General features: G+C 41.3%; 4 protein-coding genes and 1 long non-coding RNA gene across 5 annotated transcripts in view; all 5 read right to left on the bottom strand.

Annotated features, from left to right (window-relative positions):
• Window positions 1-6,649, bottom strand: part of LOC105898438 (GTPase IMAP family member 9-like) — an 8,907-nt gene extending 2,258 nt beyond the window's left edge. The window contains exons 1-2 of the mRNA XM_031562062.2: window positions 6,475-6,649; window positions 5,290-5,364 (exon numbers count right to left, since the gene is read on the bottom strand). Of these exons, the coding sequence (XP_031417922.2) occupies window positions 5,290-5,335 (46 nt within the window). The 5' untranslated portion in view covers window positions 5,336-5,364; window positions 6,475-6,649. The remainder of the gene's footprint in view (window positions 1-5,289; window positions 5,365-6,474) is intronic.
• A 10,204-nt stretch (window positions 6,650-16,853) lies between these two features.
• On the bottom strand, window positions 16,854-18,199 carry LOC105907885 (GTPase IMAP family member 7-like). Its single transcript, XM_031562226.1, has one exon. It carries the CDS (start codon window positions 18,159-18,161, stop codon window positions 17,151-17,153), a length of 1,011 nt encoding a protein of 336 aa, XP_031418086.1. The 5' UTR covers window positions 18,162-18,199; the 3' UTR covers window positions 16,854-17,150.
• Window positions 18,200-34,634: 16,435 nt separating this feature from the next.
• Window positions 34,635-35,476, bottom strand: LOC116219108 (claudin-9-like). The gene has a single exon (XM_031562061.2). It carries the CDS (start codon window positions 35,259-35,261, stop codon window positions 34,635-34,637), a length of 627 nt encoding a protein of 208 aa, XP_031417921.1. The 5' UTR covers window positions 35,262-35,476.
• A 10,627-nt stretch (window positions 35,477-46,103) lies between these two features.
• Window positions 46,104-51,755, bottom strand: LOC116219221. The gene is made up of 4 exons (XR_004163124.1): window positions 51,692-51,755; window positions 49,987-50,049; window positions 47,557-47,592; window positions 46,104-46,635 (listed from the first exon to the last, which is right to left on the bottom strand). It is a non-coding gene; the product is annotated as an uncharacterized LOC116219221 (long non-coding RNA).
• Window positions 51,756-64,884: 13,129 nt separating this feature from the next.
• On the bottom strand, window positions 64,885-65,805 carry LOC105896010 (GTPase IMAP family member 7-like). Its single transcript, XM_031562060.1, has one exon. It carries the CDS (start codon window positions 65,803-65,805, stop codon window positions 64,885-64,887), a length of 921 nt encoding a protein of 306 aa, XP_031417920.1.
• Window positions 65,806-72,089: the final 6,284 nt, after the last annotated feature.

Below are 72,089 nucleotides of genomic sequence, written 5' to 3'. Positions count from 1 at the left end.
CTGAGTTTGGATTATCATCTGTGTGTTTGTTTCTCGCTGTTGAAGCATCCTTGTTTCTCAATAAAAGAACGATTGAGAACATCATCCTGCCATTGGGTCCTCTCATTAGCACACTGGGCTAAGCGCTGGTTCCCCACGTCCAGCATCTCGGGTTTGGTCCCCGAGAAAAGCCTGACAGGCGTATAGAGATCACTAAATCATTTTTGAATAGGATGACAGAATTCATGAATTGAGAAATTGTGAATTACGTCGACAAATTCTGTGCATTATGAAGTTATGCTAATATTTTTTTCTTTTTTTATATTAAAAACCCAGAATTCATGTTTTCCAAATAGTTTGCCAAATATTATGTATATGGTTGCAATTTTTAATTCAATTTCAATTCAAAGATCTAATAAAATTGGACTGAGCGAGTAGAAACATGTATTTTCTTCTCAGATTAAAGGATGTATTAATCAATAACACATTGGGTCATTTCCTGTCAAATCGCCTAAAGGTCCCCCACTTGCACACACACACACACATTGCAGTGTGTTAACAGTTTAATACTACAAAAGTGAATGTAATAATTTATTGAAAAGGATGCTTATGAATTGAGAAATGGTGAATTGCTCTTTTGAATTTGCGATGACCAATTCTATGCATTATAAAGTCATTTTACGTCTTTATTTTTTTACAAACAGCCATAATCTATGTTTTCCAAATAAAATAATTTGCCAAATATGTATATATATTAGATTGAATATAATTGGACTTTGGGAAAAGAATTATTAATTTTCTTCTCAGATTAAAGGAGATATTCATCAATAGCATATTGGTTCTGATTGGTTGTTGCATGGTAGTTCTTGTGTAATTTTGTATCACCTGATTCTGTAACATACTGAAGGGACCGGCATAGGTCATAAGAATATGCCATAGTCAATAATTCAATGATATTATACCTAGTTATAATTGTTACTTTTATTTGGATTTAACTAGCATGTAAACTTTCCTTGGTGAATATACTTTGGGCTGACCTGGGGAGTGAGGTGTGATATTAGACTCTCACCTTCCCCCCCAGGTCGAGACAAAGAACCCTGCATGCATGGCCCATTTGAATAGACGGTAACACCCCTTAGATATCAGTGTATTTAACAGACTGTTCCTCAAGGAATAAGTCAGATATACTGAGGTGAAGTTCTGTGAGGGAGGATGGATCCTCAGTCTCTGTCTCACAGTGGTCGGCCGCCATTCTTCAAGAATAAACCTGAATCCTGACTGATCAAACCTAAGACTGAATCTTCAATATATGGTATAAATTATATTCCATCAATACCCCTGGATGTGTACTCTGTCTGCCTAACTGAGGACTGAACCATTAGCATCTGAACCTCTTCTCCCCAGATAGCCTCCTTCCTGCTATCACCTTTTGTCCTCTGTTCTCACCCCCTCCCTCCACGGGTGAACTTTGCAGTAAATAATGCACACTATTTCTGCGAACGGTGGGACTCTTGCCAACTTTACTCTCATAAATGCATATAAAAACAGAAGTAAACGGTCCAAAAAATAAATTATGATGTACATCAATATTAAAAAACTTCAGTCATGGAGGATAAGGCCATACAAAATCCCTTCTTTCTTATTTTCTCTCCTTTTCTCTCTTTTTTCCTCTCCCCCCTTCTTCTCCTTTCTAGATCACCAACACCAAGTTAGCCAATGTACCCCAAGCCATATATTACAATATCTACACACACAATATTATTAACATAAATGCACAACAAACATCCAACACTCCTCAGGACAATTCCCCTCTCCCTCCACTGTGGGACATGGAGAAAAACTGTTCCTCAGCGGCGCGCACTTCTGCATACAGTAAGCTGCGGGAAAAATGCATTGTAACCATTTAATGGCGTCAGCACCTGAACTCACGCAAATTCTCACTTAGTTCAAATGTCCATAGCAGTATGGAAAGGGTGGATAAGTGAATATGTGGACATGAATTATCCAGAGTCTATGGACGGACATAAGTGCGTGTGTGTGTGTCTGTGTACACGAGTGATCAAAGTCTGTCTCCTGAGTCAGCGATTCTGACTCCTTTCTGGCAGGAGTGTGAAGCGGTGAGAAGGGTGGATTTCATCTTCTCACACAGCCTTTGACTCCGTTTTCAATTTAGGCTACATCCACACGTAGTCTGGATTGCCTGAATTCGTAATTGTTTTTGGATCTGGTACTTTTATTTATCGCGTCCACACGGAGCCGTGTCAAGAAAAATCTTCGTCCACACGGAAAAGCTGGAGCGGAGCGGAGTGGTTGAAAACGCTGTAAAGACGTCATGGAGCATGTGCATAAAGTGACAGAAGACAGATCCAACTAGCAATCTTCCGATTGCTGAACGACTTCTCTACCACCTGAAATCACTTTTACCACAGCACTCAAACAGGACTAGTTAGAATTGCGCACTTCGCCATAACCCTGTACTGTAAACCAGGGGTTCTCAAACTTTTGCAAGCTGGGCCCCCCCAAAGCTGGTTAGGGGTAGTTGGGGCCCCCCCAGCGCACGGCCCGCGGCCCGCCGCCACCACCCTCAACTACACCACCATATATAGATAGCATATTGTTATTGATAGGCCTGACATGTCAATGTTAGGCTATTGTTAGGCCCATACAGACAATTATTATAACTATTTATTATAATTATTATTATTGTTATTATTGTTATTATTATTATCAGTAATAGTAGGCCTATTAGTAGGCTATTCATTATAATCACCATCATTATGTTATTATTATTATAATTAATGATTATCGACCAATTATTATTATTGTATTATTATCATAATAATAATTAGTGTTATTATTGCTATCATTTGGATACTGTTATTATTATGGGCCTCTTGTGATCTTTACAAAAAAAATCCTACAGGTCTGTCAATGTGAGACATGAGCCTGCTTTGCACTGCAAAGGTTCTCAAATCTTGGGGCAATGTTTGACAAACATATCCTCAGGTCATCCTCGATCTGTGCGCGGTTGCGGTATTAAGTTTTGAGCGCAGTCAGTCTTGAAAAGCCTGCCTGGCACAAATATGTCGACGCGGAAAAGAGGGGCATTTTTAAGGCTATGTCGCAAAGCTGATCATTGCTATCCAGAATGACGAAATAGGGGAGATGCTTAAGTCTACTGTCACTCTTCAGCTGCTGTTTCATGTCTATTGACAGCTCGTCTGCTGAGCAGAGAAATGGATCACGAACTTAGGCTAATGAACGGTAGTCCTCTTTGAAATAGGACCCAAACTGATTTCTGATATTCGGCGTGATACAATGTCATTTGACATAGGTATTGCGCTGAGTTTAGCTCCTATTCTACACGTCTTGCGCGGCCGGCAAAATTAGTGTTTCGGCAATTGTATGTTGTTGGCCAAGCTTAGCAATTCTATGAGCAACTACATTGGATGCCTCCAGACACTGCTTGGAGATGGTGGTTCGTTGTTGCTGGAGGCCATCACGTTCATGTTTAAAGAAGTCCACAGGCTTCTCTTTCTGACTTTTACGAATCAGAAACGTGTCTATAGTTGTGTTTGTTTGCTGTTAATAAAGTTCTAATTTCAACGTCGTGTTCTTGTATGTGTGGTTGTGAACGACACGAATAATGGAGAAGGATAAGGCTGTGCTAGGCAATGATTCCTAACAAAACTAACTGTACACAATGTAGACAGGGACAGCACAAAATAGTATTCAAGTGCTGGTGTTTTATTTGTTGCAACACGGTGGATGATACAAAAATGAAAAGGTAGGTGTTAAGGAGAAAAGGGCTAGCTACAGTTGGAAGAAGGTAGCTAGCTAGGCTAGCTCTCGGGCTACGAGCTTTTTCAAAAGACTGTGGAGCAAATTACTCCTTAGAATAGGCTACGAATAGACCTACTGCAAGCGCAGTAAGGTATTACTAAGGAAAGAGTGAGTCTTTAAAAAGACTGTTTATACAGCAATGAATATCTGAATGACACAGGAAACAAGAGAAATTGAACAAACTCTGCAGAGTGTCGTCTCAGGGTGAACGCTTACCAATGCCTGCGTTTTTTTTTTATACTCGGAAAACTTAGGTGCAACTCGCGTTCAAATGATAAAACTCCGTTTTGATTGGTGGATCAGGAGCAAAACCGAACCGTACTTTCACTAACCAGTGACAGGTCGGCGGTAGTTTTTTTTTTCTCCGTCTGTGACATCGCGCCCCCCCTGGAGAGTGTTCGCGCCCCCCAGGGGGGCGCGCCCCCCACTTTGAGAACCACTGCTGTAAACCATATCTGTTGCAATACTGTTACAGCCCTGGCCTAGCATTTATGTGTTGATTACTGAAATACAGTTCAGATTGCTGTATTGACCTTTTTCAGGCAAACTAGCACTGAAAATGAAAAAAGCAGCACAGTGTTTTTGAAAATGATAAAAAGTACTGACATTTGTGAAAGTACTCTATTTGTGTATTTAAATATTCAGTCTATTGCTTTTGTCAGTGATGGAGATAATATCCAAACACTGTTAATGACTTAAGAATATAATAATCAAGTGCCTTGTATTATTAATTACCTTATATGAATCATGTACTTACAGTATGTAAGCAGGAACATGGCTTTTCTGTGTTTCTGCGTGTGTGTAACTTAGAATATTAGGTGCCACTTAGTCTGCATATGTACAAGAGCATGTTTAGACCAGAAGTGATAAGAAGGGTCGAACTGTGCTTCTTCCGACCTTGCAAAACGTCCATCCTTGCCTCGGACGTCAGAAATCCACCACGTGGTTTTCCCTGCTGAACGTTAAACTTCTGTCTATATAAACCTTGTGCAGTGATAGATTAAAGTGTGGTTTGTTAATGTCATCCCTTTCCTAACCAGCTTCTTAACAACATCGATTTAGTTTATGCTATTGCTGTTATGAAGTGATGCAGCGGGGTAAATAAGGGTTAAGGCTGAGGTTGCAAGGCAGGAAGTGGGGTTTCACGTGGGGCAAGTGTGTGGATCGTCATGTTGTGTTTAGCACTTATGGGCTACAGAGAGAGCATGTTGTTCTGTGAGGGAGGGCCTTTATAGGTCTCGGGTACAACATGCAGCGCGTGTTAAGGCTGTCATTTGTGTGTTTGTGTTGTATCCTGCTGCTCAATATCTATGGTTGGGCAGTAGTTATATTGGTTAGGTTGTTGAGTATGAGTACTTGCATGTGACAGTGAGAGGATTTGCCGCTGTGGGAAGTCCCCAACCAATAGCAAAAAGACTTTACACATATATTGCAATTTGGAGCTGTGGTGAAGGTCATTTTTCTTACCGTCCTTTGGTGGCTGAGTTCTACTCTTGTCCATCGTAGCCTCCATCTTGTCCAGCAGTTCCAGTGTCCAGCTCTCTATATAGAACCACACAAGGGTTGAATAAATGGTTAAGAAAACAATACCAGTTAGGCTTCACAGTGGTCAAGATTGCCTGTATTCCAGTAGCATGGATAGAGAGTCAAGTCCAGTCCTGTTTATCTGCCAATATGTCTTTCCATCTAGTAAACTCTTACGGAAAAACATTTAGGCTTGAAAATGAGTGAACATAATTAGTCTTTGAGCGTCTGAAAAAAGGGGCTATGGAGGACCCTGCTTCTGCTGCACCTCTCTACTGTTCTCCACCAGCCATCCTGCAGACTCCCTCTCTCCACCTGCTGGGTCATCCTCCTCCTCTCCTCCCTCAATCACTCACACTCCTTATTCACCAATGTTTACAAGGTTCAGAGTTCAAAAGTCTTGGCATTAATCTTTACAATGTCCTTTACGAAATATCAGGTCATGTCAGGCTACCTCAAAGAGTCTGACAGGCCTTGGACTTTGGAGTGTTAAGTGAGCTGTTTGATAACAGGTAGCCTACAAGTTAGCTCAGGGTGATTTCATGGAAATTGGTCTTAAAATGAAGTTTGTTCAGGCACGTTGGCACATTGCTATCTTGAGGCAGCGAAAATCAATTGCGTGATTAACCAACAAAAACGTAGTCTGAAGTTAATTGCGCATTATTTCACTGTTATTTAAAGTGCGCATTATAAAGATGGTAGCCATATCCGTCTACATTGGCAGTTGCACAACACGTGGACACTGTGTCTTACACACACAGGTACGCTTAACAGCGCACAATTATGTAAAACAATGTTACAATATCAAAGAGTATTACTGTACATTAAGATATTTAAGCCTACTGAAGTCACGAGATTTGAAGGCAGCATTCGGAATTCATAAGAAACAATACATTTAGGATCTGTCCTTGCTGTACAGAGTTCCTATTGAAAACTGCATGTCCAAACTAGCTTCGTCAAATCATTGTTGACAGAACTGCAAATTAATTCCAATGCTCTTGTTACAATGCATAAACCAAAGTTTCAACTATCCTAATAGTCGTTGTTGTGGCTAGACTGAAGTGAAGGTATTACAACTTATTAACGTGGGGCAGATTGTTACTGGAAAAAGTTAATGACAAAACTTACCACTCAGAAGCGTTTTTCAAGCGATTTCCAATCTCCGAAAAACCGGCGGTTTCTCAAGATTAGTTTCCTCCTCCAATAAAGCTCAAACATACATGGTTAGACACCCACACGCTCCGTGGTTCACCTCTAATGACACATTAGGTGGATTCACGGCGAATAAAGACGGATGAGAGTGGGCTTATCTGGCGCATGGGGTTGTGTTGATAACGGAGACGTTTATAGTGAGATTGACAGGTCAACAATCAATATCGCCGCTAGCGAGCGGTTTACCTTGTGGGTAGTTACCTTGCTAACATGCTAACATTAGACAGCTGGTTCTGACGCCTCGCAAATACCCTCAGACGTATTCTTCAGTTACAAACAATGGGGTTTTTACATTGTACAGTGTCTATTTCTCTGTAACTTAAAAACAAATCTAAGGATATTTTTTTTCAGCGTCACAATCTTTGGATATATATTATGTAGCACATAATCAATTTGATATATTTGAGATGTATATCTGTGTTTAGGTCATTTGTTATAGTATGACATTCATCTGAATGTAGATTCCTTAGTTTCATACAGCACAGCTGCACATTGAGTGACCTACACTTTTGCCAAATGCAATCGTGAATTGTACATGATTCTTCCCCCCTCCATGCCTCTGTTGACATTGACTAAACATTAAACATGTTCATGATTTGTAACGTACTGCTCCTTGGTTTGTTACAGTAGTAAATCAGTGTTACAAATGATATGACATGATATGCCAATAATGCCTTGTGACTGTTGTTGTCATGGTGATATGTCGTGCTGTAATGAATGAATGAAAGAAAAGAGGGCAACTGAATTGCACCACTGTCAGTTTGACGTTTTTTTAAATTATTATTCATACAACAACAAGTTGTGTTTATTTGTTTGTTTTTTGTAAATAAGCCAAAAGTTAACCTCAAAGTGAAGTCCATGACTCCACTTGTCAGGGCCTCCTGCTCACATGGAATCCTTCTCTCCAGTGATCTGCAGGCGTCACCTAGTGGTGAACTGCACAACTACACCCATGAGTCAAACTGTCCTCTCCCTGCTTCAGTGCACACCGCATAGCAAAAATGTTTTGAATGCTATGAAAATATTTTCTTGCATCTTAAACTAATGAGGATTCATGACATGCCTCACCCTACTAGGCCTATTTACTTGAATGGGTAAAATGATTCATGGTAAGATTCATAAAGTTTTTTTAACACTGTTACATTTGTTGTGTCTCCAGAATGACCAGACCTTTAAAATGAATGTCCAAAACTTTTATAGTCATCCTCGGCTCGTACGTATGGACGGGTGGTGCAGTTCCCCACCAAAATGTAATCAACTTAAAAACATAGATCCTTAAAATAAACGTTTGATCAATTGTTGTTTGTTCAATGACATCCTTAAAGTAGTGAAGCATTTTTCTCTTTAGTGTTATGTTTATCAGTATACAACGATTGGGTATTGTTCACCCTGCTCATAGCTTGCCTCTTTCTGCTACCCTGAGGATAGGTTTCATGTGGGGCAGAAGACGCCTCTGCACACAGGAACTTCACAGCGTCCCCCACAATTTCCCTATACAAATATGTGGTCAGATATGGAACTACAGTGAGTGCTAATCTGCTCCATTGCTGGGCTCAAGGCAACACAACAGTGGACCTACAATGTCTAACAGATGGTAATTTTGAGAAGCAGAGAAGTCCATCTCCCCTCCCCTTCTGTGTGGAGTTTTACAGCTTACACAGGCAACAAAAGACTGGTAAAACATGCAAAGAAGGTTGTTGCAGACATTGAAGGACCCCAACCTCTTCGGGAAGTAGATCCGCCTCTGACCCTTCCTGTAGAGTGCATCAGTTTTGGCTGACCAGTCCAGTTTATTGTCCAGTTGAACCTCCTAGGTATTTGTAGGTGTTGACCACCTCCACATTGACCCCCTCAATGGAGACTGGTAGCAGAGGAGGCTGAGACCTCCTGAAATCCACCACCATCTTCTTGGTCTTAGTGGTGTTCAGTTGCAGATGGTTTTGCCTACACCACTGCACATAGTTATCCACCAGGCTCCTGTTCTCTCCCTCCTGCCCATCCCTGAGGCAAGCAACACGATGCATTCCTTTTCTTATTTAGCATGTCATTAGCAACATCTTTATTTCCATGAGACAAGACAACAGTTTGTTACAAAAGACAGACTGATAATTACATTTTAACGTACTCAACTGTTTGGCTACGTTTTCGGCTGGTGTCATTGTGCTCATACCTTATTTTCGCAGATTTTACAAAAACCCATTCATCCATTCAACACTTCAAACTACAAACGTCCGGTCGACTCCGATACTCTATTAAGAATCTAAATAGATCAGTTTACTGAATATCTGCTTTTGATAGAAAAATGAAATCAAAATAATTATTACTAAATTAATATAAAAGCATATTAATGGGTTATTAAATTAGTCTACATATCATAGCAAATAGTCATATACGGTAGAACACAACATTAGGCAAAGAATATGGCTTGAGTTTTTGAGAATTTCTTTCAATTAGAATTTTTTTTTGAATAAATGTAATTTTGCATACTGCTCAGGGATACAAACAAACACACACCAAACACACACCTAGAAGGGCTTCCTTTTTAGGAGAATTAGTAGTTTTATTTGTTGTATGTGATGATGAATATGTATTTGCAAATGGATTGAGTTGTTTGCCCTCATTGTCATTTTATATTCAAGGGTGACCAAAAGTTTGCCTGACTTTAAAATTATGGGCAATACCCCTTAATCTCAAGACCTTAAATAACATTCCTCAGGACACACTCAACGGTCAGAAAACTGCTATCAGCATTCTGGGGTGATTGGACTGACTATGTGGCTATGTACAGTGTGTGTGTGTGTGTGTGTGTGTTTGCATGCAAGAGAGAGAGAGAGAGAGAGAGCGAGAGAGAGAGAGAGAGAGAGAGAGAGGGGGGAGAGAGGGAGAGAGGGATTGTTTGTCTGCATATTATGTGTGTGTGAAATGAGCAGCCACATTCTATCTAATAGCTTTGTCTTGGTGACCATGGTGATATTTCCCATACTACTTTCCTCCCTCGCTCCCTCTTTCTCTTTTTACTCCTCCTTCTCCTTTTCCTCCTCTCTATCTATCACTCCCCACCTCTCTCTCTTTCGTCCATTCTTAATCGTTGTGCATTCTGCATTTTCTGTACAGAGGAAATAGAAAAAAGAAAGAAAGAAAGAAAGAGACTGAGATAAAGGGGAAAGTATAGCAAAAAAACTAGAGCAAAACTAGAGCAGAAAAAGAGAGGTGGATCGGGCGGGGCGGGTAAGAACTTAGACGTTTCTTGTTGTTTGCTTGTCAGATGTTTTTTCAGCTCTCTTCATGCAATACGCTTTAGTTTTACAATGTATAGATTAGTGAAGAATTCTGTAGATTTTTTAAAAATACCTCCTGTGTGTTGAAGTACACGCATAAGCTACTATTTCTATACTATTATAATAATTATACAGTCTCATGTAATAATATTTCACATATACATAATATTTCATAGTTCACATACATTCAAGCCTGCCATGCCAATCATACTCACGTGAGAAGAGGAGAGGACAGACGGGTTTATCGGCGATGTGTACCGGCGAGCAGTGAGCGCTGACTGATGCTGTGTGCCTGGGTGTCTGTGTGCCAGCCAGTGTCTCTGTGGAAAGTATCCAGCTGTGTAGGAGGAAAGACATGTTTGGTCAAGCAGGGAATAGCGTCTCTCTCTCTCTCTCTCTCTCTCTCTCTCTCTCTCTCTCTCTCTCTCTCTCTCTCTCTCTCCACACACACACACACACATACAAACACACACACAGGGCACAGTGGGCTGATACATTTGCAAATATTATGCAGGCAAGAGACACAGATAAACACACACACACGCAAACACACACACACACACACACAGATGCAAACACATGTCAGCCTATTGGGACTAGGTGAATGGTTTAGTGTGTATCTAGCTTGCTGTGATTATTGTGTGTTGTGCCTTTTTGAGTGCTGTGCTTATGAAATGTATCACCCTTTAAGACATGTTTGGTCAAGCAGGGAATAGTCTCTCTTTCTTTTTTATGATTTAGTTTTTCTCTTTGTTTGAGTTATTTTTTGTTAAAGTAGTCTCCCTTTTGGGAGTGAGCACCCAGCGTGCTGCTGGGTGTATTTTGGTTTGTTTGGTCTAATGGCGTTTGAAAGTCTGAGTCGGCGCCATGCGATCAAGATAGGTGCAGATAATGATATATCAGTTGAGGAGTGTAGTTTAGCCGTAGGTAGTATTGTTGGTTATGGAAGTGTGGTTTCAGCATCTAGAATGAATCGATCTGTTGTCCTGTTCTTGGACAGCGTTGATAAGGTGAATACGATTGTAGAGCAGGGCATTGTGATTAACGACACATTTTTCAATGTTCTTCCACTTGTGACCCCGGCTAGACGAGAAATGTACCTCCTTTCATAACAGACGAGTTTTTGGAACGAGACATGGAAAACTTGTGTCCTCAATTAAGAAAATTCCTCTTGGATGTAAATCCCCGCTTCTAAAGCATGTCGTGTCATTCAGGAGGCACGTTTACATGATTTTGAATGGTCACTCTGGCGAACTGAATGTTAAGTTCAAATTCCAAGTAGATAATTTTCAATATATGATTTTTGCTTCTACTGATAACATGAAGTGTTTCTTCTGCGGGAAAGAAGGCCACGGTATTAGATCGTGTCCTGAGAAAAATACACCTGCTAAAGATGCGCAGGCTGATAAAGAAGGCGAAAGTGCTAACGGCGGTCAAAGTGGAACAACTGGAGATGCGCCGGTTAATGGAGAAGAAGACTGTGTTGATGGTGAACACGGTGGATTAATGGGAGATGCACCGACTAACAGAGACAACGGCAATCATGATCATAGTGGGAGTGCAGAGGAGCATAATGGAGAGACTAGGCCGTCTTCTGGTCCGGAGGTTGCCGTAACCGACAACATACCGGTAGGTGCAGAAAGTGAAGCTAACTTTGATGCTACGGTAGAAAATGGTGAAAGTATGCCTACTGTGGAAAGTAGTGAAAGTTTGCAAGCGAACGTAAGTGTTTCAAATGATACAATTAATCTGATGATGGACAAAATAACTAATGATTTAATGAATGGGAAAGGTGAGAATGCTGTTATAAAACCCACAGAACCACTTTTTTGTGCTGACGATGCAATGGAAGATGAGCAAGTATCGGCTAAGAAACCTAAGAGGAAAACGACTAGGGAATCTTCTAAAAATACGAAAAAATTTGCGAATGAAAATAGATCAGATACTTTGCTTGTTGACATTGATAATGCTTCAGACTACCCTTCATGCTCCCCTTCTCTTATTAAATAGACCTTAAAGATGATCAAAAGTTTCTTGGGGTCCACTAAAAATACCCGAGGGGTCAAAGTGGAAGAGCATTTTCCATATGTAAAAGCCTTTTGCCCGTCAGTTCAGCATTTCAAGCTGGTAAAAGGTAATTTTACTGAACAAGAGGTTTATAGACTCAATAAATTACTGACAAAGATCAATCAGCAAGCAGATGAAAACGATGGTAATGAGACATTGTAAATGTATTGTCTTGTGTCTATTATTTGTTTTTGTTTATTTGATTTCATGCTCTCTTTCATTTATGGGTTACACTGGATACCCCAAAGTGTTTTATTCTTGCCAAAAGAGGAAGGTGGGCAAGTTTTTAGTTCATCAGATTTGCTGCTTTCCGCCTCCAGTTTTTACAAGGACTACTCTATGGACCAAATGACAGTGTGGAGGCCTCTTGCATGTACTCTATTGAGGAGTCTAGGAGGTTTGGACATGGATCGTTCTCTTTTCTTAATGGACCCAAAGACACTATCTACCCAGAGACTACCTTGTTCTTATTGTGGAGTTTTTAAAGTGCTTTCTTTGTTTAAAATACAAAGGGAAGCCTCTTCCTCTCTTTGCTGGCTTTTGCAAGAGCCTTTAATTAGAAGTTTAATGTTTCAGCAGGAGTGATGCCATCTTTGGATAACATCCTAAGCAATAAGGGTGTCAACACGTTAAGAGACCTTGTGACTGTGGCTGGGCCAACTTTAAATAATGCAGAAAATCTTTCATCAATTTTAGGAATAAGGTCTTTGCGAATTGTCACACCATTTTTAAACAAGCTCAAGGATACTTTAACGGAAAGAGAAAAGGCTATGGTACAGTCTTTTAATAATGATGCAGTGTTTTCTGATGATGAAGATCTTTTTCCATTGTTGAATAATACACCTGATTATGTCGATTGTGTGGGTACTTGCCTAGAGGCAATTGGTCAAGTCCAGAATGATGATCGATTTTTAATTGTATTCTGCAATGAAATTTATTGATGGATTTGTGAGTGTATGGGGACAAAGAGGTATTATGCTCTGTTAGTATTTATGAATTGATATATGGATATGTGTTGAGATAAAGTGCTCGCACATTTGCCCTGTTTTTAAATTTTCTTTTCTTTTACTTTTTTTCCCCCTTATTTCATATTTATAGATGAAAGATAATGGAACATGGATGATGTAAATAAAGTTTTTTACTAAAATTCAAAAAATTCTCTCTCTCTCTCTCTCTCTCCACACACACACACACATGCACACACACACACAGGGCACAGTGGGCTGATACATTTGCAAATATTATGCAGGCAAGAGACACAGATAAACACACACACACACACACACACACGCAAACACACACACACAGATGCAAACACATGTCAGCCTATTGGGACTAGGTGAATGGTTTAGTGTGTATCTAGCTTGCTGTGATTATTGTGTGTTGTGCCTTTTTGAGTGCTGTGCTTATGAAATGTATCACCCTTTTATATTCACTGTGTGTACTGCGTGATCTTACATTAATGTGCACCGTGTGAAATTGCATAGAACACTGTTCACCACACAGACTTCCCCTTGGGGCTCACTGATTGCTTCATTGCTTGAACCTGGACACATACCTGGACCATTAGTAACCTACCTATCAACGGGAGCGAGGGCAAGGAGGTGGGGTATATAAACAGGGAGCGGTTGGATTACTGGAGGCCCGGCGGGGACAGCGAAACCGTGACGGACGGACGGATGGACGGACGGAAGGAAGGAAGGAAGGAAGGAATTGGGCTGCAACGGATGGAAGCAGCCCAGAACACGCTATCGTCACGGGGAGCTGTATTTGAATGATCAATGCTCACAATTCCAGAGCAAAGGAACGTAAGCTTTGCTTCCTATTTTTACATGACATTATTACTGTGTACGTGGCCTGCGGTACGTTGATCCTTTGCCTGACTATCCGAGGTCTGCTGGTGGCCATTTCCGGGTTGGGACCGAAAGGATTCCAATGTCAGATGTTGCAACCAAGAGAAGCCAACGTGGCGAATATTCCAACGCTCACGATATCCAGCGTGAAGGGAAGTAGTTGTTTCCATCTAAACCCCATTGCGCTGTTTATTGCATTGGCTGAGTTTTAACTATTTCTTTTATTGTGGTGTATGGACTGCTTGCTCCGAGAGGCCGTGACTGACGTCATTGGGAATCCCCGGAGAAGCCCATCGTCTTGAGGGGGGCGTTGCCCATGACGACACACCAAGCCATCCACACTGGACAGATCTCAGCCTAATTTGACTACAATTGGACCCCAGCTGTCTGTCAGCCCTTGTGGACATTTAAATTATTGGAAGACTGCTTTTAAAGATATAAATTATCTTCAACCTTTTATACAAATAAAACTATTTTTATAATTAAATACTGTTGGTACTTCTGTCCTGGGCATTCGTAAATTTCCACCGTCTCTCCCTCCTCTACCTGTACTGTCTCTTCCTCTTCCACCATCTCCTCCTCTAATGTGTTTACGAACTTCTCTGGGCCTAATCTGGCTTTTTTAGGGGGCTTTCCCCTTCGGGCGAAGGACAGGATGCTTATTTGTTTTTTACCTGACATCTTTGAAAGACAGATGCAATGATTAATTCATTCATGGATATTTATAACATGCTAGTATGCCTAATGAGTTCGCGATTCACAACTTCACCAGGCGTGAAGAAGCCTCGGAATCTGAATAGAATGTTCAAGCAAACACATTTACAAAAAATAATGCCCATAACATAATTGAATATTAAGGGCTGCCTAATATTCTTTCGAATTATAGGCTATATATATTTTTAATAGGCCTGCTCGAATTTATTATAGCCTATTAACGAAGTTCAGAGTCAAAGCTATAGTGAAAAGGCAAACTGTGTTGGCTACAAACACTCATTAAAAACTTATGCTAATCATCTGGGAAATATTCTCTAACTGCAGTCAAGTTGTCATTGCTTGTGTCAAACCATTGTGAGTTTGTTGTAACATTAAAAACAGGAGACGACTTACTCTTTGTAGAAGACTGATGCTCGGAGCTCCAGTGGTTTCCTCAGGTGAACGAAACTTTCGAAAGATCAATCGCGCGCAATTCCAGGATGCTTTATTTTCATTGGTTGCTGGATTAAATCTTACCCAGATAAAACAGATGTATTTTTCGGATTGGCTATTGTGTAGCGCATTTTTTTTTTTTTTTGATTGGCTGATAAGTGGCACCTCACGGCAGAACTCCAGGGGATTCGGGGAGACGTGCTTGATTCCTCCATGGTGAGGGCAGCGCGGCCAGGTCATGTTTGCGCGCTGCGGCACATTAAATGGCCTAGAGTTTTTTTTCAGCGTGAGAAATACGATGTGTGGCGGGAGTGCGTGACTAATGATCGAAATGAGTGACTGTCACGCTCAATGCGTGACACTTGAGAGCCCTGAGTTTGTTGAGAGTTGTGTTTTCATGAAATAAATCTTTGTATTTTAATATATTCTACTCAAAACCTCTCGTGTTTTTGTTTTCTCATTGTGGAGTGCTATTTAAACCGCACTGCCCAACTGCGCCCATAGTCTATATATGTTTGATATATGATCTATATATGATTGCGCCCCCCCAAAAAAATTAATCACCAGCTTTATGGATAACCCTTTTTGTGTGTAATGTTGATTCAATAAGTTCAAGTAAACAGTTTAAATACAAGAAGTGGACTTGTGGAATCTTTTCAAGTACTTGTGGAAGGAGAGGCTAAGTCGAGTGTCAAGCTAAAGCTGCAAACATAGGAACCTAGGAAACTACAATTGTCCTCGGGTCAAAATGACCCGACAGTCAAAATCATGATCAAATAATCATAACATTTACATTTACATTTAGTCATTTAGCAGACGCTTTTGTCCAAAGCGACGTACAAGGGAGAGAACAGTCAAGCTAAGAGCAATAAAAAAGCATGGTGTAACAATAAATACTACTTTACATGAGAAATAAATAATCAGAGTCAGTTACACACCACAAAAATGGTAAAGAGGGAAAACTCAGGTATTCATGCAATTTGTGGTGAATGACAAGTTGTTTTCTTTTAGGGGTTTAGTGAAGGCGGGTCATTTTGACCAAGGAGGACACGGGGTGTATAAAGAATGTGAGAACAACAGGAGGGTTAATGCATTTCTCGGTCAGAGTACTGTAAGTTCTCAAAATGATCTTCATGCTCTGTTTGTTAATAGTTAATTGGACTCACAGATAACTAGTGCAACCAAGGTTGCTTCTTCTGATTGGAGAAAGAAGGGCAGATATGCAGATCACTCCCTCATGAACGTGTTCTGATGGAGAAGTGAAGGGCAGAAGGAGACATATCTGACAGACGATTCTGAATAAGTCAATTACATCCGTCTTGTTAATGTGGAAACATCTATACAGGATACACCTAACCTAACATACCTAACGGGTCACAAACATCTAGACCAGATAGGTGTAACCTACTTAACTTTCACAAAGCGTGGCGTGGGGTGTAATGGAACTAACGATAGGCATATAAATGTACACACCACATTACCCCTGAAGTCTATTGGGTTAACAAGTCCTCCATGCTGGACAGGGCAGAACTGACTGGTGACGCACCTGATATCGTTCCCTTTAGGAAATCCAATCATATAGCCTAGGAACGCTACATCTGTTAATTCATACAGGCTACACAATCAATGTGGTTGAAATAGGCTAACCTATGTGATAAGTCAATAAGCTAACATTGTGAAGCATGTGTAGTTACTGACATGAGATCAAAGTAATGATATGTGTAAGTAGTAACTGACATAAGATTAAAGTAATGATATGTGTGAGTAGTAACTGACATAAATTTAAAGTAATGATAAGTGTGAGTAGTTACTGACATAAGACTAAAGTAATGATATGTGTGAGTTGTAACTGACATAAGATTAAAGGAGGAAGAAGGGAGGAAAGGAGGAAGACCAAGTAGACAGAGACATTATGGGCTCCACACAGAAACAGAGACAGACTAAATAGCTGTTACGGAAAAAAATAGAGTTTATTTTTTAATTATTTATTTTGTACTACTGGGGAATGGACATGGTTTTGGATTGACACAATGTCATGTTTGTGATGTTTCCATCTTTTTTATGTCAAACCTACCAGTATTACAAATCCAAAGAATAAAACAAATATTTTTGTTAAATTTGTGCTATCTGCTTTTGTCATTTGGTCTTGCAATGAAGCACTTCAAACCATCTATATTTGCATGTTAACCCTAACCCTAGATTCCCAAAACATGTTCGAAGACACCAGAGAATACCAACAAGTAAAGGATTACATTTCATAGTCAGTCTTTTCTTTTTCAGCCGAGTTGTCATTTACTAGGTTTAGAACGCCATTGTGAAGACCATTGTACAATTGGCGAATTTTTGGCCCACGTCCATAACCAGCTAATCCTCCTGCACCTGCGCCTAGAGTTGCTGACCCTGCTGTCGCTGCTGTCGCTGCTGTCATTGCTTTTGCTCCTACTTGTACCACCACTGTTGCTCCTCCAAAATATGGGCCTGCTACACTTCCAATCACAGCTCCTGTAGCAGTCCCAGCAAGAGCCCCAGCAACAGCCCCGACACCCTTCCATAGAACAGCTTTCTCTTTCTCTTTTTCCGTTTCCCTATCCCTTTTATTCTTCTTTTCTTTTCTTTCCTTCTCTCTCCGTGCAATAAGATCATGTGTGCTCTTGTACATTTCCTTTGTGTAGCAGTCTGCATGGTTGATTTTCATCATGTTTTCTATTTTACTGAACAGCTCTCTAACCTGTAGGGATGATATATCGTTATTGTTGAAAGCATGGTATCTGTCTCCACACTTTTTGACAAGTTTTTGAAGGCAAGGGTTTTCACTGATAAACTTCTCGACAGATTTGCCATCCAATTCCTCTTTTCCGGTAAACAGCACAATTGTGTACTTCAAAGCCCCCTCTCCAAAGTTCTCCTGGATCCACTTTACTGCAGCCTGCTGTTCCATTGTAAATCTGTTAAACCTAATTACCAGCAAGAGTGCATGTGGCCCAGGAGCACACATTTCAATACACCTTCCTATCTCACTTTTAAGCTTTTCCTGAGTCATTTCTGTATCATTTATTCCTGGTGTATCTATCACTAAGACATCTTTGTTTTCCACCTTCCCTTGTTTTTTCTCGCCAAATTTAGTCACAGCATTTGAGCTACATTCCACTTTAAATGCTTTGTCTGCCAATATGGTGTTTCCTGATGCACTTTTGCCAGCTCCTGTGTGTCCCACGAGCACAATCCTGAGTGTTGAGTCTGTGTAAACATATTTGAACATGTATTAGCATCTTATCAGATTGACATGTAGATCCATGTTATGTGATATATTTCCCTCATCTCACCATGTCCTGCAGCCATAGTGCTTTTCCCCTCACAGTTCCTGGGTACAGACAACATGAGCTCAGCAACCTGTAGTTGAATACTGATGTTTATATTACAGAAATGAAGACCCCCCCCCCACTCCCACACCAAATGAAATATTGAATTTGTCTGTCTGTCATACACACAAACATATTATATGTAAGGGATAATCGAAAATTAAATAAATAAATTATACACACACACACTAGAGGTAAACAGATGAGTGTGGAAAAAAACATTCACTCTGACTAATTTTAATAATATACACTATTACAGCACTGACACGAGTGACACATCAAGTTCACCTGCTTGAGGAGAATATTGTAACAGAGAGGAGGGCAGAGCCATTTGATTAAACAAATTAGTACAATTAGTTGCAATTATGAATTAGAGTGACACATACTAAGGGAAATCAAATTATACTGATGTGGACGTGAACCATAAGAGCTGGCTGCAAAGTCAGAAAGATTTCTGCTGCCATTCATTGACTGACAAGACATTTTTATGTCATTATGTTTGAAATAAGCAGCAAAAATTTGTTTTCACTGCACATTGGCGCCATAGTTATACCACTTGTTCATGTGGATTCTTTTAAAATGTATCTATTGTGAAGATGTATACTACAGACAAGTGAAAGATAAAATGAGCAACAATCTGTTCCTTACCACTGACAAACTTTTCTTATCCTACTTACATTCTTCTTCATGTCTTTCCATATTCAAGTGATTTTGTGCTATATAGTTTAAAATATTGGTTCAATTTCGATTTTTCCATATTAAGAATGTTGCAGAATTTCTGATTTCTGTAACCTAGTGTCTTTTATAATCTGTGAAGAACTGAGAAAAACATGGACGTATCATTTTGTTACTATTTTCTTCACAGGCCTCACCTGAAAATGGAAAATGATTTTTACTTTGAAATGTTTGACTTTCTTTTATAAAGATGTAATGTGTTCAAAGTCAAAGCCCTTATAGGGCCCTCATTAGTCTTTTTGGTAATGCCCCCGTTCATTTGGGGATTTAAAGATCAGGCTCCTATCTAAGTAAAAGAAGAGACAACTCCACAAAGGTTGGTCAAACAGATATTAAACTACATAACGTGGATCTGTATTTGGATCTGACATTCCTTGCATGCTTAAATACGGCTCAAAAGGATGATATTTTCCAGGTTTTGTCGCTCAAATTGCATGCGCCAAATTTGCCAGCAATTATGGGCTTTCTGGCCACAGATTCACCATGTTTAGCGTTACAGTTTCCTTCATTCATTTCTCCCTCAGTGATGCGTCTGGTGCCTTAATGCCTCTAATGTCTGCTGTGAAAGCTGAGAATACTGGACATAGTGCAGTGCACAGGGACATGTATACTAAGCAACATGACCTGCACATAGAGATGAGACAGACCTACTGTATATAGAGAGATAAAAATGTCTATATATTTGTACATGTACCATGCATGTACCATGATCCACAAATTACCCGTGACATTTGAATAAACGTACTATGATAAACACATATTTGTAAACATACATTATTTTCACAACGTGATCTGCACATAGAGCGGAGACAGATCTAAGCCGTCAAATATGCTAGTCAATCAATTAAACAAATACGGACGAAAGTACAGTTGCATAAACTGACAATTACATAGAAGACTGATGAGATCATGCTATCCAGAGCAGTGTGTAGGCAATTCATGATCTAATCTAAATCAATGTATTAATTCCATTCCTATCAATAGTTCTAATAATATAATAACCGTATGTTAAACGTGAAGTTGATGTGCAGAATTCTGAGATTTCTGTGCACAGTCATTGAATTATTACTACTTCTTTTGCATGTGTGAGTGTGTACAAAGTGTCAAAGGGTAAAGTGTTGAGAGTCTTTACGCCAGGTAGGGGGCTACTTTCTGCTGGACTATTCAGTAACTTATTTGCTCTCTTGCTTTGTCTTGTGTTGCACTTGCTTGATGTTTGACTGTTTTAGGAAAGTTGTTGGCAAGCTAGCCAACATAGCTATCACAATAACATTACAAAGAAGCCGACGCTAGAGCACTTATTACTAGCATCAATGTTCAAGCCTGTTATAACAAGCTTGCCAACATCGCTAATGAGATGCCTTGCTAGCGGCTAAACTGAGCAAAACCTGTTGAAATTTGCTTACTTTGTTTATGAGAAACTAGCCAGTCAACAACTTTCCTAAAACAGTCAAACATCAAGCAAGTGCAACACAAGACAAAGCATGACAGCAAATAAGTTACTGAATAGTCCAGCAGAAAGTGCCCCCTACCTGGCGGCTCCAGAAACTCCATAGTGTTACTTTAAAGTGTTATTTCGGACACAACAATAGCCAACATGACGTTTCCTTTTGACAATAGCCAACATGACGTTTCCGTTTGACATTGATGATAGAAGTCAATCAAAGTTGACAAGCCAAGGCAGTCTCAGGCTTAAGCCGTTAGCGTTGCGTATAGCCAAGTCAATTCTTTCACATTCGGAAGTTTAGTCCTTGCACCTATTTGGTAGCTTAAAGCAAAACGTGTACCACTACCTGATGGTTTAAATTTAAAATAAATTACTCAAATAAATGTTATACTGTAGGCCTATGTTAACTAGTAGTAGTAGTATCTCCCATGTGAAAGACTCAATTCATGTGTGGTGTGGATTCACCCTTCACTAGGTGTGTGTGTGTTTGTGTGTGTGCTTGTGTGAGCAGAGCATGCTTGATGTGACCTCTGGAGGTACTGCCTCTCTTCATAATAATCTGCCTGACTAGTAAGCCTCAGTCCAGCTTGTGTTTGTTTCTTTATCTGTAGTTGACAATATGGGAGTAGAGCTAGGAATAGGAAGGGAAGGCTGTGTTAGTAGAAGTTGCTTGGAGGGAGGAAGAGACACGAAGCAAACCACAGCAAAACAGCAGCATTGTCAAAACCAGCAAAACAACAAAAAAGCAGCGTTGTCCAGCAGCCACGGCCAACTCCAAGCATCCACGGGCATTGAACACGAACGACACAGGGAGCAACTACCACACGTCAACAAGCTGCACGCAGCGCACAAAGAACGTTCAATCCGACTCTGGGGATTGAAGCAGGGGATGGTGCGACAGCCGGAAACAAGAATTAGGCTCTCCCTTTGACTTCTTTGTCATTTATAGATCTGTGCAGGTTAGTCAAATCAACAGATCTTTATGCTGTGTTTGTTAATGATTAACAGCAGTTACCTTACTGTGACAGCACTCACAGATAACTAGTGCTACCAAGGATGCTTCATGCTTCATACTCCCTCATTAACGTGTTCTGGCAGTACAATTACAAAGTGTAGGGCAGAGAGGGACATATCCCACAGACGATTCTAAATAAGTCAATAACATCCTTCTTGTTAATGTGGAAACAAAGTCAAGGGCAGAGGGTGACATATCCCACAGACAATTCTGAATAAGTCAATAACATCCCAGCAGCCCATTCAGACAAACCCTGATTGTATCCTAGTCGGTAAAGTGATGCTTTCACACATAATTTATAATGTATAAAGAATGTGAGAACAACAGGAGGGTTAATGCATTTCTCGGTCAGAGTACTGTAAGTTCTCAAAATTATCTTTATGCTGTGCTTGTTAATAGTTAATGGCACTCACAGATTAATGTGTTCTGATAGAGAAGTGAAGGGCAGAGGGAGACATATCTGACAGACGATTCTGAATAAGTCAATTACATCCGTCTTGTTAATGTGGAAACATCTATACAGGATACACCTAACCTAACATACCTAACGGGTCACAAACATCTAGACCAGATAGGTGTAACCTACTTAACTTTCACAAAGCGTGGCGTGGGGTGTAATGGAACCAACCATAGGCATATAAATGTACACACCGCACTACCCCTAAAGTCTATTGGGTTAACAAGTCATCCATGTTGGACAGGGCAGAACTGACTGGTGAAGCACCTGATATCGTTCCGTTTAGGAAATCCAAACATGTAGCCTAGGAAAGCTACATGTGTTAATTCATACTGGCTACACAATCACTGTGGTTGAAAACGGCTAACCTATGTGATAAGTCAATAAGCTAACATTGTGAAGCCACTTTAAACCAATGACTGTGTAGCAGAAATGTCTGAAAGACGAGGCAACACACAGAGAATGAGCACACAAACTGCATTTACATTAATGGCCGAGGAGCATTCACTAATTTCAGTCGGGGAGGTTCACACCGGTTTCAAAGAACAGAAAGGATCCTGCCTCCAACCTTTTGTTCCCTTTGATTACTTATTTGTTAGCATTTTAATTTCCAGCGCATTAGGGGGCGCATTATCACTACTAATGTAAATGTATCAGGCCTACAGACTGCTCCTGGCTGATCCTGGGCCAATGGACAACTTTGCTTTAGTGAGGGGTCTATCTTATCAGCTGATGAGTTCAAATAGCATCAACCTGCTGCCAGGACAAAGGACAGTACCTTTAATTCAATCAGAATTGGAGAAATGATCTCATAAATAGCGTAGACTATTTCTCTTCAACATTGTAAGCGACTCTCCATAGACAAAGAATAGGCCAATGTTTTGGTCAGCCAGTCATTGACTGTAATTTCTTTACTGTATGCATCTTTATACACCAGGTAGACATAGTAGTGATAATATAATACAGTTTGTATCATTTCATGTCGGCCTAAAGACCAATAGTCATAAATATAAACTGTCTAATCTTTTGAAATATTCACACTCTCTATCGTTTTCCCGGCGACCCAATGTAGTCCCGTTTTTCAGCACTTCAAAAAATCATATCACAAATCAAATTTTGTCTCATTTTTCCTCGTTCCTCAAAACTCATGAGTCGAGCTTTTGAGACGAAGATGTTTCTTATCACTGTTTAGGAGAGTCATTCAATTCCACATCACACGTGATTTTCCATGACTGAAACTCCAGAACGTTACACAAGTAGACAACGCGATGCCTGATGCTTTTGTTATCATGAGTGCCTCCTTGTGTTGACAATAAATTACCTGATTTGTAATCTGTGTTGACAGCGAATTGTCTTCGAAAGTAAGAAGACAATTAGATAGTAATGCCTAATAGGGAAATAGCCCTCGCAAGAGGCATTACAGAATTATTAGACAAATCATTCAGAATAATTTCTTCCATAGGAACCTTCAATCTATCTAATTCCTGGTAGACAGGTCTCTTGTTGCAAAGCATTTCTATTGCCTAATAACATCATATAAAACACTTGTCTGTGTTTAGAAACACATGTATGCCCTTATCACCTGGTAATACTGTTTACCCTGAAAGATCAAATACAATAGAAAGGGTTTAGAGCAGGGGTACTCAATAGGCGGACCGCGGTCCGGATCCGGACCCAGACGCAATCAAATTTGGACCGAAGCCTAAATCAAAATTCGAATTTAATCATGATCAAGCAACGTTTCATTGGTGCGTGATTTCGCGCTATATATTTTTTTCCTACTCGATGTGGTTTCTATCTTCCGTGTCCAATCCAGAGGTCCAATCAGGAGCTGTAATATAACAACATCACTATGACAACTCACTCACCTACTCAATGTTGGCCGCGAGCTCTGTGGGTCACGCAGGTTGTGTGTGTCAATGGCAACAATGCCGGCAGATATATATGTGAACGGTATTTTTTCTCAGCGAACGAAAATCATGGCGTGCTTTAAACCCGACAAAAAGAGAAAAGTTGATTCCAAAAATCGCGAATTTAAGACAGACTGGACTGACAAGTATGCATTTGTGCTGCCTGTGGGGAGCACAAAACCGATGTGTTTAATCTGTAACGAGACGGTTGCCCTTGTCAAAAGTGGTAACGTGAAACGTCACTATGAAACAAAGCATGCACACTTCGAACAAAAATACCCGCAGAACTCTGAGGTAAGGGGCAGAAAAAGAAACCATCTGCAATCATACCAAGCAACATGCAGTGTAATAGTTAGATCAGCCACACAACAAGAGCGTGCATACCTCAACATATTTCAGAATCAGAATCAGAATCATGTTTATTGGCCAAGTACATTTTCATAAACAAGGAATTTTTTCTGGGTTTAGTTGCTCTTAATGTACTTCAACTGAAAATATGCAGTATAACACAACAGTTTAGGATAGAGATACTGTTGTGAGTCTGCCTTTTCAACCATGAATATGGTGAAAAACAAATACAGGAGCACACCCAATGAACACTTAGTGTAACAATCAGTGCCTCCGCCTGGCCATCACACCTTTTATGCCCAAGTTTCAACCACAAAAAAGTGTCACCTTGCACACAAATAAGGCCAGACCACATAACCGTTTGTGCATATGTTTTTGGATTTTGACCGTCACTGTTCCGGACCCTGGACTGAATGGAAATTTGGCGAGTGGACCTTTTGGGTTTCTAATTGAGTACCCCTGGTTTAGAGTCTAATCGGTCAAACACAAGACAAAATAACCCAAAGACACATACTTTAGAAAAGACGGCAACTCCTAGGCTCTCCCTTTGGCATCTTTGCTGTAATTGCACTGGCCAGGTTAGTCAAACCAACAGATCTTTATGCTGTGTTTGTTAATGATTAACAGCAGTGACCTCACTGCGACAGCACTCTTAGATAACTAGTGCAACCAAGGATGCTTCACCTGCTTGGAGGAGGAAGGAGGGCAGGTATGCAGACCACTCCCTAATAAACGTGTTCTGGTAGTACACGTACAAAGTGAAGGGCAGAGGGTGACATATCCGACAGACGGTTCTGAATAAGTCAACAACATCCCGGCAGCCCATTCAGACAGACACTAGTCGGTAAAGTAATACTTTCACACATAATTGAATGCACTTCATAATCAGAGTACTGTATGTTCTCAAAATGATCTTTATGCTGTGTTTGTTATTGATTACAGTTTTTCACAGCGAAAATTCGGCACAATTTGCACAACCTTCACTTCATGTACCAATCGCTCGACCCAATTTGGCACTACTTCACACGCCCTTATCTGCATTAGACTCTGATTTTCCTTGTTTACACTCTGATGGCAATTACACATCACCTTGTTGTCAAAACACTACACACAATGTTCAGCTGGGGGGTATTCGTCGTAGCTCGCTAAGTGGTTTAGCGAGCTAATTTTCAGGCTAAGATAAAAAACGCCCCTCTTTTTGGTTCGTGGAAGCAACTTTTGATAAATCACCATAGTTACATATCGATTAGCACTAACCTGCTCCAGGGCAGGCTAACTTAAGTGTAGCTGGATAAGCTTGCCACACCCCCGGAAAAAGGAGGGATCCCATTGACCAAGGACTGATATTAGAGTTAGATTAGCGGAGGGAGAGAGTTCTTTGCGATCGCCAAGATCCAATATTCTTGTATGAGCGCTACCGATTCAGCCGACAAGGAATCATTAATTTACAAGACCTTCTCGAGTCATTTATTGCAAACACCACAGTCGAACATGGACTGTCTTGCGCTTTTTTGCGAGTGGTACATTTTTGTAGTGTCGGTGATGCAGAGAACAAAGCACTCATAATTATATGAGTGTTATTAGTACACCATAGCATATCATTATTGTAGAAAATGATTAAGGTGGACTCATGATAAGAATAGACAATTTATTTTCACTGCTTCAATTTATTGCATTTGTTATTAATACATTTAGTCATTTAACAGACGCTTTTATTCAAAGCGACTTCCAAGGAAATGGAAAACTACATCGAGGAAGGAGGTGATGGGATTTGAACTAGCAACCATGCAGATTCAAACCGGTAGAGGCAACCTCTGTACCAGTGGACACTTGCCGTCAGGTATTCATACATAGATATCACTCTATAAACATCCCAACACACCTTGCTCTCACAGCGGTGGTGGTGTTGAATTTTGCCATGATTATGGTCTTGTATTCTTCATAAGCGTTCATGTTCATCTCCTACTCGCCAGCGGAGAAAAAAGAGCCCTTTTCTTTGAGTTTAGAACCATTATACCGTTAGAAAATCATGGTTTTGGTGATCGACCTTTCCTGCCTTTTGAAGTAGGACGTGCACGCGCAAATGCCATGATAACTTTAGCCTGGTTGAAATTAACCACATGATTAGGATGCGGATCAGCCGTTAACAAACCGATATTTGCTGTTCTCAATCAGCTCGCTAATCTTAACGGGCTAAAAGGCCAATTGATTAACTTAGCTTCAACTCTACGACGAACGTACCCCTGTTGCACACACTTCTCAAGTAAAATCTCGAAGCATCAACCTACAACACACAAATAGTCAAATCTCTAAACATTCAGGTCGGTTGAGCAATTTGCAATGAGGACTGCAGCATAAAAGTGCCTTGAGCCTCTGTTTTGTTTGGTAAACAATGGAGAACTTTGAAGAGATCAACAACCAAAGAAGGAGAGGGGTAAGAGTGAGAGGAGGAGGAAGAGGAGGACAAGAAGGACGGGGACAAGGGGAAGGAGGAGTAGGAGAACAAGGAGGAGGAAGAGGATGAGAAGGACAAGGAGAAGAAGGAGGAGAAAGAAGAAGGAGAATGGTCATCTCTAATAAGATTTGGGCCGCTGTGGTAGACCGTGCTCAACCATGGTTTGAGCATGAGGGAGGGGAGAGGAGTGTCAAACCAAATCTCAGCCGCTTCACAGTTGCTGCCATCATTAGAACCTTCAGGATGGAGAACAGGTACGAAATCTATTTGCCTTGTGTACTGTAATACTGCATATCAATAGAATACATTCTGCTCACAGTATTTGTATTTTGCAGGACTGAAAGAGAACCACACCGTGGAGGAAGAACACACACTTTCACTGCCGAACAGGAGACTGAAATTGTAAATATGGTTTGTGAGAACAACGGTATCACACGGTTTACAGTACTGTACCGTTCTCTGTGTGTACCGAAATAAAACTTTTTTTGCTGCATATTTGTGTGCTATTTTATGTTTGACTATGAAAAAAGTAGGCCTACACTGAGACATTTTACAAAAGGAGAAATGGCTCAGTCTGGTGTGTTCCATTTCGATGATTGTGTTTTCAATTTTGCACTGCAGTGTGCTCAAAATGCTTGGTAGTGTGCAGCAAATGCTTAGTTGTGTGTACTCAATGAATGTATGTGTGTGTCTTTTGAAAATATGGCTGTGTGTACCAAATGAAAACACAAGTTCCATTTTGTGAACAGTTAAGAGATTTGATGGCAAAGAGTCATCTTGCAAAGGGAGTGTCAGGTTTAGCATTTTGTGTGTGAGGTTTTCAGTTTTCTGTGTGCAGTTTTGAGAAAGCCGTTATTGTTTTGAAAAACGTGTGTTAACAGAAAAACTGTAATGGCACTCACAGATAACTGGTACGACCAAGGTTGCTTCACCTGATTGGAAGAAGAAGGGCAGGTATGCAGACTACTCCCTTATAAACGTGTTCTGGTAGAGAAGTGAAGGGCAGAGGGTGACATATCCGACAGATGATTTTGAATAAGTCAATAACATCCCTTTTACACACACCTAGATAAACCAGTATAGATTGTTATGTGGTGATGTAGAAAATCTCTGTTGGCGGTTAAAAGTACAATAGAAGTCTGTTGCATCTGTCATAAGGACGCGGTAAAGATGCAGCTATTAAACGCGGCATCACACATCTGAATGTGTGTGTGTGTGTGTATGTAACCTTGAAGTTGTTATTTCCATCCAGTCATCATCACATTTATGTTTAAATTCCATGCATACTATTTAAAACTGTACACACCACCAGCACAAATAGTAGGCTGAATTTTGTTTTAAACCTGAATAGTTTATGTAATTGCAACCTACCTTTGGCAAAGAGCTTGTCGCCGGAAGATTAAGACTACTGGAGTGAAGTCGTGAAGAATATTGAGATCAGAGCCCAGTGCAAAGCTTCAGCAAAAATGATAACACTTTAGCTGACGCTGTTTGTTATAAAGCCTCACCTGTTGTTGCGTGTCACTGGAAACGCCCAGGTTTCGTGTAAAGCATGTTCACATGACACCTGACTTCTGGAATCCCCAACCGTTGTACTTTGGTCGACCTTTTTTATTGGTATTGATGTAGATCTGCAGACAGCACAGTTATTTTCTCATTGATAATACGCCCTGTGTTCACACCACCCAGTCTCACAAGCAATACAATCCATCAAACAAGCAATACAATCGTATCCTAAGTAAAACTAAGCACTCAATGCTTTATCAACCGTCAATAGACTTTTTTACGCATCATGGTCGCTATTCAGCCAAAACGATCTGATTAACACGATTATAATGAGTCTTCTTATAACACTAACAGGAAATGTTGAGAATACGTTGACAGCAGCATCAACCATGGTTGTCAACAATCGTTTTTGTCACCAAAAGAGATGATATATCTAGGAAACGATTTTGTTTTCTTTATTTCATCCCTGTTATAGTCTTGTATGTTTTCTCCTCAAGCTTGCTTTGACAGTTTTGTTTTTCATGGTCATGTCAATAAAGCTCTATTTGAACTTAATTGAACTGAAAGAGTGATAGGGATCTTCGCTTGACAGTCTTGGCAGTTAGTTCACCGTAGGCCAATTGTTGGTGATAGTCATTTAGCTTGGATTGCTATATAGTCCTTTCAGTAAAGATTTTGTTTGCAGCAACTTTGATACAGACCTAATGGAGGCCACATACAGACGCTCAATTATTTATCTTGAGGATTCTTCTTGAAATAGCCAAAGCTAGATTGTTTTTTGTTTTGCTTTTTTAAACCGGCGCTTTTATTCTGGGTTGACGCGTCCTTCACCTTTGTGTGCACTGTTCAGCACTCGGTTACTCCCCCCTCCTTCAGACGCTGCAGGTCAAGTTCCACTATTTGATAAGTTTCTATCTGTTAAAAACATCTCAGTTATCAGGGCGAAAATACCCGAGGATTTGCAACCACTGCTATCAACATTGCCGCACCTCTTTGTGTCCTGATTTACTAGAAACACCACAGCTTCACATACATTATGTGATCCAGTCCTTATAAAACATTAATGAATAAAACCATGAAAGAAATGTCTTGTTTTTCAGGCTGACTGTCTCATAAGTCATGAATGATGAAGGTAAATGTGCTCATGCACAATAAGGAAAAAGCACAACCTTGTCTTGAAAGAGATCACCCTTAGTAACGATAAGACAAAACTTTGCAGCCAACTGAACTCACTTTTTTAATGTTTGGCCTTAGAAGAAATTATAACAATTAAACGGACGCTGCTGGTTATATAATGTATCCTGTGGTTGCATGTCACTGTCACATTTCTTGTAAAGCATGTTCACCTGACTTCTCGGAATCCCCAACCGTTGTACTTTCGTCGACCTTTTTTATTGGTATTGATTTGGATCTGCAGACAGCACACTTTTTTTCTCATTGATAATACTTTCACACAACCCAGTCTCACAAGACTGTATTACGCATCATGGCCGCTATTCAGCCAAAACGATCTGATTAACAAGATTATAATTAGTCGTCTTAAAACAGTGAAAGGAAATGTTGAGAATATGTTGACAGCAGCATCAATCATGGTTGTCAACCATCGTTTTTGTCACTAACAGGGATGTTAGTTAATTCTAACATATAAATGTATGTACTTCCTGTAATGTTTGAGAAGATGAAGCAAGGAGAACAAGCCGTGAGCAGACGTGCCTAGCGCATGCTCGTGCTGCGCCGAGCTGACCGTGGCTAGTGACTGAATGAAACACATTCTTTCGCTAAGCCTTCTTCTACAAGTCTGTTATTCCTGAACAAACTAACTTGAACCAAGCGTGGGCATCCGACGAATTCGACGGAGGACAGCAAAATCTTCACTAGAAACACCTCAGCTTCACATACATTATGTGATCCAGTCCTTATAAAACATTAATGAATAAAACAATAAAAGAAATGACTCTTGGTTTTCAGGCTGACTGTCTCATAAGTCATAAATGATGAAGGTAAAAGCGCTCTTGCACAATAAGGAAAAAACGCAGCCATGTCTGGAAAGAGATAACCCAGGGGCGTAACTATAGGAGGTGTGTAAAGGGGCTATTTACCAGCCTAATTGCTGCCCCCTGCAGGTTACCTTATTTGGACAGCATTACCTGGGCACTGAATCAAGTCACACGCAGACAAAGGGAAAAGCAAAGACTTTTATTTCTCTTTATATTATATTTTCTGGGGAGAGAGCAGTGGCCAAAACATGCATCACATCCATGTAAAGTGCTAAGTGCAGATTAATAAATAGATAAATAACATGAAGGGCTATACACAGGGACAGATGGATATATAAATTAGCAATAAATACACCGCAAATTAATAGGTGTTTCAGATGGGCAAAGTACAATCAGATAAAATACGTTAAATTCCTCTGTACAGACTGTGATGGCCCAGCCGGTGAGCAGTGCCCCACATGGCTGAGTACAGCCAAACGAAGGCAATTAAGAGGCATGGTGTTGGATGGGCGGTACTAACCCAGAGGATTCTCATAGGGAACTCCTCCCTACCCAGGTGTCTCTGGTTGTCCCTCCCAGGTGCACTGAATCAATCAGGCAATCAGGAGCCTTTTTAAACTCAACCAGAGGATACGGAAGCCAGACTGTCTTGAGCTACAGAGGAGTGAGAACCAGACGCCTTCCAAGACAGTCTCAGGGTAAGAGGCCCGCGCCCTGCCTTTTATATTACTGAAGACAAGTAATCGCTGTATCTCTCTCTTGCCTCAGGAAGAGCCCGACGGAGCCCCTGACGCCAACGGCCAGACCGGTGAAGCTTTTTGAGTTACCTTTGTGCTCCCCCTCCCTTTTCCCCCTTCAGTTTGTACAATAAATTCCTAAGTTCTGTTCACCGCAACTCCTGTGTCTGACTGCTCTTTTCCAGTTTGTGTACCCACTGTTTGCCCTTGCAAGGCCAGGCTCCCACAAGACACGACACTTTGCACAGAATATGAGCTTGCTCTTCCTTCTTCCCCTCTCTCCCTCTCCTTTCATATCACATTGCTAATGCTTATAATAATGCTGATAAAATGGCCATATTGCCTACTGTTAAATCTACTACCCAAAGGTATCTCCTTATCTGTTTCTGAAATTAATGTCTACTAACACAAATGTTCTCTCTCCCTTATAGCATGTTCCAATTGCTGATGGATGTGGAAACATTGATCCTCACCCCCACTACTCCTCATCTACGCATATGGACAGCCAAACTCTACCCACTCACTCTGTTCTTTTCTTTCTCTCCTAATCTAGACTATCTTCGCTATGGGACGCTGCTGTAGTCTCTTCACCCGATCCACCTGTAGAAACCCTGTGCAAATTCCACCCACCGCCACCGGACTGCCGTACACTTACTCTACCCCATACCCTATGCTAACATTTATATACAATAAATATTATTGCCACCACTGACATGTTTCTCTGTCCCTACCCCCCTTACCCCTGTAACAGTAACCCTATGAGCACAGTGTATACAACTGGTCTTGTTTGTATCATGTATTTACCACCGGATGTCTGTATATACATATATTATGTACATACATTGTGCACAACACTTGTTGTTTCCCTTCCCCTTCTGCCACAAAACCCTCCCCATCCCCCCCTTCCTATCTCCACCCGGCCAACCTCAAGCAGATGGGTCCCCCCTTATGTGCCGTGGTTCTGCTTAAGATTCCTTCCTGACTAACAGGGAGTTTTTTCTTGCCCCTGTTGCCATTGTGCTTGCACATTGTGTTCAGGCTCTGGGCTCTTTAAAGCGCCTTGAGACAATTGTATTGTTATGGCGCTATATAAATAAAACTGAATTGAATTGAAGTATAGTTAAATCAATTTGAAAGTCACGACAACCTAGTTCATTGAGCAGAGCACAACTTTACTCGTAATAATGCCTTTTAAGCATAAGAGCGGAAGTAGAAAAAGGCAAGAGAAAAAAGAACAGGAGGAGGTGGCAAAGCTGCCTAAATTGGATTATTTTGGCTTTTTAATTAGCTAGTCGCCAGCCCACGGAGTCCCCCAAGGACGACCCCCCTGCTAGCAGCAGTGCAGCAATTCAGCTGGGATAAGCATCGCTGCCCTCAGTGGTTTGTCAGCAACCATGCAACAGGTAACCTACATTGTGTTCACACCCGTCGCTTCTGAAATATGTAAGGTTGATACATTAAACACTATTCATATTGATAAGTTATATATATAGCACCTGGGAGTTCAGTTAATAGAATTGAGAAATCTTCATGAGATAGCCTACACACAATTTCTGTGCGAGATTGAACTGTTCAAAGGTAGGATCAAAAGCAGTCAAATAAATGTGCACAAATAAATGTTTTAATCAGTTTTATTAAATCGTGTGGATTATTATGAGTTACTATCGGAAAACATGTCCAATTCCAGGCTTCTTGGGGAATTTCTCTTGTTCTTAAATGTCTCCCCAAGACATTTAAGGGCCCTTCCATAACATCTAAAACAACTATGGAGAACATTACACCTCCCAGTAGTTTGTTTTTGAGGTGAACAATAATTAATGGGTAACATGAATCGAAGTAAGAGTGTCCAGTTCCAGGGGACGTTGGACCAATCATGCCAGCTACTGTGTGTTACTGGTTCTGTTGCCGTGCTACTGTCTGTACTACTTCTGTTGCCATGCTACTGTGTGTTACTGGTTCAGTTGCCGTGCTACTGTGTGTAACTAGTTCTGTTGCCGTGGCAGTGCCACACATCTCTGTCTGACTCTGAACCGGGCCATCAGTCCGAGGTGTCCAATGGTAGCAAATGGGGACTTTAAGCAGCGACGGTTGAAGGGACGGCTACGGCGTTCGAGTGACACTTTGCGCACGCTAGATTCAAGCAGGTCATTATATGTTGTATCGTATTTGACACTGTCATTTCGTTTATATTCGATTCCACCGTTAGTAGCTTTATGGATTATTAGTATATTTGTTAAAGATACCTGCTAATTTGACCGATTTTCCAGTTTGTTCATAGACATGTCATCCGTTGCCAGCACCCAAGATGATGCTCAGAGCGAACGTCAGTTTGCCCAAGAAGTAGCCGTTGAGAGTTACAATTAGTTGCTTAGTGATAGTCGATTACCACTACTACGGCAACCCGTTGGAATGTTTCGTGGACGCCGTAGCCGTCCCTCTAACGTCACTGCTTAAAGTCCCTAATGACTGGTCCGTGACAGTGACGACCATTCTTGTGTAACTTTTAGGCAGTGGTCAGTCAAACGTGACGCAAATTCACAATTTGTTAAGTTTATCAAATAGTGCACAACCCAAAATACATTACTGCTACTGAAAAACACTGTAAAGATTTGCATATAACATATAATATAATTGATATAATATAATATGTATAATGTAATGTTATGTAACATTCTTTTCATGGATGATAGCTCATGATGTGTGTTAAAGGCCTCTACATATGGCTCTCGTTAGCTGTGTTTGAACCTGGTAGCATTTATGAATATTAGCTTGCCTTCTACGTCCACTATTCCCTGTACAGACATCAGTAATGAAACACTTTTCGTACTCCGCTTGGAATCTTTCACTTTCACTTGTTTGTCTCATTTTAAAGAAACCATATCATGAGATAGTTTGTTTTAGAGCAGAGTTAGCTTTGAACAGATGCACTGCTTCAGCTGCCTCACACTTCTGTGTGTCTCGTTTTAAAGAACTCTCACATCAGTATAATAATCCGCATCAGAGTCAGAATCAGAATCAGAATCGTGTTTATTGGCCAAGTAAGTTTACACATACAAGGTTATGGTGCGATGCTTTCTCGGATAGCCACGACTCTCTCAGTATTTTTAATGGCCCTCGAACGGTGTGACCGAACACAAGTTCAGAGGGGCTAAACCCCAGCGACTCTTGAACGACCTCGCGCACAGCAAACAACACAAAAGGCACCCCTTCATCCCAGTCACGTTCCTAAGACACTCTCCTACCCCTCCTCAAGACACTCTCTTTACCCTCCTTAGACACTCTCCTACCCCTCTAAAGACATAGTTCCACGTTCCACCTACAAAAAAAAAACACCTCCCCCTTTCCCCTCTTGCCCTCCCCCCTCAGATGTACGCTTTCTCCTCCTCCCCCCCTCATACGTACGCTTTCTCCTCCTCCCCCCCTCAGACGTACGCTTTCTCCTCCTCCCCCCCTCAGACGTACGCTTTCTCCTCCTCCCCCCCTCAGACGTACGCTTTCACCTCCTCCTCCCCCCCTCAGACGTACGCTTTCTCCTCCTCCCCCCCTCAGACGTACGCTTTCTCCTCCTCCCCCCCTCAGACGTACGCTTTCTCCTCCTCCCCCCCTCAGACGTACGCTTTCTCCTCCTCCCCCCCTCAGACGTACGCTTTCACCTCCTCCTCCCCCCCTCAGACGTACGCTTTCACCTCCTCCTCCTCTCCCTCAGACGTACGCTTTCTCCTCCTCCCCCCCTCAGACGTACACTTTCTCCTCCTCCTCCTCTCCCTCAGACGTACGCTTTCTCCTTCTTCCCCGCTGGAGGAGTGGGCTGCGGGTTGCCCTTCCCTCCCCCGAAGGCGCCTGCCACCGAGGACCGTCCTCCTCCTCCTCCTCCTCCTCCTCCTTCGGGCGGCGGGGCGGAGCCCGCATTGATCAGAGCCCCTCCCACCAGCATGACCGCCACCGCCGGGTCGTAGAAGTCCCTCACCACCATGTGCGCCGTCCAGCTCACGGGCACCAGGAACGTCAGCGCCACCGCCACGAACACCAACCCGCCCGCCCGCGCCAGCCGCGCCTTGGCGTCGTGGGCGCCGCCCAGGCAGTGGGTGCACAGCACGGCGAGGCCCAGCCCCCGCAGGCCCAGGAGAAGGGCGACGATGGCCAGGGCGCGGCGCGCCTGGGTGCCTGGGGCGAGCGCCAGGCCCGAGTCGAAGGTCTTGCACTGGGTGTGTCCGGTGCTGGAGCGCACCAGGCAGCTCATCCACAGGCCCTCCCACTGGGCCTCCGCCACCACCAGCTCCCCGCCCACGAACGCCGACACGCGCCAGAAGGGGGCGGCGGTCACCAGGGCCCCGCCCACCCAGCCCGCCACGGCCAGGAGCACGCCCAGCACCTGGAGGCCCGTGGTGGCCATGGCAACGGAGCGGCGGGATGGAGAGGATGGGGGAAAAGGGTGAGAGAGAAAGTGAGAGATGAACGGGGAGTGAAAATGAGAGCAGATTATGAGAGAGAGAGGAAATAGAAAAAGGAAGAATGAAAGAAAGAGACTGAGAGAAAAGGGGAAGGTATAGCAAACAAAACTAGAGCAAAACTAAAGCAGGTAAAAGAGAGAAAAGAGAGGTGGATCGGGGCGGGTGAGAACTTAGACGTCTCTTGTTGTTTGCTTGTCAGATATCTTTTCTGCTCTCTTCATGGCATGCTACTTAGGCTCTCTACACTGTGCACAAAGACACTGGGAGCCCATGGTCACGCTGATGGGTGGTGAGGATGATGATGATGATTGATGAAGATCGTGGTGGTGGTGTCGTGAATCTGGAAATGCAAGTCTCCGCCCTCACGTAGTCGGCCCGAGACAATAATGTCAGTTTCCCCTCAAAAACATTTCGGGATGTGCTTCAAGCTCAAACTAGGAATGGAGAATAAATGATCAAACCAAACATTTCAGCTACCTTTTCATTGTTATTGGGTCATCACAAGTCAGATTCAGATTCAAATTCCTTAGCAGCGAAATGAAATGTAATTGTATGTTAATGTAAAATAAAATACTTAATGCTGACAAAATCATTCGAAATGATGAATTGCAATACGCTTTAGTTTTACAATTTATAGATTAGTGGAGAATTCTGTTGATTTTTTTAAATACTTCCTGTGTGTTGAAGTACACACATAAGCTACTTTTTCTATACTATTATAATAATTATACAGTCCATGTAATAAAATTTCACATATAGATAATATTTCATAGTTCACATACATTCAAGCCTGCCATGCCAATCATACTCACGTGAGAAGAGCAGAGGACAGGCGGGTTTATCGGCGATGTGTACCGGCGAGCAGCGAGCGCTGACTGGTGCTGTGTGCCTGGGTGTCTGGGTGCCAGCCAGTGTCTCTGTGGAAACTATCCAGCTGTGTAGGAGGAAAGACATGTTTGGTCAAGCAGGGAATAGCGTCTCTCTCTCTCTCTCTCTCTCTCTCTCTCTCTCTCTCTCTCTCTACACACACACGCACACTCTCACACATACATACATACATACAAACACACACAGGGCACAGTGGGCTGATACATTTGCAAATATTATTATGCAGGCAAGAGACACAAATAAACACACACACACACACACAAACATGCAGACACACATATGCAGAGACTGAGAGAGAGATACACATTCACACACACATATGCAGGGACTGAGAGAGGGACAAACACACACACACACACACACACATGCAGGGACTGACACACACACACACATATGCAGGGACTGAGACACACACACACACACACACACACACACACACACACACACACACATAGTAAGCAGGGACTGAGAGAGAGACACACACTCACACACACATATGCAGGACTGAGATAGAGACACACACACACACACACATGCAGGGACTGAGACACACACACACACACATGCAGGGACTGAGACACACACATACATATGCAGGGACTGAGGGAGGCACTGAGGGAGGGAGCTACAGTCTCTTGCTTGATGTGTCTATAATTGTTTTCTCATTCTTGTACACGTGTGGTATAAAATAAGTAACACAGATAGAGTTTCAGGCCCAACCAGTGTCACACAGTCATTTTATTTCACACTGCTTCTTATGTCTCCAACAAAAAGACATTATTATTTTTATTAATATTATTATTATTAGTAGTAGTATTGTTGTGGTTGCTGTTGTTGTTGTTTTAATTTTTTATTATCTAAATGTGAACATTGAGAGGACTTATTTTATTATTTTATTATTATTTTATTTTATTTTATTTATTAAGCGTAATACAAAGCTAATGAGAAAACCTTTGGTTCCAATTTGATACCTTTATTTCCATAAAAAATACAGCTGACCGCTTCAATTCAAAAGGTCTATCTGATATTTTTTGCCTGATTATATGCCAAATGTGTGCACCGACAACATTGTAAGCATGTGTGTGTGTGTGTGTGTTTATAGCACCTCATACAGCCATGAATTGTCCCTTACGTCACTCTTTGAATGTATTAGCATTGGGAAATATGGGGACGGACTTCCTGCTGGTCTAGTTTTGAGATGAGAGTTAGATAAAAGAGCTGACATCGAGGAGCAGTTACCAGAAAAGGGATTATGCTGTCATGACTCACAACATTCCATTGGAATTCCCATAGACGCACACTTAGGGATGTATTACCTTGTACCTGTCATCAGTCACTGAGTGTCAAAACAGACATATTTGTTTGTGTCCTCTCTTCATTTTAAGCTCTTATCGTTCAGTTAAGAAGGCCCCTGTTGAAGTATGAAGTACTGCACTTAAAGCAGTTACATTCCTGCACTTTTTCTTTTTCTATTTGGTTTTTCTATTTCTTATGTAAAGTACTTATTTATTGTTACACCAGGTTTCTATTGCTCGTAGCTTGACTGTTCTCTCCCTTGCACTCTACGTCGCTTTGGACAAAAGCGTCTGCTAAATGACTAAATGTAAATGTAATGAAGTAGTGAGTGTGTTTTGTACACATACTGTGCATTCAAGTTAGATAGGCCATGAGAAAGGGGGCACTATGTCAACCATAATTTACAGCACACCCTGAAACATGTATTGGTTTTCGCTTCATACAGGGGCGTACATGTATGCACTCATTAAAGGGAGAGACAATCCAATTCCCTCTCTCCCTTTCGTGCTCCTGAAATATCATGCATTCATTCATTCCCAATCTGTAAATAAAGTCAGAAACAACAACAACAACAACAACAACAACAAACAACATCACCTTGCCTCCTGACTGCTAAGTTATAATGAAGGCCCCTAGTCTCCAAGGTTACTGTTTACAGTGTTCTCTACGAACCTCTTTCAGGTTCTATGGTCTAAATATAGCAGGCAGTCTATTAGTGTGCTCCAGCCATAGGCCCTACAAACATAGTCAAGCTTCTCCCTCTTGTGGCGGTCTCTGTTTACTGCAGTTCAGATGTCCCGGCCAACTCAGTTTCACAACAGTGTGTGATGGGAAGCTGGAAACAGACGTCTCAACACTGTGCTGTGTGTTTGAAACGCAGATGCTTCGAAACACACTGTTTCGGGCGTCGTTAAGTTGTCAGGTGATGTTCCACTACTGGAGCCAACCTGGTGCTTTTCACCATTGAGTAGCCTACATACACTTTTGAATGAAGTCAGATGATGGGCCCAGAAGACTAGGATACCCCAACAGTGTCTTTGGTTTTAATTGAACAGAGTTAAGGACTTCTAATTATATTTTTTTATTTAGGCCACTAGGGAAGACTGCATTCGCTCTGGATGATGAAGTCGCGGGAAGATAAAGAAGCCGTCAATTACTATTCAATCCCGACCTTGGGGGTAGTTTATGTTTCTGTTGACAAGTAACACTTTTGTTGAAGCCCACCTTGAAGCATATGACATGCAGTACAACATTCATTTACATCATTCATTTCACTTTTATTCAGGCATTTAAACGGGCAGATAGTACAGTCTAGGTTTACATGAACATACTCAGATATGTACGTAGGGGTTGTTGCTCAGCACCAAATACAGAATGGAAAATGTAATCATAGAATACATATTGGCTGGTGTTAGTGAGCTAATTTTATCTCTCATATTTGTTTTTATGACTTGAATTATTATGATTATTCCAATCTAAATTCAACTCAGCCACTGGGTCATACTGAAGTGTGTCTAGAGGGGGGCAGCCCACAGACTTAAAAACATGGCAGTGTGAGGATTATATCATAATATATTAAACATTATACTTGCCCTTTATTGGAAATGGAAAATTGGAAAATTTGAATCAAGTATTCTCTGTAAACATGGGTTTCTGTTCCTATGGCAACTGGGGTTGTCACAGAATGTTTTTAAAGAATATTCCAAAGTTCAGACTGAACTTATTGAAAAAAGAAATAAGGGTATAGATATGATTTATTGTTAGCACAGTGTTCTCCTCCAGCTAGTCAATGCTGTTGCTTTCCTGACAACAACAGGAGTATTTACAAGAAAGGGCTGACCTCTCTGCCTTGCTGTCTTCAAGTAGTTTTATATTAATTGTTTATCACTATTATGGACCTGTTTGTTTTTTCCTATTCATAAAGAATTAACTTGAAACAGGATTGAATGGGTTTTCAGTTTAGGCTTCATTTCAACTTCACTTCACCCAATCCAACCAGGCCCTACCTCCGTCTCAGAAGAGGGTGCATTTACAAGTTCAGTTTACTGTGTTCCGTGTTCAGTGCCATTATCCATCTGTGGTATAATCGTGCTCTGTGTTCAAAAGATCAAAAGACCAAAAGGTGATACTGTATGTTCTCTTTGAAGGTTGACTGAAGGTTTTGTCATTTTTCTTCATGAATATAAGGCTGCTTCCTCTCAAATTTGGGATTCGGATGGCTTGAAATCTGACGAACTGTACCGTAATAAAGCTCTCTGCTGCCACCGATAGACCCTGCCTGATTCTTTACCACTTTAGCGACAGACACCATCTGATCACCCAAGATCTGTTGGTGTGAAGGAGTGCCTTCTTTTACCTGGACAGTTCTGTGTTTGATTGGGCCAACACTGAGAAGCACACTGAAGTTGCATTGCTTAATTTATTTTACTACTTTTACTGCTTTTCTTTTTACTACTTGCTTCTCCTGAAATCTGAAAACTGTGAATCCATGCTGAACTATTTAGACCTCTGTGTGATTGCCTTAATTGCTGGACGTTTGTTCAGCATATTAAACAATCCAGCCAGCCAGCTGCCAGTGGTTTTAAGTAGACTTCTGCTAACCCTGCCTGCCGTTTACAATAATTTACTTGAATTTGGTAGTAAGAAGAATCAGCTATGTGTCCCCCAGGAGACAGAAACAAAAAGTGATTTTAGGTGAGTTACTGAATCTACCATATAGGATAATGCTAAACCAGTGTGCTCTACAGTCTGAAATACATGTTTTATGTCAAAGAAACGTGTACGAATAATACCCATATCCAAAAAGCATTTATTATTAGTAATCACATTTTTAACACTCAGATCAATAACAATAATCAATAAAATGAGTGACACTTATTGTGTGGACTTCCATCTCCTTACCATCCTTGTGGTGCTGTGTGCCTGTGTGTCTGTGTGTCTGTGTGCATGTGTTTCTGTGTGCCTGTGTGTCTGTGTGCCTGTGTGTCTGTGTGCCTGTCTGCATGCTCACCACAACATCAGTAGCCATTAAATCAAAAAACGCCCGCTGCTGCATGTGTCATAGAAACAGGTGGAGCAATTGGAGGTAAGTTTCATTTCTGAGGAAGTCATGTGACTAGTGTTGAAACACACACCCAAGGCAACATTTCTTCCCGCAGGTGCACTCAGAGACACACAGAAGATTCAGTCTGCTGTCAAGCGAACAGGTACGTGAGGAACTACCATTTTAAAAGACCTTATCTGACCTTATTTGACACTGTAAAGAGTAACCGTCATTTTTAAAGTCCTTATCTGATACTGTGAAGAAGAGTGTAACTGTATTTTTTTAAGTTTTTAAAGACTTTATCTCACACTGTGAAGGGAGTAGCTGGTGCCTTAAGATGATGAAATAATAGGCTGTCAAGACCGTTGTATAAAAAGCTTTTTTTGTCACATTTCCATGCGATGGTCCGACTGCCTAGGCAGCTAGTTGAAAAGGCAGGTGTGTTTATGTGGCACATGACCATTAGGATTCATTTGAAGATAACAATACCTCTAGCTGCCTATAAAGTGGCAAACTCTTGCATACTATTTCTTTAACGTGACTCATTTTATTCATGTTCAGTCTCATCATAACAAGAGATGGATTTCAGTTTACGTGAGTATATTTTTATCATTTCTTTCTTTCTGAGCTACATTGTAAAGAAGGATCAACTGTCATTTTTAAAGTCCTTATCTGACACTGTAAAGAAGGGAGTGGTGGCTGCCATAAATTGATTAAATAATAAGCTGTTAAGACCGGTGTATAGAAGTCAAGTTTTGACTAACTCTCACCTGTATATAGCCATTGTAGCAGTCACGCTCTTAAATAGGACATTAACTAGCTTGTATTTGTTTACACTCTGAGCTACATTGTAAATGGCACATAGTGGTTCTGAACTTGTTTGTTAACATGCTGAGCAATGTAGTGTTTAATAAGGATCTATTTCTCTATGTGTAAGCACTCCCCTATGCATTGTTCTCCTCTTGGTTATTCGCCATGCGCATGTATACATTTAATGCAGAACCTCAAGTAAACCAAGTGATGTTTCACGTGTGAAGTTAACCTCCGTGTGAGCCTGATTATTTATTAATAAGTAGTCGCATAGACACGACAAGCAACACTGTAAATGGCACCATAGTGGTTCTGAACTTGTTTGTTTACATGCTGAGGTACGTTGTAAATACCACCGTAGTGGATCTGACCTTTCAAACGGTCAAAGTCCCCAGGGGTGACGATCAGGAGGACATACAGAGGAAGATCCTGGAGCAAGCGCTTCAGAATAAGTTCCAGGCTTGTTACCAAGACAACCTGTTGAGAGTGAGAGAAAGCACCGCAGCACAGAGAATGACTTTGGGTGAGTGAGAACAGAGCATTCAAGGGGGCGACAGCATGATACTGTTGTCATTCCTGTGCATGGAAATGTTGTGTTAATGTTGTGTTACTGTTGTGTTAATGATGTGTTAATGTTGTGTTAATATCATATTGAAGGCATGATGCAGGTTTTCACTGAGATAATGAAGCATGAGGTTGCTCTTATAACAGTCCTGTCCAAAATGTTCTAGGCAGACAGACACACACCCATGTACACGCACACACACACACACACCCATGCACACACACACACACGCACACACTTGCACACACGCACACACACACACACACACACACACACATATGCACACACTTGCACACACACACACACACACACACACACACACACACACACACACACACACACACACACACACACACACACACACACACACACACACACACACACACACACACACACACACACACACACACACACACACACACACACTTACTGTCTCATTGATAGCCACATGTAGTAAATATATGAATGGGGACATGTTATTGGTCGTAACCCCACACTCTTCCGACAGTCCCAACCAATGAGGCTGAGGAACGGCAGCGCTACCGGCATCAATGGAAGAGTGAGGACAGACAGCGCTTCCTCCAGGAGAGACTAGAACTGTTTCTGTCCGTGATAACCGGGCTCTCGTTGGGGATTGTCATTCATGGCTTCTCAGGTCTTATATCTGGGGGCTTGACTGGTGCAGGCATATGGTTTGTGACGGGCCTCTTCAGACACTGGTACGGACCATGAGTGAGGGTGGGTTTGCTCCCTTTGAATCAGAAACAATTTTGGGGGGGGTGGTTATTAAATATGACATTAAGCAGGTTTACTAACACATTAGTCCAGCTCATGGTTTGGGGTAAAAAATAAAATAAGAATAATAAGCACATAGTGGGTACTTCATGAATAATTAAAACTCACAATGAGCATAAGCATGTTTGCGTGTCTAAGGACTTTGTTTCCTGTTAACACCACTGAAGCACTTGGCCAGATGAATTAATTAAATCAATCAATAAATGAAGCAATTAACAAACAGCATTGATTTCTGCACTAATTCTCTCGAACAATGTATTTCTGTGTCTTATCCCTAGGTCGGCAGTGAGAGCAGCACCGACATAATCCAATCAAACCTTCCGCACTATCGCAACCGTCAGGAGATCTTCGTCTAAACGTTTTAATAGCACCAAGTACCAAGTGCAGACACACCCTACAATTCAAACACAACACAACAGAAGAGAACTGACCAATAATCAAAATAAACAGAACAGAATTAAAAAATCTTCATGAGATAGCCTACACACAATTACTGTGTGAGATTGAACTGTTCAAAGGTAAGATCAAAGGCAGTCAAATAAATGTACACAAATAAATGTGGAAAACCTCTGTCTGTTACTGGTTCTGTTGCCATGTTACTGTCTGTTACTAGTTATGTTGCCGTGATACTGTCTGTTACTAGTTCTGTTGCCGTGTTACTGTCTGTTACTACTTCTGTTGCCGTGGCAGAGCCACACATCTCTGTCCGATTCTGAACCGGGCCATCAGTCCGAGGTGTCCAATAGTAACAAATGACCGATCCATCTGATGTTTTAACAGACAGTGACAACCATTCTCGGGTTACTTTTAGGCAGTGGTCAGTCAAACGTGAGGCAAATTCACAATTTGTCAAAGAGTGCACACCCCAAAATACATTACTGCTACTGAAAAAAACTCTGTAAAGATTTGCTGTGCGTCATGTCATGCCACTAACCAGACTCAGTTTAGACTGAGGAAGATACATTTTAATATTCCCATATAATGTATAATTAAGCAATATAGTACGAGTGCGAGTGGCGCAGGCAACAACACCCGTGGGAATATCCCTTACCTACCCCACTCGCACGAGTACTATATTGCTTTTATAAAACAATTTTATAGTCAACCAATTCACATTTAAACACGAAGTTATTGATTAAATTTTTTTTATTTCGCCCTTGTTTCTCCGCAACAAAAAAATAGTTCCATTGTCAACGTCTTTTGGAATTATAAGAACTTTGAATTAACGGTTATCCTTAATTGTATCAACGTGCTATAGAATGTTTCATCGCGGAGTGATTTATTATTAGCTGTGAAAAGACCGAGTTGGGATGTCCTGGGATATTCCAACTCATGGAACGTCTCTCGTCCAATCAGAAACAGCTAAATAATTCAATAGAACCCAATTGTTTTATAATATATAATATTTATAATGTAATGTGATGTGTGTTAAAGGCCTCTACATATGGCATTCCATCAGTCTCTCTTTAGCTTTGTTTGAACCTGGTAGCATTTATGAATATTAGCTTGCCTTCTACGTCCACAATTCCATGTACAGACATCAGTAATGAAACACTTTTCGTACTCCGCTTGGAAAGTCAAAGTCAAAGTGTTTATTGTCGCATACACCAAATTGCTTCAGCGCAGCGAAATTCTTACGACTTGGCAGCCAACATCTACGCAGTAGACGGCATACAGGTAACAAAATAACATATACCAAAAATAACATATAACACTATAACATATAACAATTAACAACAGTTTGAAATACAAGAAGGGCTAGCAGCAGTTTCCAGGGTGGGGAATATTAAATGTATTCTTTTATTTGTAAAAGAAATATCACTTTTTTGTCTCATTTTAAAGAAACCATATCATGAGACAGTTTGTTTTAGAACAGGGTTTGCTTTGAACAGATGTACTTCTTCAGCTTTCTCACGCTTCTGTGTGTCTATGCATAAACGTCCAGTGTAAAGAACCCCTACATCAGTATAATAATCAGAATCAGAATCAGAATCGTGTTTATTGGGCAAGTTAGTTTACAAGGAATTTAAGTCCGGGTTTAGTGGCTCTCAATGTATAATGACTATATAATATATAATTACTACTCTTTGACATAGTTACTTGAAAAAAAAATTGGGGGGGGGGATGTCAGACCTATAACCCGAACCCACAGTAGAGTATATTTGGCCAACAATCAATAGGGAGCTCAATGGTATTACTGGACATGAGGCAGCAGGGACAGGTCAAATTGCCTCTGGTGGTGCAGTTCAGGTGAAACACCACTAGGTGAAGCTTGCATGTCATTACAGAGAAGGATTCTACCTAAGCAGCAGTCCTGACAAGTGTATAGAGTGCATTATAAGAAAAGGTAGAGTACATTGAATAAAAGGTAGAGTGCATTAAAAGAAAAAGTAGAGTAAAAAATAGAAGCATACAATCAACTCAGATTCTTTCCAAGAAATTCCTGTCCAGCCATTATTTGTGCTAGAACATATCCTGTTGATGCCCCAGCCACACCAACAATTGCTGCACCAACTAAAGGACTTGCTGTTGCCATGCCAACTACAACCGACAAATTCTTCCCTCACACACACACAGACACACACACAGACACACACACACACACACACATACACACACACACACACACACACACACACGCACACACACACACACACACACACACACAGACAGACACAGACACACACTCACACGCACACACACACTCACACTGTTTCACACACACACACACACACACACACACACACACACACACACACACACATGGAACTGGTAGGGCCGGTGGGGCTACTTTTTAATGAGGTGATGAGCTCCGCCCTCTCAAACTATTCTCAAAGTATCAAGGTCAATTTTCTGATGGAAAAGATAAAGAAACAATGGTGGAAACTGTTACACTAACGTAATTGTAATAATTTATGTTTTACAACATGTGTTTTACAACAACACTTTGTACAGCCCCTTTAGGCACCGTTAGGCCTGAGCTTTTTTTATTTGTTCTCTTCTGCCCTTCAAACAGCCTGAATTCACCACGGTCATAACCAATAACTTAGGGTTTGGCAACCTTTGGTATTATGTTCTATGTTTGCACTCAAAGAGCATTCAAAAACAGCATTTACACAACCACTACATGTGAGAAATCTTTAAATCATTATCTTGGCTGTAGACAATAACCATAGTTTTAGAGATGTATTGGAATATATATGCCATATAGAGGGAAACATGTTCATTATTTTAATAAAATGTGGAAATATTCCTGTGAATGTGCATGACCTTTTCACATTATATTAATATTAGCATACATTTATACACATATCTATTAAGGCACTCATATCTAATATAACATTCAACAGAATATTAAGCAGATACAAAGAACAAAGAGTCATTCAATTATTTCAAATCATTTTATTTATATAGCGCCTTAAAGATTGTCTGATTGCCTCTCATGGCTTCTTCAAATGTGATATAACAAAGTTACCACTATTAACCATATTTGCTGTTCATATTGCTTCTAATTGGAATGAAGCACTCCGTTTGAAGGGGTTGTTTGAAGGGTTGAACAACACTTCCCCTTTGCGAAACGCATAGACGAAGGGGAAGGGCGAAGTGCTAGGGTGAAGTGGTAGTATTGGGACAGAGCCTATCTGTTGAGTATTTTACCATAAAATAGTTTGATTGTGTTGAATTAAACACCCAAAAATCCCACAACACCTTCTGAGTAACAAAAAAATGAACACCATACAAGGGTTAAAAAGGTACAGTGCGTCATAGATTTAAAAAGGTTTAAAAGAAAAAGAAAAGGTTATCTCTCCTTTATTGAGATAATCTTTTGAGAATTAAAATATTCTTCTTCTTCATCTCTCCTCCTTTCTTCCTCTGCCTCCATCTCCTCCTCTCCCCTCTTGGCCCCTTAGAGCAATCACTGTGGAGGAAACAGTCTCTTGAATGGTGTGAAATGAGCAGTAATTTTAGAAACAGACAGGATCTATATCTGCATGACCTCCTCCACATAAGTAATCAACACAAGAGGGTATTGGGTTACAGGGTAACAACATTTACTCTGCTTAATGCTCTTAAGAACATATGGAGATGCTGTCATGATGAACACTGTTCATGGTGTAGTCTCATTTAATTTGGAATGGGATAAAGGCAATGGAACATGTTTGGTTCTAGAATTGGTTAGGATCTTGCAGATCCCAAACTGTATTGTATTGTCATCTTCTTCATGTGTACATGATGCTTGATCCTAAGAGTCTACGCCTGGGAATGATAGAATATAACACTGTATTTGATATGGGGCCGCATGGCAGGCATTCATTTATCATGTAACACTGTAATGCCTTTTGTCTACAAGAAACACAAACGTGTCAGCATTGTGTCCACAGAATTATGAAGAGAGTACATTCTTTCATGCACAGAAAACAAAATGAATGATTCATGTCATGCACTAAAATTTCTGTTGTGCTTTTCATTGTGTGTACAAAAAGATGAAGGCACTTCACACTTTGTGGGCACGTTTACTAATTTCATAAGAGTAATTCTGTCAACATAATTTAAGTCTTAGGTCAATATTAGTTTTGTGGTATGAAAAGTAGAATGTGCTCTACTATGATCATTCTGTGCCATTGGATATAAAAAAAAAACTAAAAGCTGAAGGCACTTCTCACTTTGTGGACGAAATGAACTAATTTCACAGACAAAAGTAATTCTGTCAACGTATGTCTTAGGCCAATATATTTACTTTTGTGGCATTAAAAGTAGAATGTGCTATACTATGACCGTGAGTCAGCAGGTTATATTATTAATGTCAAAATGAACATGAATTCTCAAGAAATATACTCACTGTTGGGAGGTGGAGAATGGCTTCTGTTCCGTAGTCCTAAGAGATCAGCACAAAACAATGAAAGTTATTAAGAAACACATGCAGAATGATGTAAAAAAAAATACTTCACACATTTTTTGATAATAAGAATACGTTTTGATTTTGCAGAAACAAATATGTATAAAATTAAGTTATGGCCTGGCAAAACACAAGTTATTCTCTCCTCTTGACTAGCAGATGAAGTGCCTTTACCAGGTCACTGGACTGTCAAGGAATGCAAATTGCTGTGGCACACGCATTTGTACACACACGCACACACACTAGCACTCCAAACACACACAGGCACACGCACACACACACACACACACACTGCACGGTGGCGCAAAGAGTGCCTTGTCAATGAATGCACTAAATGCAAACAGCTGTAACACACGCATGTGCACACGTGCGCACACACACACACTTTGCAGGGTGGTGCAAAGAGATCACTAATGGAAAAAAGTTTAATATTAGAAAAGTAAATGTAATAACTTATTGAAAAGGAAGACGGTGTTCATGAATTGAGAAATTGTGAACTACCCATCTGAACTGGCGATGACCGATTCTATGCATTATAAAGTAATGCTACATTATTTATATTTTTACAAAAAGACAGAATTAGTTTTTTTCCAAATAATTTGCCAAATAATGTGTATATATGGTTCAATTCAATTTCAATTCAAAGGTTAAATAAAATTGGACTGAGTGAATTGTTCATTTTCTTCTCAGATTAAAGACGGTATTCATCAATATTACATCATTGGGTCATTCCATGTCAAATCGCCTAAAGGTCCCCACATGACACCCGTAGTTGTTCTCCAGATGTTGTTTATCATGTATACCCATAGTCCAGATGTGTGTCATGTATACCCATAGTCCAGATGTGTGTCATGTATACCCGTAGTCCAGATGTGTATCATGTATACCCGTAGTCCAGATGTGTGTCATGTATACCCGTAGTCCAGATGTGTGTCATGTATACCTGTACCCGTAGATATGGGCACAGGTTTCAGTGCCAAACACCAAACGGTAACAGAATGATGCAGTTTGAATACCGGTGCCCTCACGTGAATTTTCCCACTTGCATGTACAGTGTGCTGTAGCATTTTAGGACACTGAAGCCACAGGACAAAATGTTCTACTGTAGAAATGAATATCTGAATATGATCTTAAATCTTCAACAAATACAACAATAATGACGTGTGAAGTTGGGTTTTCAAGCAATCTGATTTTTTTATTTTTCAGATTTCAATGTACCATCGTAGTAAGAATTCCTAAATGTTTGCATGCATTGTATAATTTTTATAAAATCAGTAATGAGGGAGGAAGTGTGAGTAACAGTATGTGTGAAGTAACCAGGGTACAGGGTACAGGGAACAGGGAGTAAATGGGTCATGAAATGGTCGGTACCACACTATGGATGGATGGTGAGCATCATAAACGGGGTGAACAGTGACAATTGTGTTTGAGAGTGTTTTCTGTGATACCGCGGGAAAAACACTTTACAACCATGTAATGACGTCAGCACCTGAACTCGTGCCAACTTTCACTTTAATTAAAATGTCCATAGCAGTATGGCAGCAGTCAAGGGTGGCTAACTGAATATGTGGGCATGAATTATCCAATCTATGTATGGACATATGAGCCTGTGTGTGTGAGTGTTCAAAGTTTGTTTTTACTATACTTCTTACATAGCCTACTACAAAATATAGTGTATGGTGTGTTTCCATACTGAACACTCTGAAATGCTGATACACTGGACTCTAAACCATATGTGCTGCAGTACTGTTACAGCCCTGGCCTAGCATTTATGTGTTGACTACTGAAATACTTTTCAGATTATTGTAATGACCTACTTCAGGAAGCTATTTTTTATATTTTGTACATTCTAGCACTGAAAATAAAAAGGGCAACACAGTGTTTTTGAAAATGAGAAAAAGTACTGAAATGTGTGAAAGTGCCCTATTTGTGTATTTATATATTCAGTCTATTGAAACCGGTTTTGTCAGATTGCTCTGTGAAGTGCACTGTAACACTGTACTGCTAAAGGCTTTAGACTAACAAAGACAGGAGTGTTTTAGATTTATCACACTTTTGTGTACTTATTCATTAATTCGCGAACAGGCCATATGAATCGTTGTGTTCACCATTTGTCATAGTTGAATTTAGCTGAAGTTGAATTTTGAAAAGGGATGAGTGGTGTTTTCCAGTATGGTGTAAGCAGCTGTAAAAAAAAAACCTGTAATACAGGTTCAGGTTGAGAGGATTGGCCATTGTGGGAAGTCCCCAACCAATAGCACAAGGACTTAAACATGTCTTCCTGTGTATATCTAAAATAAAAAATCATCAAAAAGACATTACACATATGTATATTGCAATTTGGTGTGGTGTGGTGAGGGTCGTTTTTCTTACGGTTCTTCAGGAGCGGAGGTCCACTCTTCTTCAGCGCTTGCAGCATTATCAGGATCCGGCGCTCTATATAAATTCACACAAGGGTGGAGGAAATGGATGAGAGAACAAGACCATTTAGGCTTCACGGTGGTTAAGAGTGCCTGTGTTCCAGTAGCATGGATAGAGAGTAAGTCAAGTCCAATCCTCTACCAGATCCTGGGTTCCCTGGATATCCACTTCATTTCTGTCTCTGTCACTTCACTCTCATGCTTTTGGCATTAAAACTGTTAATCTGTCTATGTGTCTATCCATCCTAGTAAACTGTTAAGGAAGAACATTTGGGGTTGAAAATGTGTGTTTAGCACCTGAAAAAGGGGCTATGAAGGACCCTGCTCCTGCTGCACCTCTCTACTGTTCTCCACCAGCCATCCTGCAGACTCTCTCTCTCCACCTGCTGGGTCATCCTCCTCCTCTCCTAATATAGTTATCCTAACAAGAAGGACCCTTCTAAATCAATTCAATGATTCATTTCAGTGTTTGGTGATTATTTAAACCCGACAGATGCACCTTGGGTGTGACTATCCTGTGATCTGATGCTTTTATAAGCCTCTCATTTTCACATTCGTCCTGAACCTGTTTAAGCAGTAAACTGTTTACTCAATGTAACAATAATGAAGCAAATCATAATATCTTTAAGGGAAATAAATAAAGTGTTCCCATGGTCACGTCTGGTTAAAATACTACTCATCATGTCAGGATCATATCAGTGTTGATAGGTAGTTGGTAGTCTACCAGTGAGTACACAGCTGAGGGTGATTCTATGGAAATTACAATGGAATGTTCTCTGTCAACATTCCTAATAAACTCGGTTTATTTCCTGTAAACAGCTCCTCGTCATAGAAAGAAAAGGTGGAGACAGGTGTTGGCATTGAAGAACATGACACCAAATGTCATATCAAGATAGGTGAAATACTTGTTTGTCCTGTGTTGCATTGCCTCTTTTAATCTTTTTAGCCCGATCTAAGAGACCAAGCGCGAGGAGAGTGTCTTTGCTAGTTTCAGGCCGATGCAGTTTTCATTTCTTCCTTCAGCGTCCACTTTGTTTAATATGTTGTGCCCGTCTGAGCGCCCTGGGGCCTGATGGTCTTAACATGAGGTTTGTTCAGGCACGTTGGCGCATTGCTATGTTGAGGCAGTGGAAAGCAATTACACGATTAACCAACAAAAACTTGGTCTGAAGTTAATTGCGCGTTATTTAACTGTTATTATGTGCATTATAAATATAGTAGCCTAATATGCGTCTAAATAGGTGGGTACACAACCCGTAGACACTCCTTTTGTTACACATACAGGGAGGCTTAACAGCACACAAATATGCACAAGATTAAAAATATATGTATTACAACATGAAAGAGTATTACTGTATGCTGTACTGTACTGTACTGTACTGCCTTTTGAAGTCCTGGCATTTTAAAGCAGCAGTCAGAATTCATAACAAACAACACATTTAGGAGCGGTCCTTGCTGTCCAGAGTCCCTAATGTAAATGGCATGTCCAAACTAACCTCGTCAAATCATTGTTGAAATTCCAATTGTCTTGTTACAATGCTAAAACCAAAGTTATGACTATGCTTATAGTCGTTGTTGTGGCTATGCTGAAGAGAGGGTATTACAGATAACTTACGTAGGGCAGATTCTTACTAGAAATACTAAATGACAAAACTCACCATGCATTTCCAATCTCCAAGCAACTGGCTGTTACTCTACGTCTGCTTCCTCCTCAAACATACACTGACAGTTTCTTGTGACATGTCTGTGTGAGCAATCACGGTGCATTGCTGTAAATCAGCCAATCAGAGCAGAGCTCATCATCTGTGGTTGGGCAGTTGTTATATTGGTTAGGTTAGGCTGTTGGCTATGAGTATTTGCATGTGACAGTGAGAGGATAGGCCCCAACCAATAGCACAAGGACTGAAACATATTTTCCAGTGTATAACTAAACAAAAAAAATCAGCTCAAAAGACATATATTGCAATTTGGAGCTGTGGTGAAGGTCATTTTTCTTACGGTTGTTGGGTGGCAGATCTCTATTCTTCTCCATCCATCTTGTCCAGCAGTTCCAGTCTCCAGCTCTCTATATATAACCACACAAGGATTGAAGAAATTGTTGGGGAACAAGACCATTTAGGCTTCACAGTGGAGAAGAGTGCTTGTATTCCAGTAGCATGGATAGAGAGTAAGTTTAGTCAGTCCTCTGCCAGAGCCTGGGTTCCCTGGATATCCACTTCATTTATGTCCCTGTCACTTCACTCTCATGCTTTTGGCATTAAATGAGCCTGTTAATTTGCTTATGTGTCTTTACATCTAGTGAATTGTTAGGGAAGAACATTTAGGGTTAATTACATTTTTGAATAATTAGTGTTTTGAGTCCTCCTATGTGTTTTAGCATCTGAAAAAGGGGCTATCAATCACTCACATGACTGACTGGACTGATATTTGATTTGTTAGAGATCGTAGTTGTGGAGGCTAATTCAACACATCATGGTGTGTGTGTATTATTATTGTGTGTGTGTGTGTGTTATTATTATGAGTGTGTGTGACCGTATGTGTGTGTGTGTGTGTGTGTGTGTGTGTGTGTGTGTGTGTGTGTGTATTTTTATTGTGTGTGTGTGTGTGTGTGTGTGTATTAGGATGTGTGTGTGTATTTGTATGTGTGTGTGTATTGTTATTATGTGTGTGTGTGTGTGTGTGTGTGTGTATTAGTATGTGTGTTTGTGTGTGTGTATTTGTATGTGTGTGTGTATTAGTATGTGTGTGTGCATTTGTATGTGTTTGAGAAATGGGAAACTTTAATGAAGTATGTATGTGTGTTTATCATATGCCTTGTGAGCTGAAACATGACGTTTCTAACTTTGTAACTCTTAAAAGTGTACCTTCTGTGTGTGCATAAGCGAGAGCTGATGAGAAGAACTACTAGTCCTTCTTTTCTGCCTTGCTGATGCATTACGTTGCAAAAAGCATAGCAAGATGACGTGGGAAACCAGCCATGTAGTTACTGTATCTCTGCTGACTTCAGATAAACGCTAACTTCTATCTATATAAACCTTGTGTAATGAGTTTAACTTTGCTTCTCTCTCATCTGCTGCAGTCTGGGAGTGAGCCCAGGCTCTCACTCTCATCCTCCAAGATGGGAGTGGGACCGTGCCTCACTCTCACCTGCCAGAGTTGTGACCCGACGAGCTTGTTGTTGTTGAATAAAATAATACTTATCCTCATCTCCAGAGTCTGTGCGTGTATTAGTATGTGTGTGTGTATTTGTATGTGTGTGTGTTTATTAGTGTGTGTGTTTATTAGTATGTGTGTGAATGTGTGTGTGTGTGTGTGTGTGTGTGTGTGTGTGTGTGTGTGTGTGTGTGTGTGTGTGTGTGTGTGTGTGTGTGTGTGTGTGTGTGTGTGTGTGTGTGTGAATGTGTGTGTGTATATTAGCATGTGTATATTAGTATGTATGTGTGTGTGTGTGTCTACGTCTGCCTGCATCACCACAGGAATCCACCAGAGAAACAGATTAGTGAAATCTGGTAGGCCTAGATGGACAGGCAGCCATCTTGGCATTTGTATTCAGTCTTCATTGGGCTCTTCCCAGTAGATTCCTTAGTTTCATACAGCACAGCTGCACATTGAGTGACCTACACATTTGCCAAATACAATTGTGAATTGTACATGATTCTTTCCTTTTTTCCCCCTCTGGGTATGCCCCTGTTGACATTGATTAAACATTTAAAATATTCATGATATGTAACCTACTGCTCCTTAGTTTGTTACAGTAGTAAATCAGTGTCACAAATGATATGAAATCATGTGCAAATAGTGCATTGTGACTGGTGTTGTCATGGTGATATGTCATGCTGCAATGAATGAAAGGAAAAGTAACTGAACTGCACCACTGGTGTCACTTTGACATATTGAAATGTTGTATTCATCACACAACAATAAGTATCGTTTATTCATTTGTTTGTTTATAACTGAGCCAGAAGTTAACCTCAAAGTGAAGTCCATGACACCACTTGTCAGGGCCTCCTGTTCACATGGAATCTCTCTCTTCAGTGATCTACAGGCGCCACCTAGTGGTGAACTGCACAACTACACCCATGAGACAAACTGTCCTGTCTCTGCTTCAGCGCACACTCCTTCCTTTCCATTCACCCTCATTACTGTTTTGAAACTGCAGTGGTGAACTTCATCATCATACCCAAACTGTCCTTTCCCTGCTTAAAAATAAGATTCATAACGTTTTTTAACACTGTTACATTTGTTGTGTCTACAGTCAAAATGACCAGAACAAATGAATGTCCAATGCTGTAATAGTCAGCCACGGCTCGTCCGGCTCGTATGGGCAGGGGGTGCAGTGCCCCACCAAAATGTCATCCACTAAAAAACATCCTTAAAATAAACATTTGATCAATTGTTGTTTGTTCAATTACATCCTTAAAAGTAGTGAAGCATTTTTCTCTTTAGTGTTATGTGTTTATCAGTATACAACAATAGTGTATGATTCACCCTGCTCATAGCTTGCCTCTTCTGCTACACTACACCTCTCCACAGCGCCCCCCACAATTTCCCCATGTAAATATGTGGTCAGATATAGAAGTACAGCGAGCCATAATTACAGAGAAGGATCCTACATGAGCAGCAGTTCAGGTAAAACACCACTAGGTGAAACCTTGCATGTCATTACAGAGAAGGATTCTACAAGAGCAGCAGTTCAGGTAAAACACCACTAGGTGGAGCTCGTATGTCATTACAGAGAAGGATTCTACAAGAGCAGCAGTTCAGGTAAAACACCACTAGGTGAAGCTTACATGTCATTACAGAGAAGGATTCTACATGAGCAGCTTCTCATACTTTTCTCTTCCTCCTCCAGTCTCTTCCCTTCCTTTCTACATGAACAGCAATAGGGAGCTCAATGATATTACGGAAAGGAGGCAGCAGGGACAGGTCAAAATGCCTTGAGTGGTGCAGTTCAGATAAAACACCACTAGGTCTGAGCAGGTCGTGATAAGTGTTAAAAAAGACAAATAGATAGTTGTTGGAATAATAGGAAAGCTAAATTAATAATATTTGTATTTGTGTTCTATTGCTTGTGAATAGACTCAGTGACACAATCCTCCTTCATAAGGTTAGAGGTCCTTGTTCCCAGGAAGTGTTATAAGTTATATTGGCTTTTTCCACAGAAAGAGCATGTCTATTAGAGTGTGATACACTGGCAAGATGGCTACGGTATTCCCATAGCTTTCTTATGTCAAAGTGAAAGCATCCCTGCAAATGACTCCAAAATGACTCCAAAACATCTCTCAAAGTATCGCTGTAGTTATTTTTCTTAGCCTTTACTTCTTAAAAAAAAAGAAATAATAACAAATATCCTGTTGCTTTCCGAAGGTCACAGCTCCAACTCGTTCACCAACTTTGTTGCCAACTGCAGTCCCCAAACAGCTGCTCCTGCTTTTCGGCCATATTCTTCCTTGTTTTGTCCTCTCCTTCTTTCATTACTGATGTCTGTAACATTAATAAAGCACTGGGATCTCTCCCTGTCTGGATTCATGTTCAGTCTCATCATAACAAGAGATGGATTTCAGTTTACGTGAGTATGTTTTTATCATTTCTTTCTTTCTGAGCTACATTGTAAAGAAGGGAGTAACTCTCATTTTTAAAGTCCTTATCTGATACTGTAAGGAAGGGAGTGGGGGGTGCCATAAATTGATGAAATAATAGGCCGTTAAGACCGTTGTATAGAAGTCAAGTTATAACTAACTCTCACCTGTCTATAGCTATTGTAGCAGTCACACTCTTAATTAGGACATTAACTACTCCAACTTGCCACCACCATTGGCTTCAGTTGGTTTCACTCAAATCAAGAAAGGCTACTAATTGCTGGGTTGCAGTTGAAAGACACTCCCACAGCAATCAGGTCACTTTGGCAAGGCAGAAACTGGGAGGGCCTATTTCACTAAGCAGAGGTATATATTTTGACTCCAGTCTTAGACACTTCAGAGGAGCTACAGGGCTACTAGACTGTGTGTGTAATTATATCTAACTGTACTGCTTCATCTTAGATTGTATTTTAAGTATTTTAAAGACTACTCTGAAACTGTTCCAACTTGCCACCACCATTGGCTTCAGTTGGTTTCACTCAAATCAAGAAAGGCTACTAATTGCTGGGTTGCAGTTGAAAGACACTCCCACAGCAATCAGGTCACTTTGGCAAGGCAGAAACTGGGAGGGCCTATTTCACTAAGCAGAGGTATATATTTTGACTCCAGTCTTAGACACTTCAGAGGAGCTACAGGGCTACTAGACTGTGTGTGTAATTATATCTAACTGTACTGCTTCATCTTAGATTGTATTTTAAGTATTTTAAAGACTACTCTGAAACTGTTCCAACTTGCCACCACCATTGGCTTCAGTTGGTTTCACTCAAATCAAGAAAGGCTACTAATTGCTGGGTTGCAGTTGAAAGACACTCCCACAGCAATCAGGTCACTTTGGCAAGGCAGAAACTGGGAGGGCCTATTTCACTAAGCAGAGGTATATATTTTGACTCCAGTCTTAGACACTTCAGAGGAGCTACAGGGCTACTAGACTGTGTGTGTAATTATATCTAACTGTACTGCTTCATCTTAGATTGTATTTTAAGTATTTTAAAGACTACTCTGAAACTGTTCCAACTTGCCACCACCATTGGCTTCAGTTGGTTTCACTCAAATCAAGAAAGGCTACTAATTGCTGGGTTGCAGTTGAAAGACACTCCCACAGCAATCAGGTCACTTTGGCAAGGCAGAAACTGGGAGGGCCTTCAGCCGGGTGCAATCAGTGAACATGCTACTTCCATAGGGCTGTTGCTGAAGCGTCAGCGGAAGTGTCAGCCCTCGTGCTCAGCCCTTTTCGTGTGAAGCCCTTTTTGGGTAAAGACGTGCAAGTCTACCTGTACAAGACCTTTTTGGGTAAAGACGTGCAAGTCTACCTGTACAAGACCTTTTTGGGTAAAGACGTGCAAGTCTACCTGTACAAGTCCACCGAAACAAGGCTCACAAACAAGGTAAACTTTTCATTTTGATTCTGCCATAGCCATGTGTCACAGTAGCATCTCTGTTGTCACTGGTTGTCAAAAAAGATCACAGCGCAGCAGACGACAGCGCAACCTGGGTAATCTCCGCTCACTTCAACAAACCTCTTCGGCTGTAACCTCTTTTTCGGTTGGCCTGTGGAACTGTCAGTCTGCAGTCAGGAAAGCTGATTTCATCTCAGGTTATGCCAACCACCTCTCCCTAGGGCTCTTAGCTCTCACGGAGACATGGATCACAACCTGAAAACAATGCTACTCCGGCAGCACTCTCCACCAACTATGCCTTCTCCCATACTCCCTGGCCATCTGGTCGTGGAGGTGGGACGGGGCTGCTGATTTCAGACAACTGGAAATTCACTCCACTGCTGCCTTCAAACAGGTATGCCTCCTTTGAATATCATGCAATTATGGTAACTGCTCCTGTTAAAACTTATGTGATTGTTATCTACCGTCCACCAGGACAACAGGGTGATTTCGTCCATGAGCTGGACACCCTGCTGTCATCCATCCCTGACCAGGAGTGTCCAACACTCATCCTTGGCGACATGAACATCCACCTAGACAATCCCAACTCAGCTGACTTTCGGACCCTGGTTCACTCGTTCGACCTACAACAGGTCCCCACTCCTCCAACTCACAAAGCAGGAAAAGAGCTTGACCTCATCCTTGCTCGGAACTGCACCACAGACAACCTAACGGTAACCCCTCTGCATCGCTCGGACCACTTCTTCATTCGCTTCGATGTTCGGCTCATTGAGCAACCCTCTGTCCCCCCTCCAATGGTCTCGTTCCGGCGCAACCTCCGCAACCTCTCTCCCACCCACTTTTCCTCTCTGGTTTCTTCTGCTCTTCCACCTTTATCCACTTTCTCCTCACTAGGTGTCGATGATGCCACAGAATCACTCTGCTCCACTCTGAGCTCATGCTTGGATACTTTGTGTCCACTTTCCACCAGACCTGCTCGTTCTACCCAGTCTCATTCGTGGCTGAGTGATACCCTCCGAACGCAGCGCTCCAATCTCAGAGCGGCTGAGAGAAAGTGGCACAAATCTGCAGCACTGGACGATCTTGCAAGCTACCAGACACTGCTGGCCTCCTTCTCATCCAGCATCACTGCTGCTAAGAAGACTTTTTTCAACGACAAGATCAACGGTGCAACTGACGCTCGGAAACTATTCTCCACCTTCAAAACTCTGCTCTACCCTCCTCCTCCTCCCCCAGCTACTAACCTCACTGCTGATAACTTTGCTTCCTTTTTCACAGAGAAAGTGGCAGCCATCAGGAAACAGTTCGACCAACTGTCTCCCCCCCCTAAGGGCGCAACCGTCAATGGCTCATCATTTCCTTCTTTCACCCCTCTCAGCGAGAGTGAGGTCTCCAAAATCCTAACAGGTAGCCGTCCAACTACATGCCCGCTGGACCCCATCCCATCCAATATCCTTCAAGCCATATCGCCTGCCGTCTTACCGGCAATAACACAGGTGATTAATGCTTCATTTAATTCTGGAACATTCCCCTCTTCATTTAAAGTGGCTCGGGTAACACCGCTGCTCAAGAAGCCGTCTCTCGATCCCACTCAGGTGGGAAACTATCGACCGGTCTCACTTCTCACGCTACTATCAAAAACCATTGAGAGGGCAGCTTCCAAACAGGTCACAGAGTTCCTAGCAAGGAACAATCTCCTCGATCCAAACCAGTCTGGATTCAAAAGTGGTCACTCCACCGAAACAGCCCTGTTGTCTGTGACAGAGGCCTTGAAAACAGCTAGAGCAGCAGCTCAATCCTCAGCTCTCGTCCTGCTTGATTTATCAGCTGCGTTTGATACAGTCAACCACCGCATCCTTCTGTCCATACTGTCAAGTATGGGCATTTCTGGCAAGGCGCACTCCTGGTTTGAATCGTACCTCACTGGGCGCTCGTTCAATGTGTCATGGCAAGGTCAGCTGTCTGTACCTCACCACCTTACCACAGGGGTGCCCCAAGGCTCGGTGATGGGACCACTTCTCTTTGCCATTTACACCACTTCGCTGGGCCCCATCATCCGCTCGCATGGTTTTTCCTATCATTGCTATGCCGATGATACTCAACTGTTTCTGTCTTTCCCTCCTGAGGACACCACTGTCTCGGCGCGCATCTCGGACTGTCTTGCTGATATATCCACATGGATGAAAAACCACCACCTTCAGCTGAACCTGGCCAAAACGGAACTGATGGTCTTTCCAGCCAAACAGGCCATCCACCACAACATCAGCATCAATATTGACTCCTTGTCTCTTGTTCCATCCAAAACAGCAAGAAACCTCGGGGTCATTATTGATGACCAACTGACTTTCACGGACCACATTGCCTCTGTCTCTAGGTCCTGCCGCTTTGCGCTATTCAACATCCGCAAAATCAGGCCGTACCTAACCCAGTATGCCACCCAGCTGCTGGTGCAAACCTTGGTGAATTCACGCCTTGATTACTGCAACGCCCTCCTAACGGGCCTGCCAGCTTGCGTGGTGAAACCACTACAAATGATCCAGAACGCGGCGGCGCGTCTGGTGTTCAACCAACCGAAGAGGGCACACGTCACCCCCGCTACTCATTGACCTCCACTGGCTGCCTGTAGCTGCTCGCATTAAGTTCAAGTCACTTATGCTTGCCTACAGAGTGCTTGATGGTTCTGCTCCCACCTACCTAAATGCTCTTGTAAGGGCAAATGTTACACCCAGGATGCTGCGCTCTTCTAGTGAGCGTCGTTTGGCACTGCCGTCTGTGCAAGCACGGCAGTCCAGACTATTCTCATTTGTAGTTCCACGTTGGTGGAATGAGCTGCCCAGCACTACCAGAGCAGGGGCGTCCCTCTCTACCTTTAAGAAGCTTTTGAAGACCCAACTCTTCAGAGAGCACTTCCCGTCCTAACTGGCACTTCGACTAGTGCGTAACTTGCAATTACAGCAGTTACACTTCTGCACTCTTTCTTTCTTTTTATTTCATTTTGTTATATTTCTAATGTAAAGTAGTATTTATTTATTGTTACACCAGGTTCTATTGCTCGTAGCTTGAATATTCTCTCCCTTGTACGTCGCTTTGGACAAAAGCGTCTGCTAAATGACTAAATGTAAATGTAAATGTAGCCTGTATTTGTTTACACTCTTAGCTACCCTGTAAATGGCACATAGTGGTTCTGAACTTGTTTGTTAACATGCTGAGCAATGTAGTGTTTAATAAGGATCTATTTCTCTATGTGTAAGCACTCCCCTATGCATTGTTCTCCTCTTGGTTATTCGCCATGCGCATGTATACATTTAATGCAGAACCTCAAGTAAACCAAGTGATGTTTCACGTGTGAAGTTAACCTCCGTGTGAGCCTGATTATTTATTAATAAGTAGTCGCATAGACACGACAAGCAACACTGTAAATGGCACCATAGTGGTTCTGAACTTGTTTGTTTACATGCTGAGCAACACTGTAAATGGCATGTAGTGGATCTGACCTTGTTTGTTTACACTCTTAGCTACATTGTAAATGGCACATAGTGGTTCTGAACTTGTTTGTTTACATGCTGAGGTACGTTGTAAATGCCACCGTAGTGGATCTGACCTTTCAAACGGTCAAAGTCCCCAGGGGTGACGATCAGGAGGACATACAGAGGAAGATCCTGGAGCAAGCGCTTCAGAATAGGTTCCAGGCTTGTTACCAAGACAACCTGTTGAGAGTGAGAGAGAGCACCGCAGCACAGAGAATGACTGTGGGTGAGTGAGAACAGAGCATTCAAGGGGGCGACAGCATTATACTGTTGTCATTCCTGTGCATGGAAATGTTGTGTTAATGTTGTGTTAATGTTGTGTTAATGTTGTGTTACTGTTGTGTTAATGATGTGTTAATATCATATTGAAGGCATGATGCAGGTTTTCACTGAGATAAGACCAGCTTCATTATCATAACAGTCCTGTCCAAAATGTTCTAGGCAGACAGACACACACACACACCCATGTACACGCACACACACACACACACACACACGCACACACTTGCACACACTTGCACACACACACACACACACACACATATGCACACACATATGCACACACATGCACACACTTGCACACACTTGCACACACACACACACACACACATATGCACACACTTGCACACACACACACACACACACACACTTACTGTCTCATTGATAGCCACATGTAGTAAATATGAATGGGGACATGTTATTGGTTGTAACCCCACACTCTTCCGACAGTCCCAACCAATGAGGCTGAGGAACGGCAGCGCTACCGGCATCAATGGAAGAGTGAGGACAGACAGCGCTTCCTCCAGGAGAGACTAGAACTGTTTCTGTCCGTGATAACCGGGCTCCTGTTGGGGATTGTCATTCATGGCTTCTCAGGTCTTATATCTGGGGGCTTGACTGGTGCAGGCATATGGTTTGTGACGGGCCTCTTCAGACACTGGTACGGACCATGAGTGAGGGTGGGTTTGCTCCCTTTGAATCAGAAACAATTTTGGGGGGGGTGGTTATTAAATATGACATTAAGCAGGTTTACTAACACATTAGTCCAGCTCATGGTTTGGGGTAAAAAATAAAATAAGAATAATAAGCACATAGTGGGTACTTCATGAATAATTAAAACGCACAATGAGCATAAGCATGTTTGAGTGTCTAAGGACTTTGTTTCCTGTTAACACCACTGAAGCACTTGGCCAGATGAATTAATTAAATCAATCAATAAATAAAGCAATTAACAAACAGCATTGATTTCTGCACTAATTCTCTCGAACAATGTCTTTCTGTGTCTTATCCCTAGGTCGGCAGTGAGAGCAGCACCGCCATAATCCGATCAAACCTTCCGCACTATCGCAACCGTCAGGAGATCTTCGTGTAAACGTTTTAATAGCACCAAGTACCAAGTGCAGACACACCCTACAATTCAAACACAACACAACAGAAGAGAACTGACCAATAATCAAAATAATCAGAACAGAATCAAAAAATCTTCATGAGATAGCCTACACACAATTACTGTGTAAGATTGAACTGTTCAAAGGTAAGATCAAAGGCAGCCAAATAAATGTACACAAATAAATGTGGAAAACCTCTGTCTGTTACTGGTTCTGTTGCCGTGTTACTGTCTGTTACTAGTTCTGTTGCCGTGATACTGTCTGTTACTGGTTCTGTTGCCGTGTTACTGTCTGTTACTAGTGTTACGTGCACCGGCTCCAATGCAAGAAACATAGAGGGGAGGCCACGCAGAATTTATAATAATAATAATATAAATTATTTATTAATGGTTTACAGTTATATATTTATCTAATAATTACAGCAAACGTGTGGTGAATGTCAGTGTTGTGAAGAGAAACAAAAGATGTAATGTAAAGTCAGCTAAACGATAATCCAAAACCAACGACAACGATTCAATCCAATTCACTATCCAAATCCAACGATAACCAAAATCCAACGACCAATCCAACGCTCTCCTGACTTCAGTCTGATCAGGGCTTTTGTAGCCCAGCCAATCAACCATACACCTTGTTCCAATTCACCTGTTGTAAAGACAGATAGAGAACAGGCATGCAAATATCATGGGGCGGGGCCTAGACCCGCCAGGGTCGTAACACTAGTTCTGTTGCCGTGTTACTGTCTGTTACTACTTCTGTTGCCGTGGCAGAGCCACACATCTCTGTCCGATTCTGAACCGGGCCATCAGTCCGAGGTGTCCAATGGTAACAAATGACTGATCCATCTGATGTATTAACAGGCAGTGACAACCATTCTTGGGTTACTTTTAGGCAGTGGTCAGTCAAACGTGAGGCAAATTCACAATTTGTCAAAGAGTGCACACCCCAAAATACATTACTGCTACTGAAAAAAACTCTGTAAAGATTTGCTGTGCGTCATGTCATGCCACTAACCAGACTCAGTTTAGACTGAGGAAGATAAATTATAATATTCCCATATAGTGTATAATTAAGCAATATAGTACGAGTGCGAGTGGCGCAGGCAACAACACCCGTGGGAATATCCCTTACCTACCCCACTCGCACGAGTACTATATTGCTTTTATAAAACAATTTTATAGTCAACCAATTCACATTTAAACACGAAGTTATTGATTAAAAAATGTTTATTTCGCCCTTGTTTCTCCGCAACAAAAAAATAGTTCCATTGTCAACGTCTTTTGGAATTATAAGAACTTTGAATTAACGGTTATCCTTAATTGTATCAACGTGCTATAGAATGTTTCATCGCGGAGTGATTTATTATTAGCTGTGAAAAGACCGAGTTGGGATGTCCTGGGATATTCCAACTCATGGAACGTCTCTCGTCCAATCAGAAACAGCTAAATAATTCAATAGAACCCAATTGTTTTATAATATATAATATTTATAATGTAATGTGATGTGTGTTAAAGGCCTCTACATATGGCATTCCATCAGTCTCTCTTTAGCTTTGTTTGAACCTGGTAGCATTTATAAATATTAGCTTGCCTTCTACGTCCACAATTCCCTGTACAGAAATCAGTAATGAAACACTTTTCGTACTCCGCTTGGAATCTTTTATCTTTATATGAAATATCACTTGTTTGTCTCATTTTAAAGACACCATATCATGAGATAGTTTGTTTTAGAACAGAGTTTGCTTCGAACAACTTTCTCACACTTCTGTGTGTCTATGCATACCAGTCTAAAGAACCCTTACATCAGTATAATAATCAGAATCAGAATCAGAATCAAATCGTGTTTATTGGCCAAGTTAGTTTACACATACAAGGAGTTTGACTCCGGGTTTAGTGGCTCTCAATGTATAATAACTATGAACACTTTGACATAGTTACTTGAAAAAAATAATTGGGGAAAATGCATAATCCAAACCCACAGTAGAGTATATTTGGCCAACAACCAATAGGGAGCTCAATGATATTACTGGACATGAGGCAACAGGGACAGAGCAAATTGCCTCTGGTGGTGCAGTTCAGGTGAAACACCACTAGGTGGAGCTTGCATGTCATTACAGAGAAGGTTTCTACATGAGCAGCAGTCCTGACAAGTGTAAAAAAAAAAGACAAATAGATATATGTTGGAATAATAGGAAAGCTAAATGAAAAATATTTGTATTTGTGTTCTATTGCTTGTGAATAGACTCAGTGACACAATCCTCCTTCATAAGGCTAGGCATCCTTGTTCCCAAGAAGTGTTACAGTTATATTTGCTTTTCCAGAAAGAGCATGTCTATTAGAGTGTGATGAATCAAACTGGCAAGATGGCTACGGTATTTACCAGAGCTTTCTTATGTCAAAGTGAAAGCATCCCTGCAAATGACTCCAAAACTTCTCTCAAAGTATCGCTGTAGTTATTTTTCTTAGCCTTTACTTCTTAAAAAAAAAGAAATAATAACAAATATCCTGTTGCTCTCCCAAGGTCACAGCTCCAACTCCTTCACCAACTTTGTTGTCAAATGCTGCCTCCAAACAGCTGCTCCTGCTTTTCGGCCATATTCTTCCTTGTTTTATCCTCTCCTTCTTTCATTACTGATGTCTGTAACAATAATAAAGCACTGGGATCTCTCCCTGTCTGGATAAATACATCAGCTGATTTGATCACATGTTGCTAATAGGTCTCTGACCCACGGCCAGCTGGCCAATGCTAAGGCATGATGGCAGAGGCACCTAATAAGAGTTAATAACAGCTCTGTGACTATGCATTAAAAGAAAAGGTAGAGTGCAATTAAAGAAAAGGTAGAGTAAAAGACTCAGAGAATTTAAAAATAGAAGCATACAATCAATGCAGACTCTTTCTAAGTATCAGCGGGAAATCCCCTTAAAATAATCCAATCCAGCTAATATTGGTGTTAGAACATAACCTGTTGCTGCCCCAGCCGCACCTACAACTGCTGCACCAAAGAAAGGATTTGCTGTTGCCATGCCAACTGCAACCCCAAGAACTGCTCCAACACCTGTTCCTACTTGTTTGACAAATTCTTCCCTCTCCTCTTGTTTTTTCCTCTCCTCTTCAGCCTTTCTAAAATCTTCCTCTGCTTTCATTCGCTCATCTTTTCTGATCTTCCTCTCATACTCCTTTCGTTTCATCTCCTCCTCCAGTCTCTTCCGCTCTTCCTCTTCTCTAATCTTGCTCTGAGCCTCCTGGTACATCTTGTTTGTGTAGTGTTCTCCATCATTCTTCTCCAACATGGCATCAATCTTCTCCAGCAGCTCTTCCACTTGAGTCTGGTTATTCCGCTCTAAATTATTAAAGGAGTGATATCCTCCTCCACAGCTGTCTATCAGGTTCTGAATGTCTTTATTGAAGTTGTGTTCCACTGATTTCCCCTTCAGCTGATCAGCATGAGTGAACAGTACCATAGTGAACTCTGCCGCTCTCTTGCCAAAGTTCTCCTGGATCCACTTCACTGCATTCCTCTCCTCCTCTGTGAATCTCACAGCTAATCTGATCACCAGCAGGAAGACGTGAGGCCCAGGAACAGACATGTTGACACACCTCTCTATTTTACTTTTCAGCTCATCTTGTGACTTAGATGTATCAAACAGTCCTGGGGTATCAACCAGTGTGATCTGCCTCCCCAACACCCTTCCACTCTCCTTAAGAGAATCTGAAGTCACTGAGTCAAAAGTTGTATCTTCTTTAAAGACCTCTTCCCCCAGGATGGTGTTTCCTGTTGCACTCTTTCCAGCTCCACTCTTACCCAGCAGTACAATCCTCAACATCAACCCTGTGGGGAGACATTCAGAAACAGTTTGTTTGTGTGTGTGTGTGTGTGTGTTGTCAACGTGGGAAAACCCATCCACGGGGTGTTTCCCACTCTACAGACATTTTTGTAATTATAGAAACATCAAATGTGTGGGAACCTAAACCCAGGAAAATCAATTGTCCGTTTCTGTCCGTAATTGTGGATGAACGCCACATCATCTGTTATTATGAGTTTCATTTCTGATGAAGGTAGATGACTAATGCTCAAGATATCCGTTCAGTGGCTCAACTGGTGTAACAAGAAGGCTAATGATACATTAGCACAATAAGTATTTGATCTTCAACATATTTGTCATTCAATCAGAGAGATAGAGGGGGACAGAGAGAGAGAGAGAGAGAAGGAGAGAGGAAAGGAGAGATAGAGGAATAGAGTAAAGGAGAGAGAGAGGGAGAGAGGAAAGGAGAGAGAGAGAAAAAGAGAGAGAGAGGCAGAGAGGAAAGGAGAGAGAGAGAGGGAGAGAGAGAGTGGAGAGAAAGAGAAGGAGGGAGACAGGAAAGGAGAGAGAGGTCAAAGGAGATACAAAGAAGGAGAGAGGAAAGGAGAGAGAGAGGAAAGGAGAGAGAAAAGGGGTGAGAGAGATGGAGTGAGAAAGGAAAGGAGAGAGAGGGAAAGAGAGAGAGATACATGCAAGGCAAAAAGGAAACAATACAAATTAAAAAAAAAATCTGTCTCACGTGATAATGGAATTCCTGCAGATAACAGAGGCATTGTCCACAACAGGATCAAACAGATCCCAAAGTGTTTCATCTTTCTCAAGTGTGTTCAGTTCTTGTGAAACGAGACCAGACTGTTCAGAAAGTTCAGACACACTCACTGTTGAAACAAGCAAACAAACTGCTTGTCAGTGAGAGACTGAAACTTCCTGACAGATCATATCATCCCATTCAGTTCCATACACGTCACCTGCACCTCCCACTCAGCGTTTCTCTCTCCCTCCCTCTTAAACACATACACACACACACACACACACATGGAACTGGTAGGGCCGGTTGAGCTACTTTCCAATGAGGTGATGAGCTCCACCCTCCAAAGCCGCAGCAGGTCCATAGTTATGTAAATGATTAGAACATTTCATTTTCATTGTAAGACTCGTCTGCAAATCAGATTGTTCTATTTCTAGAGGGGCGCAAATGTCGATTGGAAACGCCATCAACCAAGACCCCTTCAGCACGTAGCCCACTGCAGGCCAACGTTTGTCATCTCAATCTGGGATTGGGTTGGTGTGCTGATGGACCCAACCAATTTTAAATGGACTCCTTGGTCCACGCACACACACACACACATACATACATACACACACACACACACACACACCATCTGTAATTGTGCCATGTGGTAATGTTTGTGCATCACCTATTGTTCCCCGCAGATGGTATGGTCTCCCCCCTTAACCCCAGTGACCACCCATAACCCCCAGTTCACATCCCACCCCAACAGACCCAGAAAGAAACACTCCAGACTCCCCTATAAAGGATCCAGAAAGATCGACAACATCCAGGTCGTTCATTTGGTTTTAACAAATTAGTTTTAAATGGTAGTCGTTGGCAGTTCCCTTTACTTCACTTATATTTATATTCTAAATATAAACAATCATTGTATGTTTGTCATAAAACCTTCTTTATCTAAAATGAGTACAAAGAGTATTTTTTCCTAAATGGCTTTTAAAAAAAAAAAAACTTTTTACACAAAAAAAAACAAGAGAAGAAACAAGCTAAGATGCACAAAACATTTGTATTATTTTCACTTTTTCAAGTCCTTTTCATTGAGGTCCCATTGGTCAATTGTATTACGTAAGTCTGTGAATCCACTTCTTTTCAGTTTGTTTCCTTTGTCTTGTCCCAATGTTTGTTCAGCCTTCTGCACACTGTCTGCGTTACCTGTTGATTTTCATTCCAGCGTCCATGTTAACAGGTTGGAGCATGTACACTGCCAATGTGAGACACGCATCTCAGGCATGAGAATCAATGAGAAACATATAGCAGACATAACATAATGCAGCCGCAACGCACACGCAACGCAGGCATGTGAAATGGGCCTAAGATTCTAGGCCCATAATTCCTGAAGCATGTGTAAAAAAATAGTTTTACCCTAATAGTGATTAAATGTTGTTACTATTTAACTCATCGAACGTTTGTTCTTACCTACAAATATACAACCACTAGTTTTACATTTGATATCATATAAACAATATAACAATACATGTGTTAAATAAAAAATATTAGGAAAATTAGTCCTTTTATTTGTTGTATTCAAAAGTGATAATGAATATGTATTTACAAATGGATTGAGTTGTTTGCACTTCTATAGCCTAATGACGTCATATAAAACACTCACCTGTGTTTAGAGCTATAATCCTACATGCATGCCTTATTACTGGTAATACTGGTTACCTGAAGAATCAGATACAATAGAAAGGGTTTCAAACACAAGATCCTATAACCCAAAGATACATACTGTAGCGAAGACAGCAACTCCTAGTCTCTCCTTTTGGCTTCTTTGCCCTTTATTAAATTTACCAGGTTAGTGAAATCAACAGGTCTTTGAGTGTGTTTGTTAATGATTAACTAGGGTGACCAGACGTCCTCTTTTCCCCGGACATGTCCTCTTTTCGAGACCTAAAAAATGCGTCCGACAGGGATTCCAAAAACGTCCGGGATTTTGCTTCGTCGGATATCTGTGTTTCTCTGGGTCTTTCACAAACTAGTTATTACGTCCTTACAAGCTTTGGAAATGGTATCTCCCTTACGTTCCACCTTCTTGCGCGAGCTCTGACTGTAGAGAGAACAGTCATTGGTCGACCGATCTCAGTGTTGCCAGATACACGATAATTATCCTCCAAATACGACCATTTTGAGCCTTTGGTACGATACTTCACCATTTCCAATCTGGCAACACTGAGCACCTTGCCGCCTCCACTAGTTGCATTGTTTACAGCACATGACATCTGCAGCCATGCCTAAACGTAAATGTAAGTTCACGGACGAACTCAAAAAATAAATACCCATGTTTTTCCCTCGGCCGTGATGCTTCGGAAGCTGAGTGCATGACATGCAGAGCAGGCACTTACGTACAAATAAAGGTGGCAGCGATTTGGAAAACACAAAACTGCAGCAAGAGGAGAGAGCTCATCGAGTAAAGTGACAGACTTTTTTGTGAGTAAAACAGACACTTCTGTTACGGCTGCAGAGGGTACCCTTGCTTTTCATACAATAAAGCATCACAACAGCTACAGATCAATGGACTGGATTCGGTGACAGCTCAAAAAAGTGCTGAAGGGGATTCTGTGCACCCAGTACAAGTTTCAAACACATGACCTGCAAGGACTTTCATACCTATTTGATAGGTAATCGCCGACTTAATTTTCTTATTTTAATAGATGGCCTTATAAAGAATTTATTATTTAGAATTTTGTATTTGTTATTATTATTGCTTTAATATATGAGGAGGACTGAAAAGTGTCTTCATTTTCTTATTTTAATATGTGGCTATATAAAGTATTTATTATTTAGAATTTGTATTGCTTCAATATATGGACAAGACACATTAAAGAAGTGCTGGACTAAATGCCACAAAAAAGATTTGTTTTACATTTGCACTTTTGTTAAAGTTCAATAAATAGATGTTCATATAGTCATTTCATTTGTGACATTTGTATGCATTCACATGGTCATGGTGCGGCATGCTATACACTACCCCCCCCGCCACGCCCCCTGTCACGCCCCCCCCCCCCTGCGCGACGAAGTGTCCTCTTTTTCACAAACTCACATCTGGTCACCCTATATTAACAGTAGCTGCCTCATGTATGTAGACCACTCCCTAATAAATGTGTTCTCTTGTCCCTCATGAACTGCCCATGTTTATTTCGTACAATAACAAAGTGAAGGGCAGAGGGTAACCTGACGTCAATAACATCCCAGCAGACATTTAGTCAGGCAATCCTGAGTAAATCACTGACAGTCCAACTGTGCTTCATTAACATAATCACTGATGGTTGTTTATACCCAAGTGAGCACATTGATGTTGTCAGACAGAATTGAATACATTTGTCTATCAGAATAAGTTCCCAAAATAACAAAATGACGATGTTGTACAAATGTAATCCTAGGCTTTAGGCCAGTTTTGTTTTGTATACCTTCCTTCTTTCTTTCTATGTCTCACGACCTTCTTGTTTTAGGTTTACTTTTGCCGTAGTTGTATGTTATGTGAGGCTGTCTTATGTGTCAAGCACCCAAAACACTTGTTACTTTGTCTATATTCTGAGTTGTGAATGTGAAAACATGTTAATATATTCATAACGATGGAAATAACCCATTTCACCAATGTGAATGTTTTCTAAAATCAGCTAAATCATTCCATAAATGTGCCATTGCATTTGTCTGAATTCAGTGTAAATTATTCATATGCTACATCATATAACAAGATTAGGGTAGACTACAGCTTTAGGAGTAGGCTAGCATGGGAGGTGTTGACAAATTGTTGGATGACTGGGGAAGACATATTGGGGAGGTCAAAAAACTACTATTGCTGCTACAACTCCCGCAGCTGCTGCCACTGTTCTCGCTGCTGCTTCCGCTGTAAGTTAAACAGGCAGAGGTCGGCAACACCAGTAAAACAACACACATACTCCAGATAAATCACTGGAACGCTAGAGACACGGGGATAAAGCAAAGACAAACTAATAAAAAGTCACAAAAACCCAGTCTAAATACAATAGGTAATGAGGAACAGGTGCAGACAATCAAGGTGGGGCACACACAAGGGCGTGAGGTGTCTGAAACGAGGAGAGTTGAGAAAACAAACACAACACAAAACTGAAGAATAAATGATGAAATAAGGGAAAAACCCTGATAAATAGGACAGGACATAACAATGTGTTCTGTGTATGGTACTATTTCACTTTCTGTAGCTCCACCCAGGTTGTGCTACACCTGTTCACTGGATGAGATGCACTTGGCCAGGTGATTAAGCAGCAGCTAAAGTCTCCAGTTTCCTGCTGCAGAAGAGGAGGCTTCTAGCTTGGGGTCTGCTGGTCTTGCTGCCTCTCAGCCTGGGATTTTGTCGTATAGTTGTTGTGTTTCTAGAGTTGTTGTGTATTTGTGATCACATTTGTGAATCGCGTTTCGTTCGTTTGAATCGCGTTTCGTTTGTTTGTGACTCGCGTTTCGTTTGTTTGAATCGCGTTTCGTTTGTTTGTGAATTATGAAACAAATCTAACTCCATAGTGCCCCACCAAAATACCATCTATTAAAAAATAGATCCTTAAAATGAATGTTTGATCAATTGCTGTTTGTTCAATTACACCCTTCAAAGTAGTGAAGCATTGTTCACTTTAGTGTTATGTTTATCAGTATACAACGATTGGGTATGGTTCACCCTGCTCATAGCTTGCCTCTTCTGCTACACTTAGGATGGTAGGTTTCATGTGGGGCAGAAGACGCCTCTGCACACAGGAACTCCACAGCGCCTCCACAATTTCCCCATGTAAATCTGTGGTCAGATATGGTACTACAGCAACCCCTAATCTTCTCCATTGCTGTTACGTAACCTCATGCTGGGCTCAAGGCAACACAACGGTACACCTACAATATTAATATAGTCTAACAGATGGTCATTTTGCCAAATTATAATAGTTTTCCTGCACAACACAACACTAGGCAAAGAATATGGCTTGAGTAAAAAAATGAGAAGACACGTAAAATTTGCATACAGCTCAAGGATACAAACACACACACCTTTATTTGTTGTATTTAATGTGATGATGAATATATATTTACAAATGGATTGAGTTGTTTGCCCTCATTGTCATTTTAAATTCAAGGGTGACCAAAAGTTTCCCTGACTTCTGTTTCTATAGACCTAAAAAGTTTACGGGCATAACCCCTTAATCTCAATACCTCAAAAAAGTTTTTGCAGCTATTCCAACAACTTCCTTAAAAGAGCAGATTCTTCTGAAGCCAATAAGTTGTGATTTCACTCGTCCTTTATGAGTAAGTTTTGAGTGGTGCGCGGTCTTATGCAAGAGAGCATGCATGTCTGTAGATTTAAAATATCCTCTAGATGATTTCTTCCATGCTGCCATATCAATATTGGTGTATGACAGTGCACAAGTTGCCCCCACTACTGGAAAGGAGGCAGCAGGGACAGGGCAAATTGACTCTAGTGATGCAGTTCAGGTAAAACACCACTAGGTGGAGCTTGCATGTCATTACAGAGAAGGATTCTACATGAGCAGCTTCTCAT

The sequence above is a fragment of the Clupea harengus genome, chromosome 24 (genome assembly GCF_900700415.2).
Source record: "Clupea harengus chromosome 24, Ch_v2.0.2, whole genome shotgun sequence".
NCBI classification, from domain to species: domain Eukaryota; kingdom Metazoa; phylum Chordata; class Actinopteri; order Clupeiformes; family Clupeidae; genus Clupea; species Clupea harengus.
The sequence above is the reverse complement of the archived record's forward strand: the minus strand, read 5'-3'. Positions and strand labels throughout refer to the sequence as shown.

Excerpts from the sequence above, each read along its gene's own strand:
- LOC105896010 (XM_031562060.1), bottom strand. The coding sequence starts at position 65,805 with ATGTTGAGGATTGTACTGCTGGGTAAGAGTGGAGCTGGAAAGAGTGCA.
- LOC105907885 (XM_031562226.1), bottom strand. The coding sequence starts at position 18,161 with ATGTTCAAATATGTTTACACAGACTCAACACTCAGGATTGTGCTCGTG.
- LOC116219108 (XM_031562061.2), bottom strand. The coding sequence starts at position 35,261 with ATGGCCACCACGGGCCTCCAGGTGCTGGGCGTGCTCCTGGCCGTGGCG.